This window comes from Equus caballus, chromosome 16, assembly GCF_041296265.1.
Source record: "Equus caballus isolate H_3958 breed thoroughbred chromosome 16, TB-T2T, whole genome shotgun sequence".
Taxonomy (NCBI): Eukaryota; Metazoa; Chordata; class Mammalia; order Perissodactyla; family Equidae; genus Equus; species Equus caballus.
Window position 1 is genome coordinate 68,569,609 of NC_091699.1, and position 72,089 is coordinate 68,641,697.

Below are 72,089 nucleotides of genomic sequence, written 5' to 3' on the forward strand. Positions count from 1 at the left end.
CAAGCCATGCTATCCTAGGTGTCCCACATATAAAGGAGAGGAAGATGGGCACAGATGTTAGCTCAGGGCTAATCTCCCTCAAAAAAAAAAAAGAGGTAGAGCCTATATCCCCTCCCTTTGACAATGGGTTCTATGACAGTTTTCACAAAGAATATGGCAGAAGAGACACTGTTCCAATGTCTGAGTCCGGATTCCATCTCCTTTCTCTTGGAGCACTCTAGCAGAAGCTTTCGGTTTGCAAATTCAGGAGATTCCCAGGTGAAATCTGAAACTGGCCCCTGCACAAAGAGGGCAAGGAGAGACCGAAGAAAGAGACAGGCCACTCCAGATTAATAGGTAGTAGGTTTAATAAGTAAAGGAACTTATACAGGAGGCTGGTCTTGGGCGGCCACAAGACAAGTAGATCTCCTCACCTGCCAGACAGAATCCTAAAAGTTTCTGTAGAGACCTTAACTGGGTTTAGTCACATATACCATCCAGATGATCTCAACAACACATTGCTCTTTCAAGGCTGTGTCCTTGAAATGGCGCCAGCTGTGGGAACTGTGGGCCGACTACACATTCCAAGGACACAGGAGGGGGTGAGGAGCCTCTGACTGCCTGAGTCCAGCTCTTGGGTCAACTGGAGGTCCCATCCTCTCCACGACCTTCTACACCCCACCCCTCCTGACTGGCTCCCACACTCCTTCCTCTTCCACAATCTGCTCTGAGCCGTCAGCAAGGGGTTTCACTAACATATAGGGAGATCATTTAACAGCTATCTGGCTGTACTGGAGGTAGATACCGCAGCACAGGGTACAGGCTCAGGCAAGAGAAACCACAGATTAAGATGATGATTCACAACATAAGCAACAATTTTTTCCACCATGAGCCCCAAGGTCTGAACCACTGATTGATTAAGTCCCCTAGGCTGGAGGTTGGATCACTCAGGGCATTCACTTGTGTCCTCATGTGGTTTAATAAAGATGATACATGAGCAGACTCACCAGGTACGAACACACAACGTTCTGTTTGGATAATGGTAGAGGCGCCACTTTGCAAGGCAGTAAACGTGTTCAAAGCCATCTTATTTTGGAGGGCAGCTTTTCTCATAGAGACATTTCAGTGTTCAGTAAGGACAGGCTTTGCCAACTATCATTTAAGGCTTGCTGGGTGAACGTAGTGAGGTTTTCTATGTAAGCTATAATGTCCTTTAGGCCAATAGAGGGCACAAAGATGGCAGCCAGATGATCATACCAGTGGAAAACAGACCATGCCCATCTGGCCTTGAGGAGAGGGTGGTTGGCAATTTTTGTTACCATGTGCCCAGGGAAAACCCAGGGTGCAGAAGCCCGACTACCCAGGTGGAAGCCACAGATAAAGATTTGTGCCACACAATCATTGGGTCCCAATCGAGGCTACCCAATAAATACTCGGGCAGCGCAACCAGTCAGTGCAACACCAGTCACTACCCTTTAATGTGACAGAATGACTACACAGTTCCAGTGATATCCACCCCATATCCCTGGTGTAATTGGGTTGGTTTTGCTTAGAGTGATTTTTCTGTTCCCAACATAGGAGTGCCCAGATGCTCAAATGTTCATAACCTGGGGTGAGCTACATGAACCCATCCCAAATCTGAGCATAGCCATCCATGGCTCTGATGGTGGTGTTTTTAGGACCCATCTGGTCAGCAGTTTGATGGGCTGCCTGTGTAGTTTGATTGACAGAAAAAGGATACCCATGCCCAGTGTTACTGATAGTGTATGCCACAGGCCAGCTTTCTGGATCAGTATTGGTAATATCAGATGAATTAAGAGTACTAGTCTTAGCTTGTTCTTCTTTAATGTACTGCTTTAGGGCCTTCTAATCCCCTCCCTGGAGTGGTGAAACCCACCGCTGCACTCCTGATGTGCTAGTGAGGGGTAGCCACCCACGTACTCAACAGTTGGACTGATTCTTTTGCCGGGCATACAAGTGGCCCACTGTAGGAAGTTATTTCCATCAGGTGCCCATCTTGTGACTGGACACCAAAGGAGAAGCAGAAGTCTAAGGTCGAAAAGACAGATATTTAGTAAGAACTTGTACAGGACAGTCTCCCCTTTCCATAAGAATTACACTCGTGGCCTGATCCTTAGATGTTAATTGCAGCTTTAGAAATTTGATCTGATTGTATATACCATACATTTTGGCCAGGGGAGGCAGCACTGTCAGGTGTGAAGAGATGGACTGAGAGTGAGATATGCCAGACCAGGACCCCCACCTTCTCCTCTCTTTAAATGGTGCTTGTTTCAATCCAGGTACAGAGTGTTTCCACAGGTCCATCCGCAGCAGGACAATGGGATCCCAGTGGAGACAAGAGTAATTCTCCTTTACCCATGGGTCTGAAGTAATTCACCCATCCTGGTGGGAATCCCCACTGCAAATTCCAGTAGACAATGCCTTTCCCAAGCATGATGGGGCTTAGTCTTCTCTGCAGCATTGCACGTGAGAGTAGGGGCATTGCCTGTCTCCAGTGATTTCCATACCTTTACGGTATTGGGTGTTTCTACAGGGGTCCCCATTCTGGTATATGGGGCAACAGGCCCTACCGATTGATAATTCAAATGTATTAAAGCCTGGGATAGCACATTAGTCCACCCAGCTAAGGTGGTTTTAACTGTTACTAATTTCTACTTTAAATTCCATTCTTCCTTTCTACCAATTCTGCTGCTTGTGGGTTATAGGGGAGAAGGAAACTCCATTCAGTGTCATGTTCTTTTGCCCAGTCTTGCATATCATGACCTTGGAAATATGACCCCCGATCACTGTTCATTCAGCGAAGGTATCTATCCATACATGGTACTCAGCTCCTCTAATCCTCTAATGGTAGCAGCCTGGTTTGCTCTGAGATGGAAGAAAGCTTGGGTTAAGCCAGATGCAGTGTCTACACAAATCAAGGCATATTTAGAGCACTCACTTGGAGGAAGGGGGCCAATATAATCAATTTGCCCTCACCAGTTGGGAACTCCAGGGGATGGCTCCAGACTCCTTTGGCAGTTGCCTTGGGCATTGTTTAGAACTCACAAGACATACAATTACTGCATTAATCAAGTCACTGTATTTCAAGGGCAAGCCAGCATCCTTGGCAATATTCCATCCTACTTGGACACTACAGTGGCGGCTCTTCCTATACACACAATTTGCTGTATCTACTGAGGGGTCAATTACTAGAGATTGTCCCTAAGCTACGGTATCAGCTTCCTGATTGCCAGGGGTTGTCAATGCCTTATGACCTGGGACTGGAAGACAGTAAAGAATGCCTCAGGCTCTTGCAGGTGAACCCAAACATCTTTCCACTTATGCTGATCCCATAAGGGCTTATTCATGATCATCCACCCCTCAGAGTTCCCATTGTCTGAGTCATAGGGTTAATCCCTTTAGAACAACCCAACTGTCAGTGCAAAGGTTTAATGGCCAGGGCTCATGAGTGATCACCAGCCAAACTCTCTGAGTTCAGCCCATTGGCTGCTATGGTTCATTTCCATTTCCATTCAGATGGTGTTAGTAGTGGGCTGAATAGTGACTGCAGTCCATGTGGGCGGGTTGCCCTGACTAGACCCATCTGTATACCAGGCACGAGCAGGAATTTCCCCCACTCCCTCTCTACAGGGCACAGGGGTCACCACGGGAATAGAGACAGGGGCATTTGAAGGATCTACATACTCTACAGGGCCTCGCAGCACCGAATTTCTAGAGACAGTAGGCTGGCAGATAGGATGCTGCTTTGCTGCAAATAGGCAGCAAATGTATTAAATGTCACTTAGTCAAAGTGGGAGTTTGAGCCACGGCAGAGGTAGATCAATGCAGCATATTCTCAACCCACCTCTTGATAGAGGGGAAGTTCTTACCATGTTATGCTATTCCTTCTTGGGAAGCTTTACTTGGAAGAGTGCTGTGTACACTGCCAGGAGCTGTTGCTCCATGGGGGTGTGTCAGGTGTCTGCCCCCTTCTAGAGCTGGGACTAAAATCCCAGGGGTACTCTCTCCTTCTTTTGTCTCTGCCACAGTGCCCAGCCTGTAGCTTCCAGAGGCATAGACGCATCAACTCAAACAGTAGCCCTGCTTGGGAAATGCCCAAAGCCTTCATCTGCTTCACTAGTATTTTTGCCTTCTCAAAGGTGATTTGCCTCTCTGATCCCCAGTCCCTTATGTGCCCTTTCTTTACTAGGTAGCATAAGGGACAGAGGCTCTGTACCAAGTAGGGAATAAAAGTCCTCCAAAACCCCAAAGTCCCAACAAAGGCTTGCAACTCTTTCATGTTCTTAAGGGTTGGATGGTCTTGCACCCTATCAATCACAGCTTCTGGAACAATGCGCATCTTACCCAGCCAAAAGACTCCCAAAATCTTTACAGCAACGCCTGGGCCTTGAATTTTCTGTGGGTTCACTACTCATCCTCTCCTTGCAGATGTTCCAGCAAAGTCTGCAGAGTATCCTGCAGCAGAGGCAAGTCTTCACATGTTAACATCACATCATCAATGTAATGGGCCCATTTCACTGACGTGGGGAAGAACGGGCATGGATCTTGAGCTACTATGACATATTGTGGAGCTGTGCAGGTAGCCTTGGAGAAGCACTTGAACAGCCCATTGCTGCCCCTCCCACATGAAGACAAATTGATCTTGTGACTCAGTGGCCAGTGGTATACTGAAGAATGCGTTTGCTAAGTCCGGTACAGCATGGTACACTCATAGGAACATGGCCACAGTTTCTAAGATGGTAGCAATGTGGGGCACAGCCACCTGGATGTGAGGTATTACCTTGTTCAAGTCTCAGTAGTCCATGGTCATCTGCCATGAGCCATCTGGCTCTTTTACTGGCCATGTTAGGCCATTGAAAACACTATGGGCAGGGCACACATACTTAGTGCAGTTCTTCAACAGTTTCTCCTGTTTCCTTACGTCCCCCAGGCAATTTATATTGTATTGTTTGACAGTTACCATTCTTCATGGGGGGCAGTAGACTTACTGATTCTACGTTGGCGTTTCTCCTCAGCATTGGTTTGATTACACTAACCCGGAGGGAGAATTCACCAGTAGAGGTTTGCAGAGTTTAACCTGTAGGATATCACTGCCCAATACGTGCTCTGGTGTTGCAGAGACAAAAACCTCATATTCTCATGGAGAAGAATGCCCAATTTGTAGGATCAAAAGGACCTTCCTGACCATAACTGTTTGCCCTTCACAACCACTGATGGCACTGAGGGTACCAGAAAATTTCTGAGGTCTACCACATTTCAGAGTACATTCAGCCCCAGTATCAACCAGAGCCATAACATTTTTGTTTATTTCTGGGGGAACAATGAACAGTGAGCTCAACATGAGGCCTCTGATCACCTCCAGTGGCCCTCACCTTGAGGCTATCTTGGCCTACATCCAGTACCCAGGGCATAGCGGGCACCCACCCTGAATAGGACTGTAACCCTGAGATCTCTGCTGGAGCATACGGGACATGAGGGATGGGAGAGGCAGGTGGGGCAGGTCTGAACTGTTGTTCAGGTTTTAAGGCTCTCCACAGGCCAAGCAACACAGTGTTGGGGTGCCAGTCTATCTTTTCCCATAGGGATTCAGCAGCAATGAGGTCAAACCATATTTGCTTCCAGGTTACTTTTACCAGACCCTTTACCACCCATTGGGACAGCATTTTGGCTTTTCAAGCTGCCTCTCTGTCTCGAGTCTTTCCCACAGACCATACCTGTGCCCAAGATCTGTCAGTTTCCCCCAGCTCAGCAGCAGACTGCCCAAGATCACAACAGTCCTGTCCTACAACTGGGCTCAGCTATGGATAATAGCGTCGCATACCAGGTGCTGGGGGCAGATTGGAGTTTCTTGGCTTCCATCTCTGCAGTGAATGTGGCCCGATCAGGGTCTTCAAAGACAGGGGTATAAACAACTTGTCTCATTCCCAACTCCCTAAGAGTTTGTAGTACCTCCTCTATAGGTTTCCAGAGTCCCAAGTGCCCAGGGGGATACCCCTCATTGGGCCAAGCCCCCCTGCAGGCTAGAATAATTCAATCTCAAGGGAGTGTGTATCCTGAAACCCGAAGCACCATGCAGGTGCTGCCAGAGGGCATGGTGTGTGGCGATGTTGCTCATTTTCTTTGACTCCTGCCTGAGCAGATAAATGCTATCCTCCCCATAGCCACACTAACCATGCCTGGATAATTTCCCTGGCCTTCTGCTGGAACTTAGCAGCTATATCCATAAGCTCAGTGGGTGTATATTCTCTCGTCATGACTATTTCCTGAATTGGGGGCTGCCCTACTGGCTGGGGTGGTTGTTGCTCTGCTTTTGCTTCTCTCTGTATTAGGGGTCAGATGGCACCAGGCATTTTGTCCATTTCGCTCTCAATCACCACAATATCCTCCTCTTCTCTCTTGTCACTTTCCCAGAGATTCTGCTTCTTAGTATCCTAATCAGATTTTATCACAAGCGCTTGGACCTTAATCCACAGCAGCTTGCACCCTCCTAGTTTTGCAAAACAGCATGCTGAGTTCCCCCAATTTATTATCCTGCTCTTCCCACCTTGTCTGTCAGCCCCGAAGCTAGCAGAGTAGTGGACAACTGCACACCCTTCTCTAACCTCAGATCATCCTCCAACTTTCCAACTTGAGCTTCAGCCTCTAGTTGGGCATTGGTAACCAGCTGAACTGCCCACAGCAGAGGTCAGCCCACTGCGGCAGCCATTCGTTTCCCTTCTTTGCCACAGTGCACCAGACACAGTTCCTCATACAAAAACATTAAAGCAGCTTGCGTTTGCAGGGCATCCCCGTACTCATGCAGGAGTCCACAAGCATCTAACATATGGGCAATCCCTCCCCACATAGAGGTCAATGGCCAACAGGGGATTTCCTGCGGAGAATGCCTCTTTGCCAAGGGCCATTTCTTCAGTCTCCTGTCTGGCTTGCCAATCGTTGGTTCTTAAACTCAGGAGCTTCCCTGGTGAAATCTGAAACTGGCCCCTGCACACAGAGGGCAAGGAGAGAAGGAAGAAAGAGGCAGACCTCCAGATTTGTAGGTGGCAGGTTTAGCAAACAAGGGAACTTACATATGGGGCTTGTCTTGGGCAGCTGCAAGATGAGTAGATCTCTACACCCACCCGCCAGAATCTTTAAAGTTTATATAGAGGCCTTAACTGGGTTTAGTCATGAGTACTGTCCAGATGGTCTCAACAGCACATTGCTCTCGAGGTTGCATCCTTGAAAGCGGCTCCCACTGTGGGAACAGTGGGCAAAATGTAAATGCCAAGGATAGGGGCAGGCATGAGGAGCCTTCTATTGCTCAGATCCAGCCCAAGGGTCAACCAGTGGTCATGTCCTCTCGGTGGTCTCCTCCAACAGAAGCCAGCCTCCATATAAGAGGTCCAGCACCCCTGAGACCACCATGCAGCGAGGGAGCTGAAGATAGCCACATGGGTAGTCAATAAGGAGAGGGAGACACACACACAACCAACTAGCCTGCAGCTATTCCAGCCAGCCCAGTCTGGGCACCAGACATGTGAATAAGAAGCCTTCAAATGACTTCAGCCTCAGCCACAATCCAACTACAGCCAGATGAGAGACCATGCATAAGAACTACCCATCTGAACCGTTCAACCTCCAGGTCCTTGAGAATTTATTATTACACTCTGGATAACCTGAACAGCATAGTCTTTCATTTATCGATAGAAGTAGTCAACTGCCAACCAGATAGGCCTTCTTTCTACTCCTGCTTCATGGTTTATATAGACATGGACCTAGAGTAAGGGTTCCAATTCTACAAGCTTTATTTCAGATTCTTAATTCAATGTTTTCTAATTAAAAAATGATTGTCTTACTTTCTTTTAAAATAATAATCATAATCTTTTTTGCTATCCTCCAATTTTCTTTATGCAGAAATAGCTAAACATTCCTAGAGCAGTTATATCTACCTATTAGTCCTTAAAAGTATTGTTAAAATATGCTTTAATGTTGTTATTAATGAGCAATGGATCACATCAAGCCCTTTCTAAATTATGGACTCTCCTCTCTGTATTTCCATATGGAAAATTCTAGAGGATGAGAATGAACACTGTCTAGAAGGCTGAGCTGACAATACACTGGAATGAGCATTGGACATCAGAGAAATGCTGACCCTTATAAACCCGTAACGTTTTCCAGGTTAACCACAGCTTCCTAGCTCAGTTCAGTCATGACTCAGTGAAGAAGATACACATTTTTTAATAGCTTTAATTAAATTTGTTCAAAACTGAAGTACGGAAGGACAATAGCTTCTACAATCTATTTTTATTTTTTGAGTGGAGCATTACAAATTCATTGTCCATTTTTCTCATTCAGTACAAAAATTAGAATTTGAATATTTTTCTCAAGCAGTAGCTCATTGATTCATTGATTCATTCAACAAATTTGGTGCTACTATTTGTCAGGCACCATGTTAGGTCCTAGAGATACCAAGATAAACATGACGGACTTGATCACTCCCAAGGAGTTCATATTCTAGCAAAGAAGCAGGAATTAAACCAATGGTAAATGTGTTAAGAGCTATAAAGGGGAAAGTACACAGAGCTATGCAAGCACATCAGGGAGGCGCGTAACCCAATGCAGAAGGTCTGAGAAGGCTTCCCATGCATTATACACTTTGATTCCAATAAACAGCACCATAATGCCCCAGTTTGAGTACAATTTAAAGTATATAAAGCCATGAAGTGGCACAGGAGGCCAAAATATCATCTTTTTATTGATAGAGGCTTAATTAGAGGACATAGCTTAGCATGAAAGCCAAAGAGACTCGAAATAAACATGCACCCAGACTAGGCGGTGCTGGACCAGGTTAAACAAGTAGGGCAGAGCTGAGCTAGACATGCCCAGCTACTATTTCCAATTTTACCAATCAAGCAAATCACTCATGAGCAAAAAAAAAAGAAAAGCAGAGAGAGGTCAGAAGTGTCACATTGGAGACTTGGAAGAAACCATCATGAGTGGGTAAGAAACAGGAGCTTTATTTATACAAGAAAAAAAATTATCTCTTTCTCTAACTGGTTCCTTCTCGTCCTGCTGTTCTCTTTAACAACAAAAGAAAAATCACTCTGAAAGTCAGCTCCAACTTCCTGACGGTTTATATTTACTTCAAAACTTCATTGCACAAACAGTTCAAAATTTGATAAATACCTTTGATGTATAAAATGATCTTCATGTCAATTCATTGATAAGAGTGAAAATGCACTTTGACCAGATTGGACACTTAAAATGCTTTCTATTACTACCATATGTTTTCCCGAGTGCAAAGCTGAGTGTCTAAGCCATTCCTCTTAAAAGACAGTAGATTAGTGTAATAAATGCTGATTGAAATCTGCAATCAAAAGTTCATGCTAATTTATCTCTGTTCCACCTTCTGAAGAATATAAGAACATTTTCTTTTTTAAAAACTCAAGAAAAAAATGATTAACGAAAATTAAGTATGAATGTTTCTATATATCTCATGTTTTCTCTTCCTGCCCTTACACCAAACTCAATATTTTGTATTGTCCGTCCTCTAGATAAGTAAAATTTTAATGCCAAAATACTCCAGAAAGTGGGCTGAACATTGGTACTTGGTAGAGTGGATAAGTAAAGTTATGTATATGAAAATGTTTTACAAACTACAAAGTATAAATAGATTTAAGAAGATTTGTATGGGTTGTCAGCTGGTAAGGTGACAAGTTCCCTTCAATAAATTGATGAGCAGATTCATATTTCAAAGAAATTTACAAAATGGAAAATGAGGATGATTTTAATTCTGTTCATTTCCAGAAACTTCCTGTATGTCAACAATAATTAATTTTTAAAAAGTAAATAGGAGGGGCCAGCCCCCTGGCCACGTGGTTATTTTGCGCACTCTGCTTTCACAGCCCAGGGTTTCACCAGTTCAGATCCTGGGCGCAGATACAGCACCGCTCATCAGGCCATGCTGAGGCGGTGCCTGACATAGCACAACCAGAGCACTCACAACTAGAATATACGACTGTGTACTGGGGGCTCTGGGGAGAAGAAGAAAAATAAGAAGAAGATCAGCAACAGTTGTTAGCTCAGGTGCCAATCTTTAAAAAAAAAAAAAAGTAAATAGGAAATGGCGGTGAGCTAAATGAAAAAGAGGACCCAAATCTCCTTATGCTCCAAGTAATAACACCTTTTCCCAGCTTCCACCTCCATTAGCAGGAGTGAAGAAGGGAATTGTGAGTTTGTGTTCCTGGCAAGGCCTCTATCCTCCTCTCAGCACCATCACCCCAACACTCATAGCCTCACCACTCCTATGTGCCTTGGAGACCATCAACACTAATCCCCTATGCCTCCAAATCAGGAAGGCCCAAGTCCCAGCTTATCCCTTATCCCCATATGGCTCTGCACAATCCTTAATCTAACCCATCCACCCCTTCCTGAGTCCCAAATCCTTCCACTGTACTCTCTGGGATTCATGGTGCAGCATCAGCAAAATCCCCTTCTCCAAATGCTTGCTGCTGGGCAAGATAGCATAGTGCTTATGCATAGCACAGTGCTTATTTACACCGCTGGGTTGTATAGCACAGTGCTTATGTACACTGAGGTTCCAAGGTGGACTGCCTGAGTTCAAGCTCCAGCTCTTCCGCTTACTACTCTTGATTGTGAGCAAGATACTTAACCTGTCTATGCTCTATTTTGCCCATCCATAAAATAGAGCTGAAAATAGTAACTTCCTCAGAGATTTTGCTTTGAAGATTAAATTAATTAATATATAAAAAGTCATGGAAGTGTTCCCAGCACATAGTAAGTATTTTGTAAGGTTGTTGTTGGTGGTGTTGTTCTGCTGAGGAAAATTCGCTCTGAGCTAACATCCATGCCAATCTTCCTCTATTTTGTATGTGGGTTGCCACCACAGCATGGCCACCAGCGAGTGGTGTAGGTCCATGCCAGGAAACCAAACTCAGGCCACCAAAGCAGGCCATGGCGAACTGAACCACTAGGCCACTGGGGCCAGTCCCCTTTGTAAGGTTTTCTTCTCCCTTCACCTTCATGCTCCCAACAAGCCCTGGATCTCCCTGAGACTCTACTTTCCCTAAAGCTCTACCAAGCAGTGCCTGTTTTCTCTCTCATACCCATCATACTAATATGCCTGAAGGTTGATGGAAGTCTTTCTTGCTCACTTCCCCTTCCAGACCATTATCCTTCCCTACTCCCCACTATCCTCTCCAACTTTGAAGTTCATGCAGTGAACTACACTATCCATTACCCCTCTTTGTAGCAGTCAGTTATAGAACACCAGTAGCCCCTCTCACTCCTGAGGATTTCAACTTCTGCATCATGGTTACTCTGGCTCTACTATTGTCATACTGCTTGGTGATTTCAAGGCCTTTCAATTCCCTGGCTTTTCACTTTCCTCACCACTCCACCTCCAGTGGTTTTCTCCTTAACTTTAACTCAACAACTCACTCCACTGGTTATACCCTACATAGACCTTGCCATTGCCAATAAATTCATCCCCCTCCACAGTCTCATTCTCTGATCATTGTCTCTTATCCTTCAGTTCACTCCTTTTACTACTCCTGACTCCAACAGTTATTTCCCTTCCAAATTCTCTTGGCACATTGATCCTCCAAACTATTCACTCATTCCTCCCATGTCCAGACTTCCATGCCTATTATTAACTTATAGGGCATGGTCTGTTATTACAATCTTTTCCTTCCATACACTCTCAACTCCCTTGTGCCATCACCCTTCATTCTATTCACCCAGCAAAACCCAACCCAGGTTAACTCTAGCTCTTCAACAACTCTGTACTTTCTTCCACACAGCTCAATATAGCTGGAGAAGATTTCAAAATTAGGCTGACTTACATCATTTTACATTCATAATCCCTAACCTAAGAAAACTCAATTAGGCCTAATAATCATACCCTCTTTCCCTACTCCTTTAACTCTCTTACTCTATTCAATAGCTATTTTACACCTTCTCTCTCCTCAAACTTCCAATGCTTCCCCCATAACCCTTATTCTCTGCTGGGAATGACACTTCCTATTTCATGAGAAAATAGAAGTCATCAGCAGGTAACATTTCCACCACCATTATGCAGGACATTTTCATTTTGCCCTTCAGATCCATCCTCTCTACTCTTTCCACACTGCTCTGTGCTTGGGAGGCAGACCTCTATGGACTATATCAGTTTTCTTGCCCTCTGGATACTGGTTGATTCAGCCAATGAGAGGACCAAGGAATCGGGGATGAGAGGAGAATGAGATCCAGGGCTTTATTCCCTTGGCTTCCTCCCTTCTGGACTATGATTGACAGTTACTGTATTTCTTTTATTAAAGTCCCCAGCACCTGTCATGTGGCCTTCTCATGTTATAGTACAGCTAGAGCTCCATTGGGTTCCAGTAACTGTGCTTCCACTTGAATCTTCAGGCATAGGGTGGTGACAGCTCCCAGCTATCGCTCACACAAGGTGCTTCACCAGCTCTTGTTAGTTGCCCCAACTTGCCCTCTTCTTTGTAAGTAATTACTTTATTAACCTCTCCTCAGTTACCCCATTCAAATATGCTATCAGTTTCCTGTAGGCATTTTCCTCACTTATTCCTATCTGCCTCCCTTTGTGCCCTTCCTTTCTGCCACTCCTCCTGTTACAAGGATGAACAGTCTAGCTCTTTTCTAAGGTGAATCCCTGAACTTGTCCAAACCCTCTCACCTACTAAAGGAGATCTCTCTAACAATTAATCACTTTCACTTCTGCTTCATCATTTTTTTTCTCTCTACTGGATCACACCTATTAGCATGCAAACATGCTAAAAGGGCTCCCATCAAAAATCCTCCCATTTTCTCACATCTCCCTCCAGTGGCTGGCCCACTTTAAAGCAAAACCCTCCAAAGTGCAGTCTATTCTGTCTCCCATGCCTTTCCCAACATTTCCTAACATTCTCTCTAGATCTCACTCCAATAAAACTGCCTTCTCTGACACTTAACCAAAACAGCCATCATCAAGTTTACCCATAACTGCCCCGTTGGTAAGCCCGAAGGTCACCTCTCAGTCATCACCTTACTTGACCCATCACTTTACATGACACGGGGGATCACTCCTCCTTCTTGAACTGCTTTCTTCCCTTAGCTGCAGGACAACACTTTCTCTTAGTTATTTGCTACCTATAGATTTCATTGGTTTCCCTCTATCTAATGTTGGAACACCCTAAGACTCAGTCTCAGACTTCTACATTTGTCTATTTAAGTGACTTCATCCCACCTCATCTCTTTGAATTTCATTTTTTCTCTATCCCAACCTCTGCTGCAAATGACAGGGTGCTTAGTATACCTGTCTAGTCAACAAACTCAGAGGCATATTAGGCTCTTCAAACTTAGCATGCCCGAAATCAAACCACTGAATCCTCCCCACCCACTTCTCAACCTATTCCTCCTAAACTTCCCCATCTCAGTAAATGGCAAGTCTATCCTTCCAGCTGCTCAGGCAACAGAGCCATCTTTGACTCCTCTCTTTTGTCACATCCTGTACTCTATCCATCAGCAAATCCTGTTAGCTATACCTTCAGAATATATCCAAAATCTTACCACGTCTCGCCATCTCCACATTACTCCCCTCATCTAAGCCAACATTGTCTTTTGCCCCAATTACTATTTTACAGCCTCCTAACTGGTCCTCCTGCTCAGTTGAGACTTCCCTTGGCATGCAATATAACAGAGCAATTTCTTATCCCCCTTACTTAGCTGTATTTTCTCACATAGCACTTATTACCATCTGACATCATCTATATTCACATATTTATTTGCTAGCACTGCTTAAACTCCATAAGAGTAAGGATCTCTGTTTTTATTTATTTCTATATTCCCAGTGCCTGGAAGAGTATGTAGTACACAGTAGTCACTCAATACATATTGACAAGTGAATAGTTGAATAAGTATTGAAATAAGCCACAATGATTTCATGATCTAAATTCATCATACGTCTAGAATGGGAGACCCATATGACTAGGATATACTAGCATGTGGGCCTGTTGTTAAATACTCATGTACTCCATGGTCAGCCTTAAACCCTCGTAAAATATCAGCCAGTAGAGAGTCTTTGTTTTTTATTGAGGTCATATTGGCTTACAGCACTGTGTAAACTTCAGGTGTTCATCACTGTATTTCACTTTCTGCATAGACTGCATCATGTTCACCACCAACAATCCAGTTTTTATCCATCACCATACATAGTAGAAAGTCTTATCTTGCTTCTTCATAGCTTCATATTTCATACATTTACTCCATAACAAGCTTAGAAAACTAGCTCTTGGAGAAAGTGTACAATGTTTCTCGAGGAAAGAAAAAGGCAATCTGTTCCAGCTGCAGTGAACAGTAAGCAAGAGAGGAGACTAAGGCAGAAGGTGCAGGCTTTGCTATGTCTGTTTGGAAAACAGTGCCATGTTGGAAGCAATGAAAGATAAACTTGGATGCAGGGAGACTGACTGTGAATGATACTCATCAAACATTGATTAAACGCCTACTCCATGCAAGATACTGTGCTGGGTGCCAAGACTGAGGCACATTTAAACATGAATGAGAGAGGTTCCTGTCTCCAGGTGTTCACAATCAAATATAGCAAATAAAACATATGCTTAAATAACTCTAATATAAGGTATAATATGAGGTGTTGGAAAGGAATAGAAGGTGAGAAGAAAGAGGCTACTGGGTAGTATAATGATTGCTAATGGAAACGAAGTAGCAGGTGGAACCAAATATAATTCCAAAACTTTAAGCCTAAAGTTCCAGAAGTATTGTAAATACATGAACAGAAATGAAGAAAGTCAGTCTGGCAAAGTTATAGCATCAGTTTGAAATGACAGTGGACCACTGGAGGAGCATTGTCCAGGGACTCCCAAACCCTGCGCTTCTTGGGACAAGATTGCCTGAGGAACTTCCAAAAAATATACTGACTCCTAAGTGCCAGCCCACAACTACGGTATCAGCATCTCTAGGGGTGATGCATGTTGGTATATGTGTATTTTGTCTATAGGTATGCGGATGTTCGTGTGATACTTGTGTGAGTGTTTGTGCGCATATGTGGATTTGTTAGGTGATTTCAATACAGCCAGTCCATGGACCATTATTTGGAATTACTTCTATTGATAGCTGAAAATATAGGACTGAAAAGAAGATGAGGGCTCGGTGTTGGAGAAGTCATAATTCTTTAAACCAACAATGACCTTATTCGTATACTGGGGAGTGCCACCTCTGAGAATGGAAAAACTCTGGGTGATTTACAACTTCACAAGAGAAGAATTAGATTGACATTCAGGGGACAAAAGGAAGGCATGAATAAGCATTCTGAAAACAGACTTAAAATAGTTCTTAGAATAAAAAAATAATGAACCGAACCAACTCAATAAGCAAGAAAGTATTTCTTATGCATAATAAAATACGGAGTCATTTCTCAGGTATATTCATGCCCCACATGCATATTTTCCAATTTTTTGTATTTTGAAACTTGGTGGTGTAGTGCAGCAGCGTAATTATTCATTCCCTTCTCCAAATATTTTTGAAAAAGAGAATTGCTGTCTTAAAATAATGAATACTGAACTGAGTGTTGCAGAACAGATGCGGTGCCCAAAAAGACAGGTCTTGCTAATTAACTCAGTACTCATTAAAGATGAACAGCTCATGAAGCCAAAACATAATTATGCTTTGGTTTAAAATGTATAATTAATATGGAAGAGAATGTATTATTAAAATAAAATAATTTGTTAATGCAGTGGTTAGTCTATGGCCTACTTGGGAAAGTACAGACTTAATTTTAACCGTGATCAACGTAATTTTTTATTCAAGTGTTTAACCAACACTTATGTGGCACTTTTTTTGCCAGCCACCCTTCTGAGCACGTTACAATTTTACTTCATTTAATGCTCTAAGTGACCATAGAGGCATATACTGTCACTTCAGATAGGAAACTGAGACATAGAGAGGCTAAGAAGCTTGCCCAAGGACCACAACTAGAAGGGATCCAAGCCTAGGCCATCCGTCTCCAGAGTCCGTGTTAAGGCAAAGTGGTTGCCACAACAATGTGGATGTTTTTATTAATTTTGACTAAATTTAATTTTTGTCTGAAAACGGCTATCAGAAGTTAGTTTGTGGTATTTCACCACTCTGGTTAATGAGGATATTAAAAGAAACATATTCGGAAAATGAGCTGACTGGAGTAACCAGAGTTATCCATACGTCTGATCTTCAAGTGTCTCTTATCGCAGGATGGGCTCCGCCAGAAGCAGACATGGAGACAGGTTTGTTTGGGAAGTGATCCCAGGAAGCCTTGGAAGAGAGGTAGGTACATGAGACAGGAAAAGGAAAGCAGATAACACAGTGCACTTTTGAGCATGTGACTGCTGTGGGCAACTTTGGCTCAATCCCACTGGGGAATTCTGGGAAAGGATGTGGTACATGCACCTGCAGGGCATGCGGGAGCTGGAGTATTTATCTACCAACTCCTATCTGTCATTGGTGAAAGGCTACTTCCTGGGACTGCTAATACCTGACACTTCTCTGGCAGCCAGAAAAAACCCTCAGGCAAAGAGTGGCAGATGTTTACAGTTAGACACCAGGGGACCAGCAGTCACACCAATGCTGAGAGCTCAGAGGATGTGGGCAGGGCATCAGCAGCATCTCTTACATGTCTTGAAGTGTCTGTCCCTCACTTCAAAGGATAAATGGTTTCCCATGAAGATGGCTATAAATATAAAATTATAATTCTATAAAGTATAAAGTTAATACTATTCTCCCGCTTGCTTAAATCATGCAACCTCAGATATCAAAGCTCTTTTGAAAATATATTTGCATAGTCAAGTACAAAATATTCCAGACATTATACTGCATTAGGAAAAATTTTTACCAAGGTATGGTAAAGATAGCAGTAAGGTGAATTTCCATAAAATTTTTCAGTGCACAAAAAGTTTTGCATAGATGAAAAACTGTGAGTAACGTTTTAAACCCAGTTCTATTGAGCACGTGATCTAAGACAAGTGGTTTAACTTCTCTCAATCTGTTTTGTTATGTGGAAAATAGAAATGATAATATTTGCCTCACAAAGTTGGCAGTAAGTGCATGTTCTTAGTCTTTTGTTTTTAAGATTTTTTTTTTTTGTATTTTTCTTTCTTCTCCCCAAATCCCCCCAGTACATAGTTTTATATTTTAGTTGTGGGTCCTTCTAGTTGTAGCATGTGGGACGCCACCTCAACATGGCCTGCTGAGGGCTGCTAGGTCCACGCCCAGGATCCGAACCTGCGAACCCCTGGGCCCCTGAAGTTGAGTGCGTGAACTTAACCACTCGACCAAGGAGCCAGCCCCTGTTCTCAGTCTTTAAAGTACTTCTTTCTTTGAAAAATTAGCCCTCCTTCATTCTATATGTCCATGGGGGAGCTGTCTACCACGATGGCTGGTTACACCCCAACAGGGGTAGGCAAGTGACCCAACCAGGACCACTCAGACTTCTCTCTGACATTAAAATAATGACTGAAAGAGGGGATACCTCCTCTATTGCTTTGCTAAAATGACAATAGGAAGGTATGGATAAGCCACTTAGCAGATACATGGAGAGAGCCTATGGGCAAAGAAACCAAACCAATACAGTCAACGCTCCGAGGGAGAGAACCAGAGCTCTGGCGCCATTGTTTGAACCCCTGAATCTGGTCATGGCTGCAGTGCCCCCAGCTCAGAAAATTCCCATTGAATTTCCTTTTACTTAAATTGGTTTGAGTTAATCTCATACTGAAGGAGTCCCACTCCGGGCTGTCAGATCATATATCAAAATCCTATAACACAGTGTCTGGCACACAATAGGTACTTGACAAATACTATTTCTTCCCCACCCCTAGCACGTCTAGTCGTTTCCCATTTCCTGCCTCTGACTTGACGTTTTACTCTTCATATTCTCCTTCTGATAATAATTTCTCACTTACCTGGAAATTACGTGAATTCATAATGACATTCTCCAAAGAATGTGTATATCCCCCAACTGGGTGGGTTAAATCCTAGGTTTAGTGTTACTATGTTCATTATTACAGCTTAAGATTTGAATTCTGAAGAATTAATGTGCCTATTTTTGACCACTTTTGTAAGTGATTAAATTAATTTAAAATAAAAGTGTGCATGTGTTGGTGGGGTGAAAGAAGGAAAAAGAACCAAATCCTCATCTTTGAAATAAAGCTATGGCTATTGTCCAGATTAATAAAATAAAATAGAAGCCATAAAATCAAAGTATTTATTGCTGTGGAAGTAAATAATACACACACAGGCACACATATAATTTTATATATCTCAGTTGAAAGAGATGAAAATGGCTGCTTCTGGAAAAATGGAAGTGGAGGGAGTGACCATAAGAAAAACTGTCTTAACAAACGTTGTATAATCAAATGACTCTTTCATTTGTGTACATGTATAACTTTGATAAAAATGAAAACATAATAAGACAAAATTTAATAGGTTACCAGTAGACTCACTTTCAAGATATTTTAACATTTTGCTATTGCCTTCACTCATACAACCTGGAAACTACACTTCACTTCTCACTCTCTTTTGCTTCTCATTCATTCTCACCAGTGATGTCATTTCAATACATGTCTGCACTGCGAGCGCAATCTAGAAGCACATGATATTATCTGCCACACAGAGTTTCGCTGGGCTCCCAGGGCTAACCATGCACTGGACTGAACAAACAATAGCACAGGGAAGGGAAGAGACACGGAAGATATCAAAAGCCCCTAAAATTAATCAAAGTGTTTAACCATAAATATTTTCTCTTATGTAGTTTTTCATTTAAATGTGTGTTATGACTAACCATTATCACACATTTTTATGGATGCTTGATATTTGAGTATTGTTTGCTAATTGGTGTCATAATAAGAAAGGTTACAACAATCGTTCGACACTGATCGAATCACTGAGTAGTTATGTGACATTAGACAAGCCACTTGAATGTTCTTGGACTTAATTAACTGGTAGATAAAAAGGAGAAGATGCATGGACAGATTAAATAAGTTCTTAACTTCCCTTCCAGCAAGAACATTGTAAAATTATTTAGAAATTAGTTGTTCCATTTCAAAGAAAGAAATTGTGATATCTGGTAACAAAAATATAAATTTTAGTGTTCTAATAATGAAACTAATAATAACCAGGTGTCGCAACTCTGCAAAGTAGAAATTGACTTCCAGAAGGAGTTCAAAGCTTCTCATTGCCATTCCACCACCCTTCCCACTCCACCTCTATCTCAAGGGTCAGAATCTAGGCAAGAAACATCCCATGAAAGGAGAGTATCAGCATTAATTGGTTGGATTCTGAAGCACTGATTGTTATGTTTTCTAAGTCATTCAAATGAGAGTACAGGTTGCTACATGGGATCATAATCTCCCCTCTCTCTTCCTCCTCATCTTGGTCTTGCACCCATACAGATGAAGCAACCAGTCATTCAGGGCTCCCTTACAAGTGGCTATGCCTGGGTCTGGGGCTGCGAATCTGTGGAGCCTGTGGCCTGGGAAACATCGCAGGCATTGGAAGTAAATACATTCTCTCTCGCCAACTGCCTCTCTGATTTCATCTCTTCTGCTATTGGCCATTATGACTTTTTGCCCTATAGGAGCAGTAAATATTGACATTTGGTGTTAGATTTAATGAGAAAGAAGTTACTTGGACCTCAGGATACAAAGCTAGTACACGGCAGATCCTGGATTCAAATTCACAACTTCTTTTCTTTTTTTTCTTTTCTTTTTTTTTGCTGAGGAAGATTCACCCTGGGCTAACATCTGTTGCCAATCCTCCTCTTTTTGCTTGAGGAAGATTCACCCTGAGCTAACATCTGTGCCAGTCTTCTTCCATTTTGCATGTGGGTCACCACCACAGTGTGACCCCCGATGAGAGGTGTAGGTCCATGCCTGGGAACCAAACCCGGGCCACCGAAGCCAAGAGCACTGAGCTTAACCACTAGGCCACGGAGGCCAGCCCCCCAAACTCACAACTTCTTGATTAAAGAGTCCTATTATTGGCCTTATATTCCAAGAGTACTAAAGGTAATACAGGAAAATAGTAGGCAATCCTGATGGTCTTCTTACAATTAAATGAACTCAGTCCAGTCCTATGGATGTCCTACCCTGTGTATCTAACACAGTCATCACAAGGAACTTAATAAAAAATGCAGTGTCTCAGTTGAAAACGGCAGCAATAATCTCTCAATAATTCATTGAGGAAAAAGTAGGTGGGAAGAAAATAAATTTGGTTCTAGCACATTTAATAATGACTTAAAGTGGTAAAATTATGAAAGAAGCATGAAAAATAGATGTGCTATTGTTCAAATGACTAATATTTTTGAGTGAAAATCTTCATACAAGAGTAAAGAGGTCTTTGTTTTAGGATGGGATTTTTATTTTCGCCAAATAACTTCTAAATAGTGCATGGAAATAAAATATGATAAAGACATTTACATATACACCATGCAATATTTTATACAGCACCAGTGAGTGCTACAAAATGGGTGCCGATATGAATAATTCATAAGAAGGAAATTGCGTATTACCTCAGTACCATTCATCTACAATTACTTAAATCTCATTCAGGTGCTAAACCTCTTCAAAATGAACACATGATGACAGTACGGCAGCAGCAGCATGACCAGTAATATAAGGATCAAAGAGAAAATAAGGAATCTGTGTTTTGTTCTAAGAAACACAAAACTATTTTGGGGAGACATGGCTTTGTTAAAATTATTCAAGGTGTTCTCAGCTACAAGTAAGTAACTACCATTTAAATGGATGGTGATGACTGTGATCATAGTCCAATCCACCTACTGAATAGCAGACCATGAGTATTCAGCCATAGAAAAATCTGCCTGTCAAGACAAAAACAAAGCTGGAGAAATTCCTGGAATTAGGCTGCCAAGAGCATCATTCATACTGCACAAAGAAGATCGGGCAATTATTAATTGAGATGGTGTATCACAGCTCAAATTTTATCCCATCAAATTCAGAGTATGTAGCAACCAAGCCCAGAACTTTAATCTCTCTTTAAAAGTAAAAAGATAGACCTGTAGCTAATTTAACACACGTTGTGACTCTCATAATAAGCAGCCAACAATCCATCTCATCAATGATAAAGTAGGAAGAGCTGAGATCTACTAATGCTGATTCATTCAAATAGTTCCCAAGCAGCAGCATAGGTTAGTGCATTTTTAAAAGTCATGCCCTTAAGTAATATTGTGATGATATTGTAACCTTGATTTTACATCTACAGTTGCAGGACATAATGAGTTGGATCAAGGAGAGTCAAATCTGAAGGCAAAGGAATTGGTCAGAGCTTCCTTTTCAATACTTGTCCTAGGTGGGTCTTCAGGATCATAAGTTGGCAATGCACTCCAAATTGAATGCCTGACTTTGTATAGCATTAAATCCATGATTAATCTCTTTCTGACAGCATACTTATAAACTCATTGCCACTCCTACTTAATTCTTCCTTAATTTGTAAGTCAGAAGATGTGAGAAAATGATTTCCTGTATCCTGAAGTTACTCAGCCCTGAGATTACCAAGATCTCACCATACTGTTGATGCAAATGTGGTCACAGTAATAATAATGAAATTAATATCATTGGGTCTTTCTCTCACCTGCATAATGCAATATCGCACATCCCTGTAGAACTCCCTCTAAGAGTGTCTTATGGTTTCCAGTAGGTAACTCACAAAGCCTTACCACTCATCTTCTCATATCATTCTTCCTTGGACCCCTTTATCAATGGAAGTTGTCCATAAGGCCATCTCATGGTGGTACTTTACCACTTCCATCCACATTCCAAGGCGTCATTGTATTAATATCCCCAGCACTGAAAAGCTCTATAATCCTGAACCAATTGGCAGAGAAGCAGGCCACTCTACAGGCTGATGCAGCGTGAAATTGGGGTGCCATTACATAAGGGTGGCAAAAACTATGTTTGGAACCCAGGTGATTCTCTAGAGTGCCTCTCAGTATTCCCTTGATCAATGCTACTTCTCAATAGAAAACTTCAGCAACCAAATAAAAATAGAACCACCAAGGACCCAAATTCTTCAGGAATAAAAGTTCAGATCACTCCCTAGGAAAGAGCAGAGGCTAGCCAAGGTACTGGGAGAAGATTAAGAGAACAAGGAATGGATTATAGAAGACGGAAGCTGTAATTATCACATTAGACCTCATGACCAGGTCCAGGAGTTGTGGCAGCTATGTTTATGCTAAGTTCTTTCCCTGCTACCTTATATGAAGCAAAGGTCATGGCTAATATTTTAGATTTTAGATGTAAGTGGAGCTGAATTGACATTATCCTGTGATAACAAGTAGCTGATGGGGCTTTGTATACCCCTGTATAGAAAACACATATACTTTACTCAAAGAATAGTGGTAGTTGCTTAGGGGCAAGTCTGGATATTTTCTATGTGCTCTCTCAAATCTACTCTTTACTCTTCTCCACCCTATCCTGTGCTGGATTAGAGACAACAGTCATTACAGCATTAATGGAACCCCTCGTCCTCTGATTTCCCATTAAGTTTGACCAATAGGAGACACTGACAGAAAATGAGAAGGGAAGGCAAAGTGTGAGGTTGAGGTGTTTATTCTTCCAGCATGTATTCTACTAGTTTCCTCAACTTAGTTGCATTTTTCTATCAAAAGCCACAACTTCTGTAAGTAGACTTTTCCTACAATACAGCTCTCAGACCATGTTCCAGTAATTGCCTCCACTCCTTACCCCTTCAAGTATAAGACTCTTGACATCTTAACTATTGCTAGTCTTAGGATGCTGCACCATCTTTCAGTGGTTTCTCTTTACCTTGTCCACATCTTTGTAAATATCACCTTTGTCCATTCAATTACCCATTTGGAGAATGCACTTTTTTTTCTTGTCAGCACTGAAACTGGTATACAACCCAATAACAAAAAAGAGCAAAATACTTGACCAAGCATACATGGAATATTCTCCAGGAAATGCCAAGCACTATGCCATTAAACAAGACTCAATAAATCTTGAAGGATTGGAATCACATGATGATGTTCTCTCACTGTAACAGAAGTAACTCAAACGTTCACATTGGGAAGAAATCTTCGAAAACCTAAAATGTTTGGAAATTAAACAAAACACTTCTATATAATCCATGAGTCAAAGGAAATTTTTTAAAATATCTTAAACTGAATGAAAAGAAAGACACAATATATCAAAATTTATGGGATGCAGCTAATGCAGTATTTTGAGGGAAACTTATATCTTAAAGTACTTATTGGGGGAAAAAATCTCAGTTTAATAACCTAATAGTCCACCTTAATAAGCTAGAAGTAGAAGGGCAAACTAAACTAATGCAAAGTCAGGAATGATTTCTTACTCTAGAGAAATTAAAGTGATTATAAGGGAATTTTATGAACAATGTTATGCTAATAAATTAGACAACTTTGATGAAATGGGCATATTCCTAGAAAGCACAAATAACCAAAACTGATTCAAGAAGAAATAGAAAATCCTAATAGACTTACAGGTAAAGAAATTGGATTAGTAATTAAAAATATTCCTAAAAGAAAAGCCTAGGGCTAGAAGGGTTTACTGGTGAATTCTACCAAATATGTAAGGAAAAAATAATACCAATATTTCAGAAACTCTTTCAGAAAATAGAGGAGGAGGAATCATATGAGCCCATCTTTCCAGCTCATTCTATGAGTCTAATACCAATCAAGACATCACAAGAAAAGAGAACCACAGATCAACCTCTCTCATGAACACAGACGCAAAAATCATTAATAAAATATAAGCAAGCCAAACTCAGTAACATATAAAAATGATTATACAGCATGACCAAATGGGATTTATCCCAGGAATACAAGGTTGATTTAACATCTAAAAGTCAGTTAATGTAACACGGCATATTAGCCAGCCCTGGTGGTCTAGTGGTTAAGATTTAGCACTCTCATCACCACTGGCCCTGTTCATTTCCTGTTCAGGGAACCATACCACCCATCTGTCAGTTGTCGTATTGTGACAGCTGCATGTTGCTGTGATGCTGAAAGCTATGCCACTAGTATTTCAAATAACAGCAGGGTAACCCATGGTAGACAGGTTTCAGTGGAGCTTCCAGACTAAGACGCCAGAAAGAAGGACATGGCCACTCAGTTCCCAAATAATTGGCCATGAAAACCCTATGAAGAGCATTCGAGCATTGTCTGATATAGCACCAGAAGATGAGAGGACGGCACAAAAAGATGGAACAGGGTTCAGCTCTGTAGTACACAGTGTCGCTAGAAGTCAGCATCCACACTCCTAGGCACTAATAACAAAACACACCATATTAATACAGTAAAGGAGAAAAAAATACATGATCGCCTTATGATAAACATCAACACTCATTCCTGAGTTTTAAAAATTTCAATACACTGAGACTAGGAGACCACTTCCACAACTTCATAAAGGGCATGTACAAAAAGGCTACAAATAATATCACATTTAATGGTGAAAGACTGAGTGTTTTCCCTCTAAGACTGGAAACAAGACTAGAAGATCAGCACAAGTTTTTTAAGCCAAAACAGATAAATTGGACTTCATCAGAATTAGAAATTTTTTGCTTGAAAGGATACCACCTAGAACATGAAAAGACAAACAAGAGAGTAGGAGAAAATATTTGCAAATCATGCATCTGAAAAAAGACATGTATCCAGAATATATAAAGAACTCTTACAGCTCAAGAATTACAAAACAAAAAACCAATTTAAAAATGGGCAAAAGACTTGAGTAGTTGTTTCATCAAAAAAGACATATAAATGCAAATGAGCACATCAAAAAGTGCTCAACACCATTAGGGAAATGAAAATTAAAACCACAATGAGATATCATTACATACCCACTAGGATGGCTATAATCAAAAAGGAAGACAATCCAAAGTGTTGGCAAGGATGTGGAGGACCTGAAATCCTCATTCATTACTGGTGGGAACACTTACCGTTGATAGTAGGAAGGTAGCCTCTCTGGAAAACAGTTTGGCAGTTTCTTATGTAGTTAAACAAAAATTTACCATATAATCCAGCAATCCCACTTCTAGAAATCCACACAAGATAAGGGAAAACCACATCCAAAGATTTTTAGTGAACGTTCATAGCAGTATTATTCATGATAGCCAAAAACTGGAAACCATCCAAGTGTCTATCATCTAATGAATGGATTAAAAAATATAATATGTCCATACAACAGAATACTATTCAGCAACAAAAATGAGTGAAATACTGATCCATGCTACAACATAGTTAAACCTTAAAAACAATATTCTCCAAAGAAGATATACAAACATCCAACAGGTATAGGAAAAGATTCTCAACAGCATTAATTATCAGGGAAATCAAAATCAAAATCACAATAAGATATCAACTCACACTTGTTAGGATGGCTATCATCAAAAATAAAAAAGATAAGTGTGGGTGAGGATGTGAAGAAAAGAGAGTCCTTGTGCACTGTTGATGAGAGTGTAAATCAGCACAGCCATTATGGAAAACAGTAGGGAAGTTCCTTTAAAAAATAAAAATAGAACTACCATATGATCCGGCAATCCCAATTCTGGGTATATATCCAAAAGAAATAAAATCACTATCTCAAAGAGACATCTGCACTCCCATGTTCATTACAGCATCATTCACAGTAGCCAAGAAATGGAAACAACATCAGTGTCCATCAACAGATGAATGGACAAAGAAAATATGGTGACATAGTTAATAATAATGTATTCTATACTTGAAATTTGCTAAGAGAATAGATCTGAAGTGTTCTGACCACACACACACACAAAATGGTAACTATGTGAGGTGATGGATATGTTAGTTAATTTGACTGTGATAATCATTTCACAATATATACATATATTAAACATCATATCATATACCCTAAATACATAGAATTTTTATTTGTCAATCATACCTCAATAAAACTGAAAAAAAGAAAAAATGTAAAAGCAAAATTTAATAAACTAGAAAATAGAAGAGAAAAACCAATATGCTAAGTGAAAGAAGCTGGATGCAAAAGACTACATATTGTATATTATTCCATTTTTATGAAATGTTTAGAAAATACAAATTTATAGAGACAGGAAGCAGATTCGTGGTTGCCTAGAGCTGGGCGTAGTCACAAAGATCGACTGCAAATGAGCTCAACAGAATTTTGTGGAGTGATGGAAATGCTCCAAAGCTCTACTACGATGGTGACAGTATAGCTGTAAATTTACTAAAAATCATTCAGTTATACACTTATGATGGCTGAATTTTATTGTATGTAAATATGCCTCATTAAAGCTGTGAAAAATGGAGGGAAAGTAATGTGATAAGATTTCAATCTCTTCCTTACAGGTAAGTTGTGGGGTATGTGGAATTGGTTTACACCCCAACTACAAAATTAATGTAAATGGTCACATTTTCAATTAGGAAGCGTCCTGATAAAACTTTGTTCAATATGCTGACATTGGCATATAAGCCAGGCTGCCTACCTTTACCATAAAGTCCTTGGAAGAACCAGGTATGATAACTGTCAGCCCATTCTAACCACTTTCTATTTTTCTTCTTACCAGTAGAACAAGGTAAATTAGAATTGCCTCATGCTTTCCTGAAGTTGTCCTACTAAAAAGGTCACATTAGTTGACATCTTCTTAATATATCTTATACATTAACTTGCTGAAAATTATCCATTTTCTAAGTAATTTCCAGGCTTGCATTGACGACCAGGCTAAATGTACATTTTTTTTCCTTTAAAATCCCAGAGCACTCACATGCTACTGCTTCAGAATTACAAGAACATCTCCTTTTTGATATACTCAGATGAGCTCCTTCTTCATGAAATACACTACGGTTTACTTTGAAATGCATGACGAAGGATGCCTTCCCCATTTATCCCTACGCCAGCCTGCTCCTTCCTTCTTCTTACCATACAAGGTTCCTATGGAATGAGGTATGACCTACTAGGACTATTCTTTCTCTTCGAAGTCTTCAATCCATTTTTCTTAAGCAATCCTCAAAGAATGTTATTTCCTATTCTAGATTTCTTTTTAGGATCCATTTATCAAGAGCTTAATAATGATGTCCGCCCATTCTTACGTTTGCCCCTTTGTCACCCACTATACACTTAGGGGTAAGTCTGCAGGCTCAGTGATATGCAAAACTCTGCAGATTGACTCTTAGGAGTCGTAAGGCTCAGCTCCAGCTCTAAAAGTCATCATGATCTGATTGGGAAAACAAGAGGCACATACAGGAAACCATAGAGAATCAAGTTACTCAGTTGATTGCCAGAAGGGAAAATGGTCAGTGTCTTAATTGGTTTTTTGAAAAGTATAACTGGAGACAAAGTTTTGAGTGCAAGTAATTTATTAGGGCAGTAATCCCAGGAAGCACACTAGGAGAATAGGGAAGGAAGGGGAGTGGGAAGGCAGCACCAAAGCTTACCCTTGTGGGCAAGTGACTTGCTCCTTCCTGCTTGGGAACTCTGGGAGACATCAACAAACAAACAAACAACTTTGTCTCACTCAACGCCCATCCATCTTAGGTTGAGGGAGGGAGGAGGTGTTAATTCCCCTTGCTTCCAGCCTGCCTTGTACAGGGGCGAGGAGCCCTCAGGCAGAGGGCTGCAGGTGCTTGCAACTGGATGCCACCTTCAGGAACTGAAAAGGTGAATGCCAGGGGGATACAAGCAGACCAATAGTGCTACAGTCAGTAAAGACTTTGAGGGGTGGCATTTCAAATGCCTTAAAGAATACACTGTGAAGTGGTAGAGGAGAATAGCGTTCCCAAGAACAGGCAAAGAAAAAAGCATAAGCGTGAACATGCTCAGGAGAGGGCAATGAGAGAGGGTGACAGCAAGGATCTGAGGAAGTGGTGTTTTCCATGTAGTCTGTTATTTAAGAAGGAAGACATCGCTTTTATCCTATTATCTTTGTCTTGCAGAAATTAATCATCTCATTGTACACAGATGAGATTAAACTCACTGGAAAATGAGCAGCTCTTGGTTCAGAAAGAAGACAATTCGGGAGGCTAGAGGAATATCCTAAATAAAATTAATGTGCAAGAAGGTAAAAACTTGAGGAAAAGATAACATTTAAAAGTTTCATTATATAGCAAAAGAATGAACAACATGGCCTTTAAGTCGTCAAATGTCTACAAAGTGCAAGGCACCTAAAGTTTAATCCAGGGACACATTTGCAAGGTGTCTCAGACAGTGGCCTTCAAAGGGGCTTATACGTAAGAATCACCTATGACATGTCTTTAAAACACAGATGCCTGAGCCAGATACCCAGAGGTTTTGATTTAGAATCTCCTGGAGTAAATCCTAAACACCTGTTTTAAGGTCTGTAGGTAATCCTAATATGCACCTTGGGGCATGCACCACTGGCGGGGAACTGTATTTATGTAGCTGGACTGTGGAGGATAGCTGAGAAAAGAGGGAGAGGATGGGAGTGCAACTAGAAATAACCTCTGGCTAGTAAATAAAACATTATAGAAAGAGAAAGAAAAGAATGTGGTAACACTAAGAGAAAAGAAGGCTCCCACCCCACCCCCATGATGCCACAAGGGAGCCTGGCATGCGGCCTGCTAGCTCTGGACAGCAGGCCTGGCTCCCACATGCTCCCATCGAATCCAAGGAAGTGGGGCCAACCACAGCATGAGTGTTAACAAAGCAGGTCACAAAGTTAAGGAAGGCTTAGTGGAAGAACTTCCCATCTTCAGCCATCCTAAGTGAAACAAATATAATCAGAAAGCAGCAACTTGGCGGCATGCAAGATGGAGAAGGAAGATTTATCGGCTTCATGGACCAGCCACTGATTCAATGTTGAACACCGAGAGCTTCATTGATTAAATTTATTAATACAATTCTGTGCCAGTAGCACTCATAAGAAATGTGTCTAGGGGAAAAGCAGCACTTGATTTAGTGGGTTCCAGCTAGAAAGCATGCTAAATAAAGAAGATTTATAAAAATCCTAATCCTCAGGCCAACAGCATGCTGTGCAGTGGTAACATTTATACACTCCAAGAATATATAGGGTAGTTATATAGAAAATGGTAAACTCGATGCTTTCTGCTCCCCCTTGAAAAGCATCAGAAAACAAAAAGTACCTCGTAATGAAAGTCTAAATGATTTTAGTTTAATTGCACACAGGTTCTGAGATATTAAACACCAAAATGGATTAAAAGGTATATTGTGGAAAACTCAACAATTCTTCTCTCTCTGGAATTTTGCAAGTGGTTTCTAGATCCTTCCCAGCATCATGAATCTCTCAGTGTTGAGGAATAAACAGTAGAAAAGGGGGTCCAATCATATGCACTGTTTATTGAGCCTGCACTAAGTTTAGCACAACTGTTTACTGAGCCAGTACGAAGTGTTAGCATGGTGCTAGGTGTTCGAGGGGATATAAGAGTAGCAGAGCGCTTGACCCTTGTCCTCAGTGACCTTGTATTCTAATAAAGATGATGAGAACAACACATCACACACACACCAGCAGCAAGTGAAAAACAAGATACATTGCGTTTCTTCCATTCTAAGATATCGCTAATTATATTATTATACAGTATACCAATTTCTTAGAAACCAAATTCTTAGGAGAAAAAAGAAGCCTATTAAATGTCCACAATAATTATGAGATGCATCTTAATTCCAAAAACATTAACTTGTGGAAAACACGTATGTTTTACAATCAAAGAAATGTTGTAATTAAGAAATACATTATGTAATACAGGCTACAATTTTATTTTTAAAAAAATCAAAATGAGGGGAAACACTGTTTGCCCTTCAGTATCTGGTTCACATTTGGGATTGTCCATCTCACACACTAGATGTTCCTGGGAATTCATCTTTTCACGTGAAACCATGGCTCTTCGGGTAGATCATAAGCCTCCAAGGGCAAGAATGGTGTTTCACACTAGTGGTTCTCAGACTTTGCTGCAAATGAGACTCATGCAGGAAGATTTCAAAGTCGAATGCCCAGGACACACCCCATCTAAACCAGAACTTCTGAGAGCTGGGGGCGGGGGTCGGGGGCACCAAGCCTCAGTATCTTTTAAGCTTCCTGGACCATTCAAATGCGAAGCCAAGGTGGAGACCCATCATTTTATACCTTTTTTCTATCACCAATCTCTAGCAGCATATTTTCTCAATAAATGTTTATTGTCAATGATATTTTTTGAAGAATTCCGGATTGAGTTTCAATCATCCTCTCTCTCACTATTTTTCCCGTTGGAGTCCGAGTTGAGAAAGCTGCACACACAAGAGACAGTAACGAAATGGAAATAGCATGCCTCTTTCTAAAAAGGAGAGCAAGTATCCTATAGTTCTTCAAGAAAGGACTGGAAATTTCAGCTTAGACCTGGGGACCATATATCCCTTCTTCTGGTTTTCTGTTGCTGTGTAATAAGCTACCACAAAATTTAAAAGCTTAAAACAACAACCATCAATTATTTCATTTACTAACGTGCAATTGGGCAGGGCCCCAGCAGGGACAGTGTATCTCTGCTCCACGTGGAATCAGCTGGAACAGAGAAGCCCCTTCCAAGTTGGCTCACTCACATGAGCTGTTAGCTGGGAGCTCAGCCAGAACCATTGGCCTCGGGACTTGGTTCCTCTCCCTGTAGGCTGCTCCCAGGGGCTGCTTGAGCTTCATTACAGCATGGCAGCTGGGTTTCAAGAGTGAGTATTCTAAGAGATTGGGAGTTGTAGCTGACAATCTCTTAAGGCACGAGCCTGGAAACTGGTCACTTCCACCATGTTCTATTTGTCAAGCAATTGGACTCCAGGCAATCAAATTAACTCCTCCTCTCAATTTTGGGTAGTTCTCTAAAAGAAGGTGGCAGAATGTGACCTACTGAGGAAGAGGGCACAAGTGTCCCTTTTCTATTTTCCCAGGAGTAAGAAGAATAATAAGGACAGCGTAGTGGCAAGAGAATCTTGAAGGTTTAGGAAGAGGGCAGCTATGCATTAAGAGATGATAGCTAGGTGTAAGGTAGGAGATAAGAAAGGACTTGGAGTCCAGCACAATTGTACCATGGGTAAATTAATCCCCTATTAGATGTGTGTCCAAGGGGTGTGGCTCCCATGTACTATACCACAGGGACGTGTGGAAATTTGGTCAAGACAAAGATGATTGCTTGCCCCATCAATTACCTCATGCCCAAAAAGGGGCCTATGCAGGAAACTATAGGTAGAAGATAAGAAAGAGAGAGAGAGAAAGACACAAAGAGAGAGAGACAGAGACAGAGAGGACAGAGAAAAGGATAAATTTAAGATTAATTAAAAGTTCTAAATTAAGATAAGATTAAGATAAATTTAAAGTCATAAAGTTTAAGAATAACCAGGGACACTTAAAAAATTAAAAGCTTCCATGATTCCTAAGTCATATTCAAAAAGGATCTTTAGAGTACTACTGTATAATTCACAGAATAACGTATCCATGGCCAATGCATTATTAAATTTTTGATTAATTACTCTGTGCTCACAGTTCCCACTGTGATACAAGACAGCAACTTATTTCACATGAAATACAACTGATCTCAATGAATTCCCATCATTCCGTCCTTATTATTTTTTTGATAACCAAAGTAGTCCATATTTTTCAGGCTTATTTGTATTCCTGCCTTTTTCACTTTTTTCTTATTTATGCCGTAGATTATAAATATTTTTCCCCTCTAAATACCACAACTCTGCACAATCAATCTAAAAGGACTATTTTATCACCACTAATGTCAGTCATATCCTCAGAAGCAAAAGAAATTGAAATTGCTCTTGTTATAGAATGCCCTGCAAGGAGAGACAGCAAAACACAGCAGGGGAGGGCTTAGACACAGAGACACAGCACTGGAAGCCCAGTCCCAGTCTGCCACCTGCTAGAGGGACCTTGGGAAGTTACTTATTCTCCTTCGAGCTTCATTTTCACCCAGAAATTTTACTCCTAGCATATACCTAAAAGAAATGTGTGTATATATTCACCAAAAGATACATACAAAAATGTTCATCACAGCATAATTCAAAGTATGCAATAACTGGAAAATACACAAATGCTCATAAGCAGTAAGATGGATACAGAATATGTGGCATATTCCCTAGAGAGGCTATTATAAAGCAATGAGAATGAAGTATCCACCACTACGTATAACAACATAGATGAATTTCAGAAGTTCATGTTGGAGGGGAAACAAAAGAAAATACACCGTATGATTCCATTCCTATAAAGTTCAAAAGTAAGCTAAAGTAACCTGTGGTGTTATAAGTCATTTAGTTTAAAAAGGGATAGTGACTATAGGGCCATGAGATGGGCTTCAGGAACACAGTAGTCTCCCCTTGCCCGTGGTCTCAGTTACCCTCGGTCAACCGAGGTCTGAAAATATTAAATGGAAAATTCCAGAAATAAGCAATTTGCAAGTTTTAAATTGCACACCGTTCTGAGTAGGGTGATGAAATCTCACGCCTTCTCACTCTGTCCTACCCAGGACGTGAATCATCCCTGTATCCACGTATTATGTGCTATGCACAGGTTAGTTACTTAGCCTACTCAGTTATCAAATCAACTGTTGTGGTGTGGCCATGCTTGTGTTCAAGTAACCCTTCTTTTACTTAATAATGGCCCCAAAGTCAACTTTATTGTTAATTATTGTTGCTCATCTCTTACCGTGCCTGATTTATAAATTCGACTTTGTCACAGGTACGTATGTATGAGAAAAAACCTAGTATATATAGGGTTTGGTACTATCTGCAGTCTCACGCATCCACTGGGGGTCTTGGAACATATCACCTCCCAGATAGGAGGGGATCACTGTACTCCAATATTCTGTTTCTTGATTTAGTGAGTACATTCTTGCTATGAAAAATCATCGAGCTGTACTCTTATGATTTGTGCACTTTTATAAATGTATGTTGCACTCAATTTAAAAGTTTACTTAATAAATGAGGGCATTTTAAAAGTTGGCTTTGAACTTCTCAGCAAACATGATGAAATGAAGCTAAGTCACAGAGACTCCCATCTCTAATATCAAGAAATTGAAAAACAAACAACAGAACCCAGCCTCCCTCAAAAAAATTCATTGGCAGAAATGAAAAAAGAAAAGGTCATTTAATAGCACAAAATTCAACAGCAGAAATAGCTGCAAGCTGAGTTGGAGAATGATCTGTATACACATTCCCAAGAGGTGGTGTGGATGTTTAATAAAATTTCCAGGAGACTAGAACCTAATTTCCAATAAATGGATCTTCTCATCTCCCAACTCCCCAAATCTCAAGCCATAGAAACGTTGTGGAAACACAATACCAAATGCTGAAAATCTATGTCAGGAAAAATAAGTAAGCAGATGTGTGGTTTAAAAAAAAAATCAAGAAGAATTCATCAGGAATATATGTGAGTAAAGATAAATTCTGATCAGGGTTGCACACACTAAATAGGAGCTCACAAATCACCACAAGAATCACATTTAGTCAACATTGACTAAAGACAAAAAGTAAAAGTAAGAGAGAAGGAGTGAAGAAATGGAGAGAATGAGAAAGAGAGAGAAAGGAGGAAGAGGGAAGGGAATGAAGGGGAAGGAAATGGAATGGAGGAAGGAGAGAAGTAGAAAGAGAGGAAAGGAGGGAGGAGGAAAGAGAAGGAGGAAAGGAGAAAGGGGAGGAGGAAAGGGAGGGAGGAAAGAAAGGTGTGAAGCAGATGTGACACCTCTTGATCCAGAGAGCCAGGTACTAAAAGGACAGTTATCTGCCTTCCCACACATCCAACAATAGCAGTTGAACAAGAGCAAGATAACTACAATAAACATTTCATTCAGAAATAAACTCTTTTATCATTCACAAAGAGGAAGGATGGGAGCACATAGCCAGTCTCTGGTCCATTGCAATCCTCAAATCCAGCAGGGAAGATGTGAGAGGCCAAGACTCTGGAGTGGGGAATGTTCCTTCATTTGGCTCTAATTCTGTAACCTCCAAAGAGCTCACTTGTCCATTGATGTCCACGGATCTTGGCTCCACCCTCTAGAAGAGTCATTCTTTTCAATTAAACTTCTTTGTTCTCTCTCAAGAGGGCATTGAAACAACCGAGGCAAAAGGATCAAGGGATTTGGGCAGTGCATCAAATAAGTTGTTAAACCTCTACAAAGTAGACATAAACACAGCTTAGTCAAATATCTTCAAGAAGATCCATTTGGCCAGAGTGAAAAGTTTGTGCAGGGTAATGGTATAAAAGAAGGATTTAAGGAATCCTTCCACATATCTCCCATTGACACATTGTCTGCATAATATAGTCCTAACTCTGAGCCTAATAGTCAAGACCCTTCATAGTCCAGCACCAACCTCACTTTCCAGGCCTATGACCCTTGATTTATTTTCATGCATTCCATAGGTGCATCAAAATAAATAACCTGGTAAATTATTCAGAATTAATAAACTATTAAGAATGTCACCTCCAAGTTAAGTGTGTATATTTCTTATTGAGACCTTAGCAACAATACTAAATAATAAAGTCTTTAGAGCATTTCTATATTCTGAGTATTTCTGCATATAGATGACATTAAGGTTCTAAAGAAAGAATTTGGATGGTTTTCTGCTCCAGACTCAGCAGGGTAAAGTTCCATGTTCAGAGTGTTTAAGAAGGATGGACGACTTCATAGTTCTTTATCAGTGGTTCTCAAAAGAGGGTGATTTTGCCTCCTGAGAGCCATTTGTTAATTTCTGGAGATAGTTTTGGTTGTCCAAAATTGGGGGAAGTGGAGAGGGAGCAGCCTACTCATCTAGTGGTAGAGGCCAGAGATGCTGCTAAACATCCTATGATACACAGGACAACCTCACCCCACCCCCACCCCAATTAAGAATTGTCTGGCCCAAAATGTCAATAGTGCCACTGTTGATAAATCTTGCACTATAGTTTGGCCTGCAAGCCCAAGAAATGGCCCAAAAGAAACAGGGAGATAAAGAGCTAGAAAAAACAGTTCTTACCACTAAAAGGGAGGGGGAATGTGCTAGTGGCAGAGAGCCCAAGAGAATAAAGGTGCAGGACCAAGCCTGCCTCTGTTTCCTCAGGCCTGACACTCTACCCACGCTCTCTATTTCTTCAGACCTCACACTCTCCCCACGCTCTTTCCCATATGTCCCCATAGGATCTCCGGCTCCTGAAGGGAATGGAGCATAGAAGACAGATGGCCTTGCCTCTCACCCTCTGCTTGTCCACTCCTCTCTGGACTCAACTCAACACAAATAATCCTAATTACCATTGCTGTTTTCAGCTTGAGGACAGATATTCCTTGACTGAGCAGGGTATCCTTGCTGCAAAAAGAAAAGAAAGAAAGAAAACACTTGAAAAATCCCCAAACTTTAAGTCCTTGGCAGTGAGTGCTTCAATTTCATGTCAGGGAGTCTGGACTTGGCCTGAAGGGGAAATGCAACAGAGCATGCCATCAAAATAACTAGGTCAATTTTCAGCTTCGTCTTGGAAGGCTTTCTGCTCCTTCTCTCTCCTCCCTGCTGGGCCCTCAGCCTGTCTGTGCCAGCCACTTTCATTTCAAATAACTGCCTCTCTCAGCCTACATCTCAAAGTCCAAAGGCCCCTGGGATTGAACAAATCGCCCACCCACTTTGAATCAAAGAATGTAGTCCTGCTCCTTCAATTTGGGCATCTGGAATTGGCGACACCTACACTGTGCAAGCACTAGACCACCTGGCGGAGAATGAAATTTTATGTGATGCCTGCTGGCATTCTGGGCTTCGTCCACTGGCTCCATCAGAGCATGCCATTGGACCCCAGGAATTGCTAAGTTTCATGCTGGACCTAGGGACATAGTTTCAGGCTTATGTCAGTAGAAAAGACATGATTTATCAGGCTTGTAAAAAAATCAAATGATAAAACCAAAAATAAGCCCTAAGTGTCAGGTTTAAGGAATCCAAAAGCCCCAGAAAACAAACAGATGTCAGGAAAGATTTTTTTTCAACCAAACCTTCCCAGAACATGGCATCCAGCTTTTAGATAAAATTGTAGGATGAATAAAGACATCTACTACGGAAGTTCCCACAGTTCTTCAACTGTTTGTTTACATATCTCCTTCTACCTCTAACCACCAAACTGTCCAAGAAAAGGAGTTTATTTTATTTTCTTCATCTTACGTACTTAACATGCAGCACCATGCCTCACTCGTAGTAGGTGCTTAGTAAATTCATTGACTCCTCAACCTTTTCTCGCACACTTTTTCTCCAGTACCACCCTCGAACATTCTTCCAAAGTCAGCCATCTCCCACTGTTCAGCACTCTCTGACCCCATAACCTTAGCTACTACATCTAAACCCAGTGCATGTTAAGAGTTGGCTCTTCCTCACTTGGGAATTATTTGTTCCATATCAGCTGGCTACCACTCAGACACTCAGTTGGCTAGTATTACAAACCACGTGGGATTTGTGTCCTAATGAATAAAAAATCCCTCCTTTACTTCTAACTATGACTTTTGGAAGACAATATCTGTCCTTATTGTCTACTCATTGGTTAACATTGCAAGCTGTTGAATTCAACTCTTTCTACCATATTGTCCTATATGTGGTAGATGCTTATAAACACTTGTTGAAAAAATCTTGGCTTCATTAAAGAAACAACCCTCTCTCAACATGATAGAAAGGAGTCACTAATTAAAGGTAACTTTGTGTTATATTTATATATCAAATGAGCACATGATGATTCCCACACAAATTCTTCCCAAGGAGAAAAATAAATAGGTAAAAATAAGGGATACACCATATTGAAAAATCATAACCCCACCATCAACAACAACCTCCAAAAGACAGATGTTTTTGGACTGTAGTAAAATAAATATTTGCTCCTAGTTAAGGGACTTGGCTGTCACTTTCTTACAATAGGGTAAAAATGAAAAAAATAATTCTAACGATGTGCAGTCTGTCAGGGATGACTTCTTGAGTAAATGAGGTTTTAGAGTTTCTTTGTTAGAAGTGAAAGTTCAGCAAAGACTTAAGAAGGTAATTCAAAAGCCTGGAGGATGAGAGAATGGCATGGAATCAAGACAGCAAGGCAGCACAGTGGCTGAACCATTGAAGAAGGTAATGGAGGCAAGATGGAGCAGTGAGTACAGAGAGAGAACAAAGGAATGTCAGAGACAAAGAAGCTGGAGCATGATAAGTAATGTCTATAAAATGGGAAAGTTAGGTAAGGTGGTCTTGAATAGTTTTATCATTCCACAAACACATGGACACTGCTGCCAGCTTCTGCTCTATGCTCTTCTAGTAGGACATGCATCTCTGTTTGCTTGCTACAGAAACATTTGCCAGAAAGTCAAGCTATAATACGGTAGAATATGATCAGGAGTTAGACAACAATCCTTTTGGAGTAAACCTAAAGTTGTCAGAATATACGTTATCAGAAAATTGCTGCTAGAAACCCACAGTAAAAGCTTTAAGACCTAATTTTTAACAGACATGATTATAGTGAAAGATATTATAGAAATGATAAAAACATCATTTTCCTCGAGACAGCTCTACCTAATGAAATTTTTTAATGACTATATGGTACTAAGTAACAACAAAAAGGGATAGAGGATGGAACCAACATTTATTGATTTGTAAGTTATCTCCCACAATCAATGACCAAACCATGACTGTCTTCTTTCATGCCCTTACTTCGTAGCAGGTATACCTGGAGGAAACTGTGCCAGCCATTTTTCTGGATGTTTTATGAGAATATTTAATCTTCCTGAGAGAAGTGTTACCTTCTCTAGTTTACAGCTAAAGAAAGGGAAACCCAAAGAAATTAAGAAATTTCTCAAAGTGTATGGCAGCACCAGGATACGAACTCTATGATTCTTCTAATCCCAAAATCTCATGTCTGGTACTACGTCAGTAGGTCCCAGACTTTGAAATTCCTCAGACCAGTAAAATTTCAGAAACATTTCAGAGATCAACACAAGATTGCCAACTTATTTTTCCAAGTAAGGACATTAAACACACACACACAGACATATACACCTGTCACCGTCATTTCATAAAAATCATTTTAACACCAAAAGAGTGAATAAATTTAGCTTTATAAATAACTTACTATATATCCTTACTTTTATTACCTTGCCTCAAATGGGGAAATTGTAATCAGATGGTGAAAACTTGAGCTCAGCACAGAACTTCAGAGGACCTGCACCTGGGAATCACTATAGAAAACCAGGGATCCTCTTTGTAGTAGGATGGAGGCAAAGTCCCTCTGCCTGGAAATGGGTTAGATCCGCCGGTGAAAACCTAACAGCTCTCAGGGCCTGCTTTGTTGACTTCCAGCCAACCACACGGATCAAGATGTCCAGGAGAACATGGGAAAAGGAAAATCTGTGTGGAGGAGGAGAACATACAGACAACTTCAAACCAAGCTGCGTAGGCTGTTTGTGGCCACTTCCAAGAGCAGATACTGCTATTTGTTTGCCCCTGTCCTCTGTAAATTGTGACTTTGGTGAAAGACATTTCTGGTATTATAAGTAAACATTTCCTGAAGCTGAGGATGAATCAGGAAGCTCCTATGCCTTGCATGGCATTAGGTATTTACATTAAACTATGTAGATTTTGCACAAAATTTGCACCAATTGAGGGGGCACGTAATTTAGTAGAAAAACCACACGGATGGCTCTGGGTTCTCCACCTGGTTCTTTCGCTCACTCACTCTGTGACTGCCAGCAAATCACTAAATGCTTCTTGGCCTCACTTCCTCACTGGGGAAAGGAAGGGACTGAGCACATTGCTCTCCAAGCTTCCCTTCAGCTCCATTAAACTCTACTTGCCGACACCTGAGCTAATGACTTCTTTCCGAAAGACTTACTTTATGTTTATTACTTCACTTTTCTCTTTCGAGTTTTATTAGTGTTTCCTGAGTACTGTCGAAAAGTTGGAACAACGGACACAAAGTCTGAAGAAGAAAAAATAATTAAGAATCTTACCACCCAGAAAGAACAATGCTAACAACATTGTTAATATTTTTCCAAGTATATTTTACATGGTCACATGGTTTGCATCTGTTTTCTCTTGATATTATATTAAGAGTTTTTCCCAGTGTAATCAGACGTTTTTCAGAAATACACCTCTTAAAATGCAACATGTTTTCATTGATTTAAAAGCAATATGTGTTTATTATAGAATGTTTGGAAACTATCAGAAAAACATAACAAAATTTTATATTTCCCGAGGTTTAATTCCTATTACTACTTGGATATAAATATTATAAAATGTTTCCATATTGACTGTTTTTTATCATGTAATCGCTGTGTAGCACTTGATATAGGAAAGTACAAACGTATTTATTCAATTGCTTACTGTTGTTGCATGCTTAGGTTTTTTATCCTGATATTTTAAAATATTGCTATTGCTCTTTTATTAATAAGGCTAGTTTTATTAATGCACATTTTAACATTGTGGATTTAAAGCTTCCAGTTTGCTTAATAATTATAGCAAATATAACTGAGCTATGTGTACCACGCATTGTCCCAAGTATTTTACACATGTTATTCTCTTTAATCCTCATGATAATCCTATGAGGTAGGTACTATTTTATCCCCATTTTATAGATGAGTAAACTCAGGCTTGAGTTAACTTGCCTCAACTTTGGTAAGATTGGTCAGTAACAGAGCCAGGATTAAAAGCTATCAGACATCAGAATCCAGGCTCTGAACCTGGAGACTGTGCCATTTACGCAGTATGCCAGACAGAGGGTAATATTTATTAATTTGTTTATATAAAGTCTCACTTAATCTTCTGAACAACCCTGAGAAGTAGATCTTATTATCTTCATGTAGCGCGTTAAAAAACTGAAGTTTAGTGGAGTTAAATAGTGATGCTAAGAAACTGAAGCTAGCAAATGACAGAAACAGGATGGAATCCCATGCTAGTAACTCAACACGTTTTTTGCACAGAGACTTTAGTACACTTTATTTATTGGTTTAACTGATACATTTGGTTTCTCTTGGTGTGTTTTTCGCTTAACTTTTTAAGCTTTTTTTTTTTTTTTTTTTTGCTAAGGAAGATTGGCCCTGAGCTAACCTCTGTTGCCAATCTTCCTCTTTTTTTTCTCACCAAAGCCCCAGTACATAGTTGTATATCCTAGTTGTATGTCATTCTAGTTCTTCTATACAAATGCTGACACAGCATGGCTTGATTAGTGAGTGTAGGTCCATGCCCTGGATCTGAACCTATGAACCCTGGGCAGCCAAAGCAGAACACGCAAATTTAACCACTCGGCCACAGGGCAGGCCCCTTAAGCTCTCCTTATTTCCTTTTTTCTAGTTTGTTATGTTTTCTTTGCTTTTCTATACTCTAGTATAGACAAGGCGTGTGTCCTATTTTTAATTTTGTTAATAGTTATCTTAATTTTTTTTCCAAAATCATCTTTAGACCTACATTCTTCAACTTCTCTGAATCAAGAGTAAAGGGTATCTTTTTAATTTCATCTTTTATAAGGCATGGGGTACTCTTTTACCCCTTGCCAACCACCTGCTCCTTCAGCACTCACTTCTCAATCTTCATTGCTATAATTTAAAAATAAACTCTAATCTATATTGTTATTGCGCTATTTATTAATCTGTGGTTAAATGTATTACTTACTAATAATAAATATACAAATATTAAGTTTATTAGACTAAATTTTAATTTCCATACTACATGTCTTTTCAAACAAGTAATTTAACACAAGTATTCAGTTACATAGAAGATTTACAGTGATGATTTAGATGTGTCTTGTTAAGCTACTTCCAGCTACACACCAGTCATGTTTTGGATAACATCTTCATTCTTGAGCTCTAAGCTTCATCTTTTGAGCAGTCCTATTGCAAATCCAGTTCTAGAGCCATCTAAGTTTTTTACCCTTGTAAATTTCTTTCCTCCTTGGCTGGATGCTTATAAGATTGTTTTCCCTTGTCATTCAGTTCAATATTTTTTTCTGGATAAGTTTGAATATGTATCTCTTTTCCATTATATTTCCGGGATCTTACTGGAATCTTTCAATATGCCTGAACTAGCCTTTTTAACTTATCTATTGCATTTACATTTATTTCCTTTGTTCCAATACTCCTCTCATGAGCACAAATTATCCATCTGTTGAATCTTTCTTCTGTCTTCCATTTATATTATCTTCTTTCTCCTCATTTTTATCAAATTTATCTTTTATTTCTACATTCTGGCAGAGTGTGTCTTCATTGATTTGATTTTCCATAATGATAAATCATTACCTTTTTTTGCCTCTAATGTAGATTTTAATTCTACTATTTAATTTTTAATGTATTTGAAATCCTCTTTAATATTATTCATCTGCCTTTTCATTTCACCCTTCCATCTTTTCATTGGGGCTTTCTTCCCCTTTAAAATTTTTGGCTGCTATTCCATAGAAGCAGTGCCTCCTTTCGCCTGTTAAGAATATCTATTTCTTCATCGCTTATTCTAAATCTACAGTAGATCATTTGCAAACAAGTGTGGTCTTCTTCAAAGACTTCATGAGTCTGTTCTCTTCGCTTATTCTATGTCATTATCCCATTAGCTTCATGTTGGTTGAGGGTTTGATTCTCGCTCTTTCTTCATCCTGGGTGAGGATATATTTCTTGCCCTTGACCCAGCTCTTTGACCACTGAGGTAGAAGTCAAATTCCAGTCCCATTGCAAGTTTCTTGCTCCCACTTGCCTGGAGTAGCCCTTTCTGTTCTAATGAGGTAACGTCTCCTTTCATACCACCTTCCTGGTTCTCTGGTTCTCTAAATCAATGAAGACAAGTTACCATTTACAGAATGCACTGCCAAGTCCTTTCACCTTTCTTCTATCTTGAGCATTTTCTTCCTGGAGTCCATATCTCCCTAGACGCCATTGCCCACTACCAGATACCCGAAACTTCTTTGCAATTAGCTTCTAAGAGTGGCAGTCTCTGACCTTTCAAATAAAGTTGATGCGGGAAGAGGGAGGGCAAAGAGTGATCTGGCTACCCCAAAAATCATTTACCAAGGGGCTGGCTCCATGGCCCAGTGGTTGGGTTCACACGCTCTGCTTCTGTGGCCAGGGGTTCACTGGTTCAGATCCTGGGCACGGACCTACACACCCCTCATCAAGCCAGGCTGTGGTGGCGTCCCCTGTAGAAGAACTAGAATGACTTACAACTATGTACTGGGGCTTTGGAGAGAAAACACAAAAAAATCATTACTAAGGCAGTAGAGCCATGGCTCTGAAATTTTAGGGGCATCAGAATCACCTGCAGTTGATTCTGCCCCCCCCAACCCCCACCCTGAGTTTCTGATTTAATAGATCTGAGACATGAGGCTCAAGAATTTGCATTTCTAACAAGTTCTCAAGTAATGCTAATGGAACCGCACACAGAGACCTACTGCAATAGAGAAAAGTATACCATTTTCTCCTATTGGTAAGATCCCTATGAGTCAAAGCAGACAGTAAGTGAAGAGTGTCTTTTTTTTCACAGGGGGGCTCTATATCACACAGCCAAACAGACTTTCTCTGCTTATAAAAGATTGAAAACTTCTAGCATCAATTTATCGGTTGGTTTCGGCTTTCAGGAGTGGTCATTATGGATATTTTAGTGAGAAAGTGTGTTTTAAGGGCTACTAGTCAGACACCATTTTAAATCAGAAGTTTGTAAACATCATTTTTAAAAACAACATAATACTCCTTCGGGTGGATGTTCCATAATTGCTTCATCATTCTCCTAATGTTGTACTCTTAAGCTATTATAAATTTTTCAGGATTTAAGTAGGTAAAGCCACATTGAACGCCTTTATAAATGAAGTCATTTCTGCACTTTTAGATTATGCCCCTTGAAAAGTTGTGAAAATAATTATATGGGCCCTTTCACGGCTGCAGATACAAATTGCCGAAGTCTCTCCTCAAAAGTATATCAGAGCAACCAACATTGGGTATTTCCACAGGGGGAAGAAACTCCACTATTTTGTTAATTTAATATAGGAAAAGGAATAGTATCTCATTATTGTTTTAGTTTGCTTTTTCTTAGATTTTCTTTTTTGTCAAGGAATGCATCTCTGCATACTCAAACCTTTCCTGGGACCAGGCAAACACCAAAGCTGGGATAACAGAAGGAGTCTTCAGTACATTCTGGCACTGCTTAACAACAGGGATATATTCTGAGAAATGTGTACTTAGGTGATTTTGTCATTGTGTGAACATCGTAAAGTGTGCTCCCACAAACCTAGACGATATAGCCTATTACGCTCCTAAGCTATATGGTACTAACCTTATGGGACCACCACGTATATAGGATCTGTTGTTGACAGAAATGTTGTTACATGGTACATCACTATAATGAAATTCTAGTAGGAAAAGAGACCAGAACCTTCTTCATCATAGTAGTATGCAGAAGACACATTGGCAATAAGCCAATTTTGGCAGTGTGAAAGGCCTTTTTAATACTCGATCTTAAGAGTGGGTCATGCTGAAGGCCTGAGCTTCCCTACCCACTCCAGTCACCCTCAGTATCCAAAGCCCTGTGACACTTCCAGCAGCAGAACCAGATCTGGAGTAATAACCAAAAACTTTCACAAGAGGCTTGACACAAAGAAAAAAGGTAGATCCCTGGGACAGGAGACACAGAATGGGGAGGAGGGGAAGGAAGCAAAGACCTTTTAAGACTGGGAGGAAAGGGGAAGAATCAGAGAGGCCGAGAAGTGGCGAGATCCTCAGGTAACTTTGAAAGGTGAACAGTAGCGTGTCCTCAGAATAGGAAACTCAAACCTCACATCAACCCTTTGGAGGAGCCAGGGATGGGCAAACAGATTATAGACTCTCTGGATTCTTTCCCAAACACACAATCAACCACACTGGATACCATAGACCAGTGATTCTCAACCCTGCCTGCAATTAGAACCATCTAGAGAGTTAAAAAAAAACAAAACAAAAAACTGATTCCAAGAACCACAGTTGGACACCAATATTGTTTAGAAATTCCTCAGGTAATTTTATTGTGAAGTCATGGTTTAAAACTAGTGATAAGAAGTTTGGGAAAGACATTCAAATCCAAAGTCAAGCACTATTTGATTGTTCTTCTGTATAAGTCGCTGACCAGCACATGAAGTTCGTTTGGGAATGACTGTACTACTGCCTTCCACAATAAAGACTGTCGTGTTGTGTTAGGAAGTTAGTTTGAACATTTCTGCATAAGCCATCCCTCAGTCATTTGGATGGTGGATTCATGTCTATCAATCTGGGCAGTCTCTGCTTATGCTCTGAGACCAACAGCTCAGGACTGATTGTTGGTCATTTGTAAAGTGCAATGGAGCATGGCTCCTGGATGAGTTCTAAGTACACTGTTATTGTCTCTCCTGTTCCACCACATGCTGGAGTGTACACTTAATGGTGTGTGTAAACAGAGCAGCTGAAATGTGAATGCAACCTTACAGAAGAAAAATTTCTTTTGTTTTTCTCCTCTCAACACTTATACTTCCACATCTATGATAATAGCAAAGGTTACGCTGATGGATTTAAGATTAGATACTGTACTAATAAAGCTCCTTTGCCATTTTAATTTTTAAATAATCATGATTGCAGAATGCTAGAAGGATTCTCTAAAGGACCCTTAATAATGTCCTAAAACTATCAAAAGACATACATGTAGGATATACAAATAACTTCTTCAAATCAATAAGAAAAAAGAGACAACCCAACAGAAAAAAAATGTACAAATGGTTTGTACATGTAATTTACAGATGTGGTCATCCAAATAACACATGAATAGATACTCAACTTCACTCGTCAGCAGGGAAAGGGAAATTCAAAACACAATGAGATACCTATACACGTCAACAAGAATGACTAACATTGAATATATAGACAATATCAAGTGTTGAGAACCAGACTCATAAACTGCTGCTGGGGATATAAATTGATGCAACCACTTTGGAAAACTGTTAGAAAGCTATATAACGCAGCAATAAGCACCCTTGTGACATAGCAATATGTGACCCCTATACCCCACCAATTTCACTGCTAAGAATTGCTCCAACAGAAAGTTTTGTCCCGACATGAACAAGAATGTTCATAGTAGCACTTTTCATAATCACCAAAATCTGGAAATGACTCAAATATCTATCAAGAGGAAGATAGATGAATGTATTACGTATATTCCTACAATGAAATACTAGCAAGAACAGTAAAGAACTACTTATGAACTACACACAACCACAGAGGTAAATCTTACAAACAGAATAATGAGTGAAAGAAGTCAGATACAGTATCATACTTATTGTGCAATTTCAGTTATATGAAGTTCAAAAACAGGTCAAACTAGTCTACAGTGTTAGAAGCCAGGATAGTTCTTGTCCTTGGGTAACAGGTTGGAAATGGTGACCGCGAGGGAGTAAGGGGCATTTCTGAGAGATGGCAATGTTCAATTTCTTGACCTGAGGGTGGTTGCATTAATGGACTCATTTTGTAATAAATTAGCTGTATACTAATGAGTAATATACTTTATTCTACACATATTATTCTGCAGTGAAAAAGTTTATTTTAAAAAGTAAACTAGGGGCCCGACTGGTGGTGCAGCAGTTAAGTTTGCATGCTCTGCTTCAGCAGCCCAGGGTTCACCGGTTCAGATCCCAGCACGGACCTACACACCGCTCATCAAGCCATGCTGTGGCGGGCATCCCACATATAAGATAGAGGAAGATGGACACAGATGTTAGCTCAGGGCCAATCTTCCTCAGCAAAAAGAGGAGGATTTGTGGTGGTTGGTAGCTCAGGGCTAATCTTCCTCAAAAAGAAAAATAAATAAATAAAAAGTAAACTAAAATTTAGGACAATTTTTTCCCTACGATTGTGAATTATAAAAAGCTGATTTATTTACAGCCAAAGGGTGGGGAAGGGAGGAGATTGCTCCTGATAAATTGAATACTGTGTCAAAGCTTCTTAAACTGAAGTCCTTATTAATTTATTTAACAAAAATTTGTCGATATTAAATATCAATATATTTAGACAAGTCTATAAAGTGGGGACCAGTATTGCCTTTATGTCAGAAATGAGAAACCAAGGACTGGATAGGTAAAATAACTTGCCGAAGGGAATGAGTGGTAGAGTTGGGTTTTAAATCCGGGAGGTCTGGCGTGGGAAGCTCAGTGTGGGACATTATCTTAATCACTTCAGCAATCCTTTTCAAGTGCTTTGGTGAAAACCTCTTTATACTCTTAAAAATTATTAAACACTCTAGGTATGGCCATAGACGAACACTCTAAAGAGTTTTGTTTATGCGGGTTATGTTTATCGATACTTACAATATTAAAATTAAAACAGAAAAAAATTTAATCTCCAAGCACACAATCACACGTTTCATTAGTACTCAAAAGGATGATATTATCACAAATCATTAGCCTCCAGAAAACTCCACTGAGAACATAAGAGAATGAAAAAGTCAAATAACGTTCTGGTACTACTATGAAAATAGTTTTGCTATTACGTACCCTAGGAGAGGGTCCACACTTTGAGAACCACTGCACCGCACTATGCTGCCTCTCTGTAAGAAGAAAGCCAACACCTAAGGATCAGAAAGATTGCATGTGCTGTTTATCATCCCCACAGTTCAGATATTATAATGTAAGAGTAAGCCCAGATTTTTAGGGATGCAAGATAGAATCCGAAAATCTGTATTTGAATTCTGACACCACCACTTGCTAGTCGGGTAGCCGTGGGAAAATTACTTCATCCCTCTGACCCTCTGTTCCTCCAGCTGTACATGTTTAATTCTGACAACAGCTACAGGAGCTAGAATTAAATGGCATACAAATTAAGTGAAAATGCCCGACATGGCATCCAACATACAACAGGAGGTCCATAAATGTTTGTGGAATTTCTACGCGTCATTTTACTCCCATGTGGAATGAACAAAGAAAAATAAAACTGTAAGAAATAAAAAATAAAACTACTTTCCATGACAGCTTAACAATGTTAAATGACTCAAATCTATCTGATTGCAGTTCTGTCAACTTTTATGCCTGGCTTTATGTTCCCTAGAAAATAATAGCTCTGAAAACCTATTTTTTTTTGTTCATCCACCTTTGCTGAAATTTATCCAATACTCTTACTAGAAAACTTAAGTTGCCATCACAGTGTTGGGAACCGCAGGCGTCTCCAGTTCTCTCAAGGGGATCATGGTATTTCCTAAACAAGTTTACTTTATTTTTTCATACATAACTACATGTTTTAAGCATAATTCAAAAGATATATGTATAAGGCAAGGAGATAATACATGATATCACAAAACCAAATAAGCAATGGAAAATCTTGGAAATCACTTATTTAAATCAGGGGTTGGCAAACTTTTTCTATAAAGGACCAGGTAATAAATTTTGTAGGCTTTGCAGGCCATCTCATCGCAACTACTCAACTCTGCCAAAGTACAGAGGTAGCCATAGACAATTTGAAAATAAATGGACAGAGCTGTCTTCTAATAAACTTTTATTTACAGAAAACTATGGTGGCCCACGTTTGGCCCACAAGTTCTAGTTTGCTAACCCCTGATTTAAATGATGAAGCCAAAAGTGAAATGATTTTTTAAAAGAATGATCTGGGTGCCGGCCGGTGGCGCAGCGGTTAGGTTCGCACGTTTTGCTTCTCAGCGGCTCCGGGTTCGCCAGTTTGGATCCCGCGTGGGGACATGGCATTGCTTGGCAAAAGCCATGCTGTGGTAGGCGTCCCACGTATAAAGTAGAGGAAGATGGTCACAGATGTTAGCTCAGGGCCAGGCTTCCTCAGCAAAAAGAGGAGGATCACCAGTAGCTGGCTCAGGGCTAATCTTCCTCCAAAAAAAATAATAATTAAAATTAAATAAAATAAAATAATGATCTGGGGCCAGCCCCGTGGCCAAGTGGTTAAGTTCGCAAGCTCCACTGCAGCAGCCCAGGGTTTCACCAGTTTGGATCCTGGTCAGGGACATGGCACCATTCGTCAGGCCACACTGAGGCGGCATCCCACATGCCACAACTAGAAGGACCCACAACTAAAATATACAACTATGTACTGCGGGGATTTGGGGAGAAAAAGTAGACAGAAAAAAAAAACAGATTGGGAACAGTTGTTGGCTTAGGTGCCAATTTTAAAAAAATAAATAAAAAATAAAATAATGATCTATCTCTCAACTCTTTGGGGCTTGTTTTAAAATGGTCTGGAAAAATAGCCAGACAATTGAATTGAAGCCAACTTGGTCCTCAGATGTTGGAGGGCCTTTCTCCCAGTCCTGAATTAGTTAAGGACTTGTTTCTCTTTGACCTAAACTCATGACAACTCCACAAGGATGAGACACCGTATTTCCATTCATCTTCTAGTTTTGTCACAGCTGTGCCATTCCTGTCAGCAAAACTCTGGGGCTGTCAGCATTTTCATTATAATGCTAGCATCTCAGGAGGTTATAAATCTGCCTAAGATAGGCTGAGCTAAAACTTGGCTTGACAACTTCTCGACCAAGAATTTTCTCAAGGATGAGCAAGCTGGCTCAACAAAAAATAAGTTCATGCTGAAAGCCAGGCCAAAAACTGATCTTTGTAAAGTTCAGAACAAGTTTTGGTTGTGAAAATTCTCACCCAATTCAATTTAACAAGCATTTATTGAGTTTCTGTCTGCGGTAGCCTCTGTTATTTTATCTGCCCACTTCACTTCCCTCAGGGCACTGCCTCTCTCCTTATTCGCATCAGCCTCTAATGAAGCTGTCAATCAAGGGGGCCTGCCTCGCCTTCCCCCAGAGTAGTTCACATGACCCGAGTGAGCCAATTAGATTATTCTACTTCCCCAGGCATAGAATTGAACCAAGGACAGTTTGGGACTGTTTCCCTTTTCAAGGTTGTTATAGCTTCCGGGAAACAAGAGAATCTCTCTGCCTCTTTGCTATTTGTAATATGGCCACATGAACCTGGAGCTTCCATGTGGAATGAATTTGAGGGACCATGGGACATCCTGATGGTGCTATCCAGTAGGTAGTTGGGTCCAGGATGCAGCTTTGGATTTGGGAGTCAATAGCGTGCTTCAAAAAATAGTTTGAAGAAACTTCTGGGATCCTACAGTTCTCTGGAACATAGTTTATGAGTATAAGAACACAACTAGAAAGTAAAAAGTGAAAACAACTACTCAACAGGTACACTGTGCTCCTACTATGTGCTTCATTCTGGGCTAGGTGCTAAGGAGATAAATGTGAGTGAGAATGATGTATAATACTCATAAGGAGATACTAATTCCATGCACTTATCAGCTGGGGACTCCTGGTCCCTTAAGATTTAGGTAATATGGCATTCAGTCCCTATATCACATCCTATGGAAGTCCAAAACGCTCATGAAAGTTTCTGTGACGTCCCAGGGCCTGACATTCTCTAGTTACCAATCTCTCCAGGTTCCTGCTTCAACATAATCCATTTCCATTGAGTAGCAGCCTAGATTACGAATACATTTATGAACAGTAAGAGCACTTATTATTTAGCATGTGCTTGTAGTCTATTAATTTACTTTGCACTTGTGAATATCATGTTTTTTCAATTACACAATGAACTTATTGCAAACAAAGATTACATCAGTAGACCTCAAGCTCTCCAATAGTGATACCAATGTCTTTGTTGATTAAGCTTTATTCCACTCATTCTACCTATACTATACTTGAGAGGACTCACCCTTATTTGTTTGTACACATAACACAGCAGTAGTCTGACCCAATCATTACCCAAGCCTACCCAAGCCAACCCAAGGAAGCAACCATTGAAAATCATGGGATTTTCTCTTGTGGCAGTGCCAATAGAAAAGACAGACAAGCTTGTGTCAGTTCAGAAACATTTGGTGTGTTAGGTTAGGCTAAATTGCTGTGACAAACAGATCCAAAAATGTGAAGTGGTACAAACAAGATTGAAGTTTATTTTTCGTTCACAAAACAGTCCAAGGTAGGTGTTCCCAACTGGCTGTGACTCTCTTCCACATAGTGATTCAGGGACCCAGGCTCCTACTATCTTGTGGCTCTAGAACACCTTAGGACCTCATCATCATCTACATCCAGCTGTAATAAAGAAAAAGAGAGTGTGGAAGAGGCACACACACTTTCTTCAAAGCCCTGGCCCGGAGGTGGCACACATCACATGCATCCCATGGACACATTTACTACAAGGGCAGTTGGGAAATGTAGTCCATCCAATGCCTTGACAAATTCCAATTGCTATATAAGGAGAGAACGGATGTAGGTGGACAGCTAGTAGACTCTACCAAACTTGGTTTATCTACTTTGGTTAAGATCATCCCAGATAAAATAACAGGCAAGAGGCTCCAGGTGTTCTCTTTTATCCCTTTGTATCCATTACTCAGCCCTTTCTCTCATTGTCTCAGGTTTTTCCTCCACATAACCTGCTCCCAAACTCCCCTAATTCTACACTCTCTCCTGTGGTTACAGGAAGGTAAAAATTCAATAATCTCTTCATGTTGATCGTAGCTTTATCCCTAAGAAGTTTACAGTCCAAGTCATGAATGTCCAATTTATTCACTATCTCTACAAACAAAACACAACATGTAGATTATTCCCAATCTTGCACGCCCATACCTAGAAACTCTTAGCAGGCAAATTTTCCAAATATATTCTTTATTCTAACAATTTCTCCCTTTTTCAATACAGCAAACTTCTCTCCTGATGTGAATTGCCAGTCTCATATACATTTCTACATTCCCAGCATCTAGCACTGCAGATGTCACTTTATTAACTGAATTGTCTTCCATGATCCTGGTTATGCTAACCTGAAAAAATATTGTGCACATATTTAGTCAAGAAATAATTATTAAGAGCCTACTACATGCTCAGCAATGGGAAAGATACTGGAGATTTGAGGATGAAGAGAATATACTTGTGGATCTTCAAGGATTTGTTGTCTAATATGGGAGACAGGTTATAAACAAGTGTTTATAGCCCACTCCTCTAATAGAGCTCTGAACTGGTCTTCACAGGACAAGGAAAAAGAAAGCACTGAACTGTGCTCGAAGATGTCCTGGCAGTATTATTCACCGGCACGTATTGAGTCCCCAGTCTGTCCTCAGAGCTGTGATGGGCAGTGCGAAGGCTACAAAAGAAATAAAATGGTCTATCCTTGTCCTTGATGAGAATATGATCTCCATTAATAAAGCAAAAGTGTTCTCTACAAGGCTGTAGAGAGTGTTGTAACTCAATGAAAAGGGATATTAATGATGCCGAAGACGAGGTAAGCTTCCTTGGGGAGGGTAAGTCTTCAGTTAGGCCTTGAAAATTTGTTTTGATTTGGATAGGAGTTTCATGTAAAACAATTGGCTTTTCACACAATGGAAAGAAATAGGGTGAGATAAAACAGGGAAAACTACAGCCAGGGTATGCCGGAAACAGTAAAGAAACTCATCTTTCTGGAGCAAAAGGAGTTAGTGGACAATAACGGAGGAGAGTGTGGGAGCAGCTGCTAGAGTCAAACTTTCTGAGTTGAGAAGATGAGATGAGTTTTAATGCATACAAATTTTTAAATGAAATATTCCATGCAACAACATCACTTGGGAGACAGCCATAATTCCAATTTGATGTGAAACATTGATATTAAGTAATCACAGCACTTCCTCAGGTGGCACAACGTTGGAAATTCCTGATTTTTAGTTTATGGAAGACACAAATAGTTCAGCACTGTTCTTCTTTCCCCAGAAAAGGCAGATTATTTGTATCTGTTAAGAGATATTTTAAACAACTTTGGGAGATATTTTTACTTTTCTCTAGCAACGTTAAAGAAAATCAGAATCCTAGAATTCTAAAAGACATCTTGGAGACTACATATATTAGTTATTCTCTTGTATACTTAAAATTACCAGTCCAAAGCCTCATATCTTCAAATGGCCTTCTTTCAATTAGTTGGCACCCCAAGATCTGTAATTTTATATTTCACTGGAGGCTGGCTTATTTCCCATTCCATTTAGTGATTTTTGAAATATATTGTTCAGATGGTCCCTGAGTAATTATGTTTAAACAAGCATTTTTAAATCAAATGAATTAAATAAAACCTGATGTAATAATACAAAAAAATTTAATGTGTATAAATTAGGGAATTATTGGAGCCTTAGGAAGAGAGAGACTATTTTATAGAAGCAGAGATCCTTGTGTCTGCAGTGGCCTGATACATAAATCCTTGTGAGTTTTTAGCCCGTGCATGTTCTTCACTTTAAGAGTTAGAAAGCGCTGGTGCTGCCATGGCATTCTGTATTGAGTGACACAGTTTTGATGCTCTGGATTCCTGAAGTCAATTCATAAATGAAAATCAGTTGGAGACATCCTAAGAATGGTGCAAGGAAAATCTCCCCACCTTCACGATGCTGTTTTCCCAACTCTTTAATGAGATTTTCATACGAGAATCCATGACAGTCCTCCTGAAATCACTGTGTGTCGCCATTTCCCCTTACTGTTCTCATACGAACAAGCTTGCTAACTCTTTTTTAAAGGAAATTTGACTGGGTTTTATTTTGTTTCAAAAGCTATGTTATTTTTACTCGAAGTTTGATCATCTACTAGATAGATGCAAATTGATTTCTCGGTCCTCTTTAACCTTTCTTGCTGCACATGACAAACTGACACCTCCAGTCAAACGCACTACTTTCACAGGATCTACAACCCTTAAGACTCTAAATGATCTGTTGACAAATTAGATTTTTCTTTTTTACAAGCAAAACTTTACATATAGACTGGAGCCCAAAAAACAAATCCCTCTGGGATGCTGTTTTTTTCTTAGTCTTACCATTTAAGGTAATTCAAGTGAAATGCCTATAGAGGTAAACCAAGTAACACGAACAAATGGAAGATTCTTCATAACATAAAACCAACAAGGCAAACACAATGAGGAATGGCAAATAACTGAGTCCAGTGATGGGAAGAAACTAGGGAACAATGAGGCCTGTGGCAAAATCAATTCACATGCCCCATCCTAATGGAGCAGCTGCTACTGAGAGCAGGCTTATTGTTTCCACGCAAGCATGTCCAGCATTTCCAGAGTTTCTCATTTTTCAAAAGATGATATAATTCAAACTTTTATGTGAAATCTCTCAATGTTTTTAATTTGGCAACCACATCAGGGACACTATTATTGAGGCCCAATAACCGTTCTTGACCCATTTAACCATCTCCTACTTTCCATTGCAAAGGCTGAAAAAGCAAGGTACTACTCACTTTCCTAGACTCCCTGCTTCTAGAAATGGTCATGGGACCCAGTTCTGGCCTTTGAGATATAAAGAAAGATTTTCCAGGGAGGCTGTAAAGAAAATTTTTCTAGGAAGATTTAGATTTTTTTCCTTGCCTGATAAAAAAAAGAAGGTTTGAGGAAAAATCATTTTCACTGTCCTGGCTAGCACCCAGATTTTTGCCCTTAGTTAAAGTCACTTATGTGATGTGATTCCTAGAGGTGCAGCAGCTGTTTTGCAACCATGAGGAGAAGGACAAGGGAATCACAGAGATACCAACCTACAGCTGTCTATTAGTCTGCTCGGGCTGTTATTTTGCCATAGCAAAATAATAGACTGAGTAGCTTAGTAGAAATTTATTTCTCACAGTTCTGGAAGCTAGAAAGTCCAAGATCAATGTGCCAGCAAGGTAGGCCTCTTCTCTTGGCTTGAAGGCAGCCGTCATCTTGCTGTGTACTCACATAACTGATTGTTTGTACACATGCTGAGAGGGAGCAAGAACAAGCTCTCTGATGTCTCTTCTTATATGGACACTAATCCCATTATTAGGGCCCCACCCTCATGACCTCATCTAATTCTAATTTCCCCCCAAAAGCCCCATTTCCAAATACCATCATATTGAGGGTTAGGGCTTCATCATACGAATTTTGGGGAGACACAAACATTCAGTCCAAAACAAGTTCTGACATTGAGCCACTGACAGAACTCTAGAAACACCTACCTCCACTCTTTATGTTACGTAAAACAATAAAATGCATTTATTACTTAAGCCACTATTAAGTAGGTATTTGGTAAACACAGTCAAAAAATACTTCTAACAGACATAAAAAAAAATTTTAGTTAAACATTGTGTAGAATTTGTTTACAATTTATTGTCAACAACAATTGTGAATTCCTAGCTATTAACTAAGATTGTTATAGACTCAAAATCTGACCTCCTGATAAAGCTCTGCCACAGATCACATGAGTCTCTCTTTGTGTCCACCCTTCCATTAAACTTAAGGTCAGTACCATCTGATTAGAACTTTTTTGGTAATTGTGTTATGGGTGGTAATTATAAACTGTTACACAGTGAGTTCCTTTTTGCCAGCTCCCCTGGGAAGGAGCCATGAGTCATAGTGAGTGGAGACTCTTTAATCACAACGTCCAGTTTAAGTGATGGTGCTCTAACTTTGAAGGAGAAGAGAGCATCTCTGTGAGAATCTGATGAAAGATTTGGAATTCCTCTTCAGAAAAACACACTTACATGCACCACACTGTGCTCTGACTATATTTCCATAAGTTTCACAGACCTAAATCATTCCTTAGATGCCCAAATTAAGAACCAATGACTTCAAGGCTGATTTAGAAGGAGATTTGTTGAAGTCAGACCTGGAAAACTGTGGCTGGGGACTGATAACAGAATCAGAAAGGACCAGGGTGGAAATGGAGGATAACCATCTTCTATAAAGAAATGGCCCTGTGGCCACTTGAGATGCGCTCCATGCTAGGTGCTGCTTGCTTGTGGTCTGGAAACGTCAGATCTCCCGTGAGGAGCTGTTCTCTGTCTCTGGGTACAAATGCAGCCTCCAAAAGGCAAACCCTATATGGAGTTATCCTCTTCTCCTTGATTATGAGTATATTACATAGCACAACTGGGCAGAAATAAGCCAACAGGAGATGGCATTCAGCAAGGAGGTGGGGAGAGGGGAGCTCTTGGTCCTACCCACACTGGGCACCAGACTCCTGACATACAATCATCACTGGGCAACAGGTCTAAATGCCTCTATCTGGAAGGAGTCATTAACATGGACTTCTAAGTAAAGTTTTAGTGTTACCAATATGTCAGGACTAGTTTTCTCTCTGATTCTCCAGGCCAAAAATGTGCACTTCTATTTTGATTTGTGTCTTAAGTAAATAGCCAAGAGTTTTACTGCAGCATCAGTACAAGCGAGACGCTGCTCAGTGAAGCCAAGGAATCTGATGGGCAAAGTTCCAAACTCATCTTGGCACAGCTGACCAGCCAAACAGTATGCAACTCTGTGATAATTTGAACGTTTTCCTTTTTGAAACCACATGATTCACAACAGTATTCTTCTCTATCTAGCTTTTATCGCTCTTGAATCTCAAATATCTTTATAAGTAAGGAATATTTTGCAGTCCTATTAATAAATGGGAAAGCGGCTCACCTTAGATCAAAAGATATTAATTTATATTAGTCTTAAAATTTCCTGAAGGAAAAACATATAAATGCAACAATATTTTCAAATATCTGGAGACCACTTCTGCTTGAGTATACCAAATTTTACTCTGAGTATTTTGAGTCTGGCTAGTGATGAGAAATTGTCTTTTTCAGATAAAGCCAATAAAATCTGGATGATGTCACCCGATGAAGGAAAAAGCTTCCTTCAAATTTTTTAAATAGGAAAGAGCCTTGGTTACAGCATTCGCTTTCTGTAGAGAGAAAATAATTTGCTAAGTAAAACAATAAATTTCAAGAAAGAAATTACTACATCAAATTTGCTTAAATCGTTTTTAGACTTGGTGTTAAAGACCTTTTGGTGTCACAGATGGGCCAACAAGCACAAGATTAAAAGCTGAGTGAACGAGAGCTAAACTATGCATTTTCATCTTTTACTGATGCCTTTCAGTTGTTTGGAAGCAAAAGATGACTTTTTGAACAATAATTTATTGACATACAATTAATGTGGTATATAAGACATAACAGAAGATTTCCAATAAACTTGTCATAGACCTTGGCCATCCAACAGTAGTGCCCCAAGACTAGTTCAGTCCTCATCTGATTTGCCCTGTGTGTCCATATTTCACAATACCCCAGGACCCACAGAAGTCCTAGAAAAGGAGAGTGGAATCCTGGAGTTTGAGACCCACTGAGCTGGAACAGTAGTTGATGACATTACAAGAGCTTTACCTATGAAAATCACTAAAGAACATGAATCCTCAAAGATTTACCTGTCAATGGATCAGGTAAAGACAACATTGAGAAAAACATCCTTGCAGGGGCTGGCCCCGTGGCCGAGTGGTTAAGTTTGCGCGCTCCGCTGCTGGCAGCCTAGTGTTTCGTGGGTTCGAATCCTGGGCACGGACATGGCGCTGCTCATCAAACCACGCTGAGGCAGCGTCCCACATGCCACAACTAGAAGGACCCACAATGAAGAATATACAACTATGTACCGGGGGGCTTTAGGGAGAAAAAGGAAAAAAATAAAAATCTTAAAAAAAAAAAAAATCCTTGCATACTGGAATTTTGCCCTCTATTCTCATCTCTACTCTGCTAATCATTATTATCCATGCTTGTCATTGTCTCCTAGAACCTAAACAATCAATTTAACATACTGAGTATTGATGGGTTTCTGAAACCCAAAATCAGTTAGATTTTGCTACATAACAAACCACCCAAAATTTAGTGGTTTACAGCAACCCCTTATTATGACTCATGAGTCTACAGTCATCTAGGTGGTTCTACTGATCTGGGCCAGCCTTGACTGGTCTTGGCTAAGCTCTCTCCCAAGTCTAGGCTTTGCTTGGGAAGCTGGGATGACTCCACCCCGGTCTGCATAGGCTCTCATCCTCCATCTGGCTGTCAGGCTTGTTCCCATGATGACTGGCAGTGTTCCAAGCGAAAGAATAGAAGCACACAGGGTCTCTGGCAGCAGGCTCTTAACTCACACACAGCCACTTTGCTACATTCTATTTGCCTAGGAAAATCACAAGGGTTAAGGACTAGGGAAATGGACTTTACCTCTTATGGGAGAAGTTGGAGAGTCTCCCATTGCAAAGGGAAGGGATATAGAGAGGAGTGAAGAATGGTAGCTATTTTTGCAGTCTGACACAAAAACAAGTAACCCTTCTAACTAAAAACGTTTCTTTGTGAGAAGTTTAATTTGGAATGAAGAGAAGAATTCTTGCCAACACCAAAGAGTCTTCATAAGTCTAAGCACATTAACCAGGTAAAGCTAGGCTTCTAGTTTACCGAAATCACCAGTTTTTTCCTCTGAGTTCTGTTTCCAGACACTCCCATTCACATCTTACAATCTTTCAGTTCACACACCACGAAGGAGGGCAGTGTTTGTGGAAAAGTAATTTAGGCAGCCTCTGGCCTGAGATGCATCCACTCAACTGGAAGATTCAGGAGCTACAAAAATAAAACTCTTGATGGACAAATGAATGCTTGGCTCCTTCTAATGGAGGGGGCTGGAGAGCAGAGGAAGTCACAGGAAAGGTCAGTACAAGAGCAAATGCACCAGAGTGCTCACCAAGGTGCCACCAACTCCCAGGGAGGCTCAAATCCCTCGGGGCAAAAGGAGGAGAGGGAAGGGTCCAGACAGAAGGAAGGAAAATAGCCCTGAAAACCAAGATAGAAAACACGAAAAAAAAAAAAAAAAAAAAAAAACCCAGAGGCAATAGAAACCTGGAAGACCAAAAATTAAATGCCTTGAGTTTCAACAAAGTTCAAAACTACCAGACTTTCTGAAAAATGAATCACTAGCTTGCACGCCAATTTCCTGATGGCATGTCTTTAATATTTGGATATACAGCCACAATTATAAATACCTCGTTGATATTTGAAGAGTTTATTCCCAAGCTGTGGATTGTCCAGTCCTCTTGTTTTTCCTCTTTCTATTTCCTTCGGCCTAGGGTACTTTGTCAGGTAAATGGAGATTTACAAAAACACACTAAAGGAAGAAGATAGCTGGAGATAATAAAAATTGACTACTATTTACCAGAAACTTTATAAATGTGGAATGTTTGCATCTTAAAACCCAGAGACGAAGGTATCATTATATCCTTTTGGCAAATTCAAAACTTTAGGATTAGAACAGTAAGCCAACTTTCACAAGCTCTCATGTCTTAGATATCCCACCCACTTCTGCCTGACTTCAAAGCCCAGGCCCTTCACATGGTCCCTTAGAACTCTGAGACCAATTAAAGGCCTTTGTTTGAGCCTTTGGCACCCAACACCAGCATGCTCGCTTGAGTTGCCAGGATTATGTCCTGAGCTAATGACAGATCCTAGGCTTGAACCAGTTCTGCCACCTTCTGGTCCAAGACTCTCCCTCACATCACACTCCTAAGGGGAAAAATCCCATCAGTTAATTTATTCATTCATTCCAAAATTGCGTACGGAGCAGCTGCTATGTTCCAGGTGCTGTGCAGGAGAACACAGCATGAACAATACACAGAGTTCCCAGGCCTCACGGAGTTTAAACCCAACAGCCACAAGACAAATGCTGGATTGGGAAGAAGACTGCAACACAGGGAAAGGAAAATTTGGGGATTCAATTATCTACATCATTCCTCCTTTTGGGGCCTCTCTCCTTCCTTTGATGTTTTGTTCTTCCTTCCCTTAGTCACCCCACTCACAGAGCTTCACAACAGCAGTGCCTCACCCAGGATTACTCAGTGACTCCAAAAGAACCCAGTGAGCCCCTGCGCCCCACATTTGGGACTTTCTTCTATAATTAAAGGATAGGAAAACACTGAAAACAACAGCTCTGAAGCTTTAGAAGTTCTGAGTACATTGACTATCATCACAGCAGTCTCTTAATCCCTCCTGTGTGGTAGTAAAGCCCACTACCAGGAATTGTCCCCATAGGGTGCTTACTGAAATATCTCCTTTTGCAGTAGGTTGATGTGGTTTTTTTCTTTAGCACTATGCTAAAACGTCTAGAGGAAGTTAGACGAGGGTAATACCTCCAGAAAGCAAACCTTGAGACAAGGGCTGGGGTGCAGATGGTTTTATGGGAGGTGGTCCTGGAAAGCAGAAATGAGGGAGTAGGAAAAGCAAGACAAGAGAAGTGAGAAAAGACAATGAAATTGTGTGTTTATTGGCTGTTACTTCCTTCTGTGGGCTGTTTATTTCTGAGGGCAGCTAGAGCTCACTCCTGCTGAGGAGCCTCTGCTGAACCATGTGGACCGTACCTCAGACTTGTCTCATCAGAGGACAAGAAGCCTCAGACATTTATACACTGACTCCCATCAGCTTTGGGGGCAGGACTTCTCCCATAGGGATTAACCTTCCAGGTCCTGTCTGTATGTGGCTCATCAGCCTTCTGTGGCTTCAGAAAACCCCTCTAAGGCAGCAAAGTAGAGAAACACCACTTCCTACACTTGAGGGATGCTGGTAACTCACAAGGAATTGTCCACCTCAGCGGCACCAAAATCGGGCGGGCCAACAGGATGCAGCTCAGTGCATCATAAGTGTCTGCCAGAAGTAATGTTACTGGTTTCGAAATAGAAATAATTATAGATACTACTTGGTGCCTTGTGATTTACCACATGCTCTTCACATACGTAATTTTATTTAGTTCTCATAGTAGCCATACTATGAGATTGGTGTTATTATTATCACATTTTCCTCATGACGTTCTGAGGATCAGAGAAGTTGAAAACGGTAAGAATATCCCATCTTACTGAGAGTTCTAGTCTGCTTCTTCCAGTTAGAATTGACTTCATCAGAATACACTCATTTAAATAATCAATACACCCTACACCCTTCTGACTCAGAAATGCTAAAGAAGATTTTTAATTTTCAAATTATTTCAGAACCACAAACACCTGGCCTAATAATGCTCCAGAGGACAGCTGAGAACAATTTATATTTTTCTTATCCTCCAATACATAAATCAGAACTATAAAGTCCAAGAAATAATTAACAGGTTCCTAAAAATATCCCCCAGTATAACTCACATGGCAATTCCAGCAATATGAATGCTTATCCTTCATGCCAAAAATCCTCCACGGAAATCTGTTGCAGAAAACATTATATGGCCATGGTCCCATCTGTAGAAATGCTTGTTTTTCTCTGTTCTGTGCCAGAGTACTTAATCCAGTCATCATAATAAATTGCTGTTTTCTCTGCCCTCTTTATAAATTATTAGTGTACATATGTGAAAGAATCTTGAGATCTTAAGAACAGAGAAAACTACCAGAAAAATTATAGAATCTCTCCCACATTTCACTCCTCTGATCTTTGCTTTTTCAAAAAGTAGGCAGCTAAGTATACTTTTTATGAAATGTCATTGTGTATAAAAAAAGATTTCAAATGATATTTATTTTTATCCTTTATCCTATGTGTAGCCAAGTCTTACTCAGCAAATTTTCTGTCTTGGTAACACAACCAACCATAATTTTATTTGCTTTGCCTATGACAGAGAGGCACATTGTATGACACTATGACACATAGAATCATTGCAAATAAAGCAGATGAATTAACCTGTACAATGTGACTTTCTTGCAAAGAACAGTAAAATTACAATAACATTACTGAAAGAAGAGAAACTAGATACAGTCTACAGGTCCACCTACTTGTCATAAAATTAAAAGATAAAATTATTCCTGGTTCTTCTTAATAATAAAACCTATTTGTTCCTATTCCCAACCATTGCTGTCAAATGATACAATTGTGTAAGATCTCCACCAAAAAAGAAATATATCCATACCACAATTTTCAATTTCTTGCTTATAATTATTCTTTTCTATTGCTCCCCTTTGATGTATTTTTCAAACCACATCAGGGCCAAAGAGCCTCCTACCAACTTCCTCTCTCTATTTACAGAAGGGTTCACTGTGTCTCTTTCTTCACCCTTTGATATCGGAAAGGTTCAGTCTATAAAACCAGAAGGATTAAAAGGTTGCTTATTAAGAAATTATTAATAACAAAGTTCTGAGTAACGTCAACACATCAAGTTTGACAGATTTGTACATGTCTCTAATATATTTGCTCAACTACAGGAAATGTTCCACCCAAGCAACCAAGAAAATAACTCATTAAAATGTTCAAAAGGCTAACTGGTTTTCATTTCAGATTAAGCTAATGAGAAACAGTTGTTTTCCCACAGTGTGCATGAAAACTTCAAGCGTCACTTGAAGAAGGCAGATTTGGATCTTCTGGTCTACCTCAAACCCTTCTGGGATAAAGAAGCTTCTAATATCGTTGCTAAGAATCAATTACCTTTCACCAAAAAAAGGTGTGACAAAATTTATTTCTTAATCATTACAAAACAAGGATCTGAAATTGCACTCCAGAAAGTACCGTAATGGGGACACCATACTGTACTCTTCATGTGATCATAAGACATTCTTCTTGACACCGACTATTCCAGTTGGAAATTATATTTTGTACCATCATATTTCTAATACTTTCCAAGACATAAAACTTCCTGTAAAGGGAAAACATATAGAGCTCCATTTATAGTCAAAAATATCCCTATCCAGTGTTTTTGAGTTATCACCCTTCAATAATAGATCACCTCTTATCTCTACTTGCATTCATTTATTCAAATGTAATAAGGACCTACTCTGTACCAGGTGCTCTATGATACACTGGGGATAAGGAAGTGAAGAACACACAGTCTCTGAACTGGGGGTGGGGTGGAGGTAGGATCACTGTCCAACGGTGGAAGATGTAAACAGATGAAGACCAAGTAAAACATGTTCCAATGAAGCTATATAGACTAGATGCTGTGAGAGACCAAAGCATCTATAGCATGCAATAATTCAGCCTCTGCCCAAGGGATTAAGTTTCCCATGGGACGTGATTTTTCTTCTCATTCTTAAATAAAGATGTTCATCAGGACCAGGGTGATGGGGTGGGGTAAGTTGTCATTTAAGGCGTATGTACATGTAAAAACTCATAGAGTCCAATTCAACTGGTTAAAAGAAAAAAAAACCTACAGAAATGTGTTGTCTTACATGGGTAAAATATCCAGGGGTATGTATGTAGATCTAGGCACTCAACAGATTAATATCAGACTAGCATCTCCTCATCTCTCAGCTCCACTTTCCTCTCTGTAGACTCAGCGCTTAGGCAGCCTTCCCCTTCATGGCTCAGGATGACTGGCAGCAGGTCTAGGCTCACATATTAGCTTCTCAATAACCCCAGCAGAAGGAAATGTTGCTTCCTTCCTGGGAGTTCTACAAAATCCCTGAAATTGGTACTCATGTGTCCAACTGAATCACACAATCCTCTGTTACTAGGGTCAAGAGGATGTGACGATCTGATTGGCCAGACTTAGGTTACCAGTCCACTCCTGGAGCCAAAAGTAGAGGCTTCTTCATTCAAACCAAATGGACAGAGAATGGAGAAGGCATGGATCCTAAACAAAAATAAAGATGCAAAAACCAGACCAAAAATGAGTGGGTAAATCTAGAGCATACACAAAACACATGGCCACTCCAAGGGTATTTGGGATCTACAGTGGTTCCACACGGCTAGAGTGAAGCATGCAGGTGGTCCAGGTAGGCAGGAGCTTTGGCTGCAAAGATGGTGGCAGTAGATTGTGAAGAAAGCTTTATGCTACACTGTGTATGTCAGGATACAGAAGATCAGAACTTCTCAGACTATTAATGAGCATCCTAACAGCACGAAAGAATCAACATACTTTCGCCAGAATTTAAGGCTGGAGATTAAAGCAACTTCCTGCTTGGGCCAAATTTTTTTGAAATCTATTGTAACTTTAAAATGCTAATTTATACTCTAGTTTACAAGTTATCCATGTTTGTTTTAACATTTTTTAATGTTTTAATTTCCATTGAGAAATGAATGTTCCAGGAATTGTCAGGGCGGAGGGGCTGGGGAGAGAATGGTTTTCTGCTAGTCATCCTGGGGCTTCACATACCAACAGCGACAAGTATCTACTGAGCCTCTACCATGTGCCAGACACTATTTGGGCTCACACACTACCAGGTGCTCCTATTGAGAAGCTCTATGGGGGTGATGGGCAGCCCTTTAAAGGACTAAGGATGATGTTGCAGGTTGTGTTCTCTGGAAGCAGGTACTGAGACAGAGTTTGGGGTGTAAGATGTTTACGAAGGATCAATACTTGTGAAGCGAAGGGAGAGAGAGGAAGCAAGAATAGATAGAGGGAGAAGTTAACCTAAGATGCAGGCCCAGAAAAGCCTTGGCCAACCAAGTGGGAAGCTCTAGAGCAAGAATAGTCCTTCAGAGTTGTCCTGCCTCGAGCAGAAATTGCCAGGCCTTTATCTCTCCACTTCACTCAGCATTGGATGTAGGCCTCCAAGTGAAGGGTGTGACCTGGGTAGGTTGGAAGGAAGCAGAGGGAAGTGCCGCTCTGCTGAGGCAGATCCTGGTGAGCTGAGTGCTCAGACTGTCTACTGACACACTCCCTGCTGCAGAGGATTAGGTTCTTCCCTGAAGGAGGATCTAGGTGGCATAGCTCCATGGCTACCACAGGTGGAAAATGCTATCAGCAGATTTGCTTTAGAAGGATGACTCCAGGAACTATGGAGGGAAGGGAACTGTTGTAATACTATAGATGAGAGCTGATAAAGTTTGCTATTCCTTCTTTCTTTCTCCTAGGTTTTACTTTTTAGTAGTTGAAATCAGAGAAACTGGGCAGAGGATTATTTTGGAGTGGAGACATGGTATGCCAACTTTGCTCTCAATATTTTGCTCCTGTGTGCCCACACACCCCTTATTAAACTACATTTGCATCATTTTCTATGGTTCGTCTGGCATCGTCATATACATCATCTAATTTGTTTGATCCTCACAGTAAATCTACACAATTAGATTATAATAGAAATAAGCCAAATTGCATTGGCTTACTCCCACCTGCACAAGGCACCCAGAGCACCGTCCAGTCCTCATACATTCACAGTCCCTAAGAGTGGTCTCATGTGTCCTCAGAAATAAGCCCTCCTATCACCTCCTCCACCAGACACCATCTCCCCTTGTAGATCATCACTCCTCTCTTGCTCTTCACTGATCTCTTCCCTTTAAACCTCTAATTCCTATAGCATAAGACAGGTTTGAAGCAAGGAAGTAGACTGGCCCATTTTTCTTGTCTCAAGTACCATTAATGAATATTAATTCATTATCTCCTCGCTAGTCTATTTCTAATACTAGCCAGGAAGATCCAATGACTCTGCAAGAATTGTTTGGATTGACCAGATCTCTTCCAATGTGGAACCACTCTGAACCTCTTCACACCAGGCAACAGTGTCCCCAGAGGGAAATCCTTGGCTTATGAGGCTGTTGTCCCTGAATGTAGCTCTCACCTTGCAGCTTTGAAAGGGCAGGTCTAGGAGACATCACTGGTGGCTACATATAAGTTGACATTCCCTGACAAGATGCTAAGAAGGCCTTCTTTAGACCCTCTGGGAAGTGTCATCAGGCAGGAAATGGGTCCTCTCTCTGTTGTATTAGGACCTCCTACTCCCAAAAGAATCTTTATCTAGATCCAACAAGGTGGTGGGAATGCATAATTGCACCAAGGAATAAGTACCACTAGAGCTATTTAGCACCCAGAACAGAGACCTGTGCCCATCACAGTACAGTATGTTTGACTATTGTCTTAATCAGGATTGTCCAGGGAAACAGAACCAATAGAGCATTGCAGAGAGAAAAAGAGAGATTTATTTTAAGAAATTGGCTCACGTGATTGTGGAAGCTGGCAATTCCAAATTCGACAGGGTAAGCTGGCAGCCTGGAGCCCAGGAGAGAATTGCAGTTCAAGCTCAAAGGCAGTCTGCTGGCAGAATTTCCTCCTCATCAAGGAGGTCAACCTTCTTCTTAAGACCTTCAACCGACCTGGATGAGACCCAATCACACTGTGGAAGGTAATCTGCTTTACTCAAAGTCTACTGATTTAAATATTAAGGAGATTGAAACAGCAATCGAAAACCTCCCAAAAAATAAAAGTCCAGGACCAGATGACTTCCCTGGTGAATTCTACCAAACATTCAAAGAAGACTTAATACCTATCCTTCTCAAACTCTTCCAAAAAATTGAAGAGGAGGAGAGGCTTCCTAACCTATCCTACGAAGCCAAGATTATCCTGATAGCAAAACCAGACAAGGACAAAACAAAAAAAGAAAATTACAGGCCAATATCACTGATGAACATCGATGCAAAAATCCTCAACAAAATACTATCAAATCGAATACAACAATACATTAAAAAGATCATACATCATGATCAAGTGGGTTTCATTCCGGGGATGCAGGGATGGTTCAACATCTGCAAATCTATCAACGTGATACACCACATTAACAAAATGAAGAATAAAAATCACATGATCATCTCAATAGATGCAGAGAAAGCATTTGACAAGATACAGCATCCATTTATGATAAAAACTCTAAATAAAATGGGTATAAAAGGAAAATACCTCAACATAATAAAGACCATATATGACAAACCCACAGCAAATATCATTCTCAGTGGAGAAAAACTGAAAGCTATCCCTCTAAGAACAGGAACCAGACAAGGATGCCCACTGTCACCACTCTTGGAGTGATGGAGGTATCACAAAGCTGGAGGTATCACACTCCCTGATTTCAAAATATACTCCAAACCATAGTAACCAAAATAGCACGGTATTGGCACAAAAACAGACACACAGACCAATAGAACAGAATCAAGAGCCCAGAAATAGACCCACACATTTATGGACAGCTGATATTTGACAAGCGTGCCAAGAGAATATGATGGAGAAAGGAGAGTCTCTTCAACAAACGGTTTTGGGAAAACTGGGCAGCCACATGCAAAAGAATGAAAGTAGACCATTCCCTTACACCATGCACAAAAATCAACTCAAAATGGATTAAAAACTTGAATGTAACACCTGAAACCATGAAACTTCTAGAAGAAAACATAGGCAGTATGCTCTTTGACATCAGTCTGAGCAGCATATTTTCAAGTACTATGTCTGACTGGGCAAGGGAAACAAAAGAAAAAATGAACAAATGGGATCACATCAAACTAAAAAGCTTCTGCACAGCAAAGGAAAGCATCAACAAAACGAAAAGACAACCTCAGAGTTGGGAGAAGATATTTTCAAACCGTATATCAGATAAGGGGTTAATATCCAAAATATACAAAGAACTCATACATCTCAACAACAAAAAAACCAACCAACCAACTAAAAAATGCGCAAACGATCTGAGTAGAGATTTCTCAAAAAAAGATATACGGATGGCCGATAGGGATATGAAAAGATGCTCAACATCATTAGCTATCAGGGAAATGCAAATCAAAACTACAATGAGATATCACCTCACTCTGGTCAGAATGACTGTAATTAACAAGACAGGAAACAACAAGTGTTAGAGAGGATGTGGAGAGAAGGAAACCCTTGTACGCTGCTGGTGGGAGTGCAAACTGGTGCAGCCACTATAGAAGGCAGTATGGAGTACCCTCAGAAAATTAAGAATAGATCTACCATATGATCCAGCTATCCCACTGCTGGGTATTTATCCGAAGAACTTGAAAACGCAAAGGCGTAAAGATACATGCACCCCTATGCTCATTGCAGCATTATTCACAATAGCCAAGACTTGGAAGCAGCCTAGGTACCCATCAAGGGGTGAATGGATAAAGAAGATGTGGTATATATACACAATGGAATACTACTCAGCCATAAGAAATTATGAAATCCAGCCATTTTTGACAACATGGATGGTCCTTGAGGGTATTATGCTGAGTGAAATAAGTCAGAGGGAGAAAGTCAAATACCATATGATCTCACTCATAAGTAGAAGATAAAAACAACAACAAACACATAGCAACGGAGATTGGATTGGTGGTTACCATGTAGGGGGGGAGGGCAAAAGGGGTGATTAGGCTCACACGTGAGGTGATGGACTATAATTAGTTTTTGGGTGGTGAGCATGATGTAATCTACAGAGAATGTAAAATATATCACGATGTACATCTGAAAGCTATATATTGTTGTAATCCAAGGTTACTTCAATTTAAAAAAATTTAAAAGTTAAAAAATTAAATATGAAATAAATAAATAAATATTAATCTTATCTTTAAAAATACTTCCTAGAAACTTCTAGAATAATGTTTGACCAACTATCTGGGTACAGTAGCGTAGTCAACTAGACACATAAAATTAGCCATCACTTCTATTAAGATATGAGGCACTATACCAAAATTGTTCCATTCATACTTTCCATTTTCATAGGATGGAAAGTTAATATAAAAGTTATCATGTTGTTTCCACATGAAGTTTGGTTTTGGTTCTGGTCGTGGTTTTGGTTTTATTTTAGCCATTCATACCAGTTAGAGTTCTTGAACACAAGCAACAGAAATTGACTCTGGTTGTCTTAATCAAAAGATAATTTATTGGAAGAACATGAAAAGACGACAGAATCAACATAAATTTGGAAGACCAGGCCTGCAAAATGGAACAGAAGAAAGATAGCTGCAGAGGTTAGGCCACCGCCACTGTAAGACAGTGCAACTGCCCACCCATAGATGTCACTGCCTCTGTATCACCGGGCACTGTCACCTCTGACAGTTAACATTGAATTATTGAATGTTGATGCCGGTCGTCTTTGTGCTATTCAACAGAGATTTAAAGTCACAGAGGAACGTTAGATTGTCCAAGCCTGAGTCACACGCCTACTCTTCAGCCTCCCCAAGTAGAGAAAATATTGGAACTTTTCGGCTTCCCTGATGTGAGATAATACTCTGCACTCAACAAGATCAACAGCATGATGGATTCCCACAAAAATGAGAAGAATGTTCAGAGTATTGTAGCCAAAGAATAAAAAATAAATATGAAGCCAGAAGTACCAGGTCTACTTAAACAGTCTATTCTCAATTTGTATGTGTCCTCTTTTCTATTCCAAAAAATTTCTGAGGAGAGCACAGGGATTCCAAAGGGCTTCCAGTTGTGTGACTGTGAGCCAGAATGTTTTACTCTCACGTCTGTTCCTTTATCCTTATCCTGAGTCTTGACTATGGTGCAGCCAGAAAATCCACCTAAGAGTATGAGCAGGCTTTGGGCAGCAGCCCTAAAGGAACTAACATGGTCAAACATTTACATCCAGTCTGTATCTCATCTCACAAGGAATTTGGGAGGTATCCCACACAGCTCTGGATACACAAGTTGGTCTCCAAAGGAAGTCATTTGTTTAATACATATTTGTTGAATACCTAGGGTATGCCAGGCACTGTTCTACATGCTGGAAATATAGAGGTGAAAGAAAAAGATAAGATCCCTGCTCTACTAAAATTTACCTTCTAATGGAGGAAGTCAGACAATAAACAAACAAATAAATAAATAAATGTGCCACATGATGCTAAGGGTCATCCAAAAAGCAAAGCAGGAGAGGGGCCGGCCCCGTGGCACAGTGGTTCAGTTTGCATGCTCTGCTTTGGCGGCCTGAGGTTCATAGGTCCAGATCCTGGGGATGGACCTACACACCACTCATCTAGCCATGCGACAGCGGCATCCCACATAAAACAGAGGAATATTGGCACAGATGTTAGCTCAGCGACAATCTGCCTCAAGCAAAAAGAGGAAGATGGGCAATAGACGTTAGCTCAGGGCCAATCTTCCTCACACACACACACAAAAAGCAAGGCCGGAGAAGGTGACAGAAAAGGTAAAAAATGTGCTATTTTACATAGGGTGATAGGGACAAGCTCTCTAAGAAAGTGACAGTTGAACAGATACCTGAATAAAGTGAGCATCTCTTATGTGTAACTGAACATAGAACATTCCAGAAAGCAGATGTGCCAAGTACACAGGCCCTGAGGTGAAAATGTACTTGGCATGTTTAACAAATAACCAGTAGGTATGATCGGAGGACAGTGAAGTATAGGGAGATAGCAGGAGATGAGGTTAGCGGGTAGCAGGGGCAGATCATGCAGGATCTTATAGGTTTTGCTAAGAGGCCAAGAAGTTTGGGTTTTATCCTAAAATGGGAATTTATTAAGGAATTTTTAGCAGATGAGTGGTGAGATATAACTTATTTTTTAAGGGGTTACTTTGGCTGCAATGTTGAGAAGAAAATTCTAGAGACAGAGCAAGAACATAGTGTCCAATTACACTGGTCCAAGTGAGAAATGATGGGCCTTGCCGCAGGCTTTTACAGTAGAAGTAGTGAGAAGTGGTCAAGCTATAGATATGTTTTGAAGGTGGTGCCAACAAGATTTTCCGATAGGATGTGGGACATAAACAAAGATAAAGGACAATGATGACTTCGAGGTTTTTGGCCTGAGCAACAGTAATGATAGAGTTGCCACCAACTGATAGGGGAAGACTGAAAGATAAGGAAATTCAGATAAGGAGTTTTACTTTGGGACGTGTTAAATTTGAGATGTCTCTTAGACATTCAAGTGAAGACGTTAAGATCATAAAGGGAATGGGGATCAGAGAAGTGGGCAAAGAACCAACAGATTGTGGTGTACTGACTGCCAAGAGATGAAAGAGTTTCAAGGAGGAGAGAGTGATGAACCATGTCAAGTAAGATAAGAACCATTGGATTGGACAACATGGAGGTCATTGGTAACCTTGACAGCACAATTTTCGAGGCCAGAGCTTGATTGGACTGGATTCTGGCCAGCGTGGGAGGCAAAGGAGTAGAAAAGGCAATAGACAAGTTTTTGAAGAGTTTGCTCTCAAGGAGAGCAGAGGAATGGAACAATAGCTGAATGAGCAAGTAGAGTTGAAAGTAGGTGAGTTGGTAAATTTGCTGGTGGAAGTATACGAATGTTCTCTTCCGACTGCTTCTAGTTTCTCAGCGAAATAAGTAAGGTCTTAGTGGTAGGCAGAGAGGTGGGGAGGAGATGTTGAAATCTGAGGACAGAAGAAACGTTGGTGGCAAAAATGATTTGCCTAATATCCATTCTCTCCCTCTTCTCTAGGATGAGACTACTACATGTAGCTGGGCCTTTTATTACCCAGAAGAAAGACTGTATTTTCCAAACTTCCTAGCAGGTATTTGTGACCAGTTGACTAAATTCTGAGAAATGAGAAAAGTGTGAAGAAATGTTGCATGAGACTACCAGGAAGACTCCTTCAAGGAAAGTGCCTCAGCTTAGAGGTGCTTCATTTGTTTCTCACCATCCTCCTTTCTGCACTTTGAAACTCAGATGTAATGACTGACATTCCAGCAGCCATCTTGTCACCTTGAGGATGAAAGATGAGCACAAAACATGGCAGAGCAGAAAGAAAGGAGTTTCTTGGGTCCCTGACGACTTTGTGTGACTGTCAAAGAAGCCATGAATGACCTTTTTGTGCTTTATGCAAGAAGATCCATCAGTGGGCAGCTGGATCTAAGCCCAACCGTGCATGAGGTGAAATAGTCATATGAGAGAGTGTCGAAAGGGCAATGCCTTTGGTGTGCCAAGCCAAATAGAGCTGTGAGGTTATATACTTAGAGTAGTCTTAGTCATCATCATTATATTTTTCTCAGTTGCTTGAGTGGAGAGAGAGAGGAGATTTACTAGAGTTGCAGTTTTGCTAAAGATACAACTGGAGAGAGGAACGAAAGCGTTAAGAATGAATGCGGCAGAGTGATTATCATGATGGAAAGTAGGATCTAAACAAAGAAACTACAGACATGGTAGAGCTGAGGGGCAGTGAAACTACCTTAGCATTCTTGCACTGACGGTCCTGATAGGGTTGAAGAATTGTTGAGTATGGGATGCCTGAAATTAAGATTATAAGGACTTGCAGTTGTAGTCAATATCAACATCTATGGTATGCCCATGAAGCTGGGTAGCTGGGATGGGGTGCAGGACAAGAGCACAGTAGTTGAGGAGATAAGATTACACTGAATCCCGTGAAGTGGACCTGGGTCTAGACAAGGGTGCCTTTAGAGATTCACATCTAACTTAGTCACATGAAAATTTTGCTGAGTTTTCTAAATTTCCTTTTGACAGATAGTTGGTTTGATGCTTCATTATTATCACAATCTAATCATAATCCTCACCTAGTGCTTACGTGCCTATCTCTTGGGCATGAAGTGATTGTTGGCTTATGATGATCAATTGCTGTTACCACGTCCACTGTGAAAATGGTAAGGATAGATCTTAATACCCTGTTTTTTAAATTAACAACCTGAGACAGAGGATGAATTACTAACTTGGCCAAGAATGCACATGTATAGAGCGAGTAACTTCAATGCTTTCTAAATGGATAAGTCTGGCTTTCTCAGTGGATAAATGCCCCCATCAGAGTAACTTATGAAATAGGAACCCTCTTTCCCTACTAACTTTGTTGCACAGAGTGAAATTCCACCCTCCACTCCAATGGAACTTACACAACCCTGAAACAAAAGAAACGAAAAGAAGTCTCCCCTCTGTTAGCTTGGGGCAGACTCCTGAATCTTTTTAGGCACTTAAGAAAACCTAGAAATACGTCTCTAAACTTGAATCCACACTGGACTCTGACCTGGGGTCCATATAGTACACTGGGTTTTTTGTTCAAAACCTACTTTTTGTGGCCCCTCAGCATAGCAAACATAAAAGTGAGCCTACTTTGCTTAAGGAAAGAATGGGAGCCTGGTTTTCCACTTATTCGTGTGTAGGAGAGGAAAATCTTTCCCTGGACCCTCTTACGGTTCCTGCCTGGGTCTGAAAACAAAACTGACAGAGACAGGTTAACAGGAGAAAAGCATGCAAATTTATTTAATGTTAAATTTTACTTGACACAGGAGCCTTCATAAGGAAATAAAGATCTGAAGAAACAGCTAAACGGGAGGATTTTTATGTTAAGTTGGATGAGGAGTGGACAGTGGTGGAGAAATATGATAGCTCAAGGACTATGAGGCAGGTGTAGTGAACTGGGGCACAAGGTCTGTTTGTTAGGATTCTTCCCAGCATCCCTTTGTCTTCAGAGATAAGGATGCTCCTTTCCCCCGGGTATGTGGAGGGCACCTGTCACATGAGAATCTTATGACCTACTTCAGGGGAAAGCTGGGGTGCGAGGTCAGAGTAACCTTCCTGCTTCTACCATTTTCTCCAACTCCTTCAGCTTAAAATATTCAATATTCCAAAGTGCCATATTTTGGGTAGTGTTTCCTGAACCCCATCACGTTGGTCAGCCATCAAGGACATCCATTCAAGGGACCATAGTTTGAAAATAGGGATCCAGTTCAGTCCCTATTTTGAATGACGACCTGCCTGACAGTTGTGAAGTTTACACATTCAGTTTAT